Genomic DNA, 72,089 nt, shown 5'->3' with positions numbered 1-72,089 from the left:
GAACATACATATCGATAATTACTTTAAACATGAATGATTAAATGCTCCAACCAAAAGACATAGACTGGCTGAATGGATACAAAAACAAGACCCATATATATGCTGTCTACAAGAGACCCACTTCAGACCTACAGACACATACAGACTGAAAGTAAGGGGATGGAAAAAAATATTCCATGCAGGGGCTTCCCTGGTGGCGCAGTGGTTGAGAGTCTGCCTGCCAGTGCAGGGGACATGGGTTTGAGCCCTGGACTGGGAAGATCCCACATGCCACGGAGCAACGAGGCCCGTGAGCCACAACTACTGAGCCTGCATGTCTGGAGACTGTGCTCCACAACAAGAGAGGCTGCGATAGTGAGAGGCCCACGCACTGCGACAAAGAGTGGCCCCCGCTTGCCACAACTAGAGAAAGCCCCCGCACAGAAACGAAGACCCAACACAGCCATAAATAAATAAATTTAAAAAGAATAACAACCCAAGCCAAGCTGTAGGATGTTATTTGAAATTCAAAATAGATTCTCAGGAAGATAAATAAACCAAGTGCCCACAGTTTTTTTTTAAAAAAAAAAGATATTCCATGCAAATGGAAATCAAAAGAAAGCTGGAGTACAGTACTCATATCAGATATAATAGACTTTAACATAAGAATGCTACGAGAGACAAGGAAGGACAATACATAATAATCAAGGGATCAATCCAAGAAGAAGATGTAACAATTATAAATATGCACCCAACATAGGAGCACCTCAATACATAAGGCAACTGCTAACAGCTATAAAAGAGGAAATCAACAGCAACACAGTAATAGTGGGGGACTTTAACACCTCACTTACACCAATGGACAGATCATCCAGACAGAAAATTAAGAAGGAAACACGAGCTTTAAATGATACAATAGACCAGACAGATTTAATTGATATTTATAGGACATTCCATCCAAAAACAGCAGATTACACTTCTCAAGTGTGCACGGAACATTCTCCAGGATAGATCACATCGTGGGTCACAAATCAAGCCTCAGTCAACTTAAGAAAATTGAAATCATATCAAGCATCTTTTCTGACCACAACGCTATGAGATTACAAATCAATTATAGGGGAAAAAAACCGTGAAAACCACAAACACATGGAGGCTTAACAATACATTACTAAATAACCAAGAAATTACCAAAGAAATCAAAGAGGAAATCAAAAAAATATGTAGAGACAAATGACAATGAAAACATGACGATCCAAAACCTATGGGATGCAGCAAAAGCAGTTCTAAGAGGGAAGTTTATAGCAATACAATCCTACCTCAAGAAACAACAAACATCTCAAATAAAAAATCTAACCTTACACCTAAAGGAACTAGAGAAAGAAGAGCAAACAAAACCCAAAGTTGGTAGAAGGAAAGAAATCATAAAGATCAAAGCAGAAATAAATGAAATAGAAACAAAGAAAACAATAACAAAGATCAATAAAACTAAAAGCTGGTTCTTTGAGAAGATAAACAAAATTGATAAACCATTAGCCACTCATCAAGGAAAAGAGGGAGAGGACCCAAATCAATAAAATTAGAAATGAAAAAGCAGAAGTTACAACAGACATCACAGAAATACAAAGCATCCTAAGAGACTAGTACAAGCAACTCTAAGCCAGTGAAACAGACAACCTGGAAGAAATGGACAAATTCTTAGAAAGATATAACCTTCCAAGACTGAACCAGGAAGAAATAGAAAATATGAACAGACCAATCACTAGTAATGAAATTGAAACTGTGATTAAAAATCTTCCAACAAACAGAAGTCCAGGACCAGATGGCTTCACAGGTGAAGTCTATCAAACATTGAGAGAAGAGCTAACACCATCCTTCTCAAACTCTTCCAAAAAATTGCAGAGGAAGGAACACTCCCAAACTCATTCTATGAGGCCACCATCACCCTGATACCAAAACTAGACAAAGATACTACAAAAAAAGAAAATTAAGACCAATATCACTGATGAATATAGATGCAAAAATCCTCAGCAAAATACTAGCAAACAGAATCCAGCAACACATTAAAATGGTCATACACCATGATCAAGTGGGATTTATCCCAGGGATGCTAGGATTCTTCAAAATATGCAAATCAATCAATGTGTTACACCATATTAACAAACTGAAGAAGAAAAACCATATGATCATCTCAGTAGATGCAGAAAAAGCTTTTGACAAAATGCAACACCCATTTATGATAAAAACTGTCCAGAAAGTGGGGATAGAGGGAACCTACCTCAACATAATAAAGGCCATATACCACAAAAACCACAGCAAATGGTGAAAAACTGAAAGCATTTCCTCTAAGATCAGGAACAAGACAAGGATGTCCACTCTCACCACTGTTATTCAACATAGTTTTGGAAGTCCTAGCCACAGCAGAGTAGAAAAAAGAAATAAAAGGAATACAAATTGGAAAAGAAGAAGTAAAACCGTCACTGTTTGCAGATGATATGATACTCTACCTAGAGAATCCAAAAGATTCCACCAGAAAACTACTAGAGCTAATCAATGAATTTGGTAAAGTTGCAGTATACAAAATTAATGCACAGAAATCTCTTTCATTCCTATACATTAATGATGAGAAATCTGAAAGAGAAATTAAGGAAACACTCCCATTTACCATTGCAACAAAAAGAATAAAATACCTAGGAATAAACCTACCTAGGGAGACAAAAGACCTGTATGCAGAAAACTATAAGACACTGATGAAAGAAATTAAAGATGCTACCAACAGATGGAGAGATATACCATGTTCTTCGATTGGAAGAATCAATTTTGTGAAAATGACTATACTACCCAAAGCAATCTACAGATTCATTGCAATGCCTATCATGTTACCAATGGCATTTTTTATAGAACTAGAACAAAAAATCTTAAAAGTTGTGTGGAGACACAAAAGACCCTGAATAGCCAAAGCGATCTTGAGGGAAAGAAATGGAGCTGGAGGATTCAGACTCCCTGACTTCAGACTATACTACAAAGCTACAGTGATCAATACAATATGGTACTGGCACAAAAGCAGAAATATAGATCGATAGAACAAGATAGAAAGCCCAGAGATAAACCCACGCATCTATGGTCAACTAATCTATGACAAAGGATGCAAGAATATACAATGGAGAAAAGACAGTCTCTTCAATAAGTGGTGCTGGGAGAACTGGATAGCTACATGTAAAAAAATGAAATTAGAACACTCCCTAACACCATACACAAAAATAAACTCAAAATGGGTTAGAGACCTAATGTAAGGCCAGACACTATAAAACTCTTAGAGGAGAACATAGGAAGAGCACCCTATGACATAAATCACAGCAAGATCCTTTTTGACCCACCTCCTAGAGAAATGGAAATAAAAATAAACAAATGGGACCTAATGAAACTTCAAAGCTTTTGCACAGCAAAGGAAACCATAAACAAGACCAAAAGACAACCCTCAGAATGGGAGAAAACATTTGCAAATGAAGCAACGGACAAAGGATTAACTTACAAAATTTACAAGCAGCTCATGCAACTCAACATTAAAAAAACAACCCAATCCAAAAATGGGCAGAAGACCTAAATAGACATTTCTCCAAACAAGATATACACTTCGCCAACAAACACATGAAAGAATTCTCAACATCACTAATCATTAAAGAAATGCAAATCAAAACTATAATGAGGTATCACCTCACACTGGTCAGAATGGCCATCATCAAAAAATCTAGAAACAATAAATGCTGGAGAGGGTGTGGAGAAAAGGGAACCCTCTTGCACTGTTGGTGGGAATGGAAACTGATACAGCCGCTATGGAGAACAGTATGCAAGTTCCTTAAAAAACTACAAATAGAACTACCATACGACCCAGCAATCCCACTACTGGGCATATACCCTGAGAACACCATAATTCAAAAAGAGTCATGTACCACAATGTTCATTGCAACTCTGTTTACAATACCCAGGACATGGAAGCAGCCTAAGTGTCCATAGACAGATGAATGGATAAAGAAGATATGGTACATATAAACAATGGAATATTACTCAGCCATAAAAAGGAACAAAATTGAGTTATTTGTAGTGAGGTGGATGGACCTAGTGTCTGTCATACAGAGTGAAGTAAGTCACAAAGAGAAAAATACCGTATGTTAACACATATATATGGAATCTAAAGAAAAGAAAAAATTGGGTCTGAAGAACCTAGGGGCAGGACAGGAATAAAGACACAGACATAGAGAATGGACTTGAGGACACGCAGAGAGTGAAGGGTAAGCTGGGACGAAGTGAGAGAGTGGCATGGACTTATATATACACTACCAAAGGTAAAATAGATAGCTAGTGGGAAGCAGCCACATAGCACAGGGAGATCAGCTCGGTGCTTTGCAACCACCTAGAGGGGTGGGAAGGAGACACAAGAGGGAGGGGATATGGGGATGTATGTATATGTATAGCTTTTTCACTTTGTTATAGAGCAGAAAGTAACACACCATTGTAAAGCAATTATACTGCACTAAAGATATTACCCAGAGCAAGAGCCTGTTCCTTGATGATCCTGCTAAATCAGACTTCTTGCTGCTCATCCCTAAGACCCATGGCCCAGAGCTTATTCCCTGAAACATACCACATTGCTTACTTGTCTTCATTGCACAAAGCTTTCCATTTCCCTACTCATGGATCAGTGCCTACCAATATATGAAGTACAGATATTTACTCATAATTTCCTTTTCCTATTGAACATATATGTTAATTTTTAAACAGACTTACAAAAGAGAAATCATTTAAAATTCTCTGACAATTGTTTTGCCAATCAACATTTATGTAATTCATCTCAGTGCCAGTTCATTATTCACATTTGATGAGTACCGTTATGTTATGAGAATGGGATTTACTTTTGCCATCACAATATATCCAGAGGGGTTTTCCACAGATAGTTTACATAACTAAATTTGTCTTCTACTTAAAACATACCATAGTAAAGTACATGCTTAAATCAGAACATCAATACCCCATGTTTCCATTTTCAAATTAGTATATGGTGATAAATTAAAACAAGTGAAAAATAAAGAGCTACGAATAACATATATTGTCTTTCAGGACTATTTTCAAATGGCAGGGAACACATAAATACCCCCATCTCTTTGAAAGACATTAGACTCAATTCAATACTCTAAAGCTATTTTTCAACAATTGTGTTTTTTTTTTTTTTGCTGTACGTGGGCCTCTCACTGTTGTGGCCTCTCCCACTGCGGAGCACAGGCTCCGGACGCGCAGGCTCAGCGGCCATGGCTCACGGGCCCAGCCGCTCCACGGCATGCGGGACCCTCCCATACCGGGGCACGAACTCGTGCCCCCTGCATCCGCAGGCGGACTCCCAACCACTGCGCCACCAGGGAAGCCCAACAATTGTGTTTTTATCTATATATGTTGTTCAGCAACTTTTTATCCATATATGTCATTTTTCACTTAGGGAGTCCCTGTAAACATTGTTTAAGCATTAAGTTTAAACAGTAATTCATATTTTTGTAAGGAACTGTATGAATGTAGCAGCTTTATATAATTTATGAAGGAAGTTTTACTGGATAAATGCCAAGTAAGAAATAGAGAATGTTTCAATTATTACCCAGAGCAAACATGCTCACTGCAGAGGAGGGACTGTGTCTTGACTTAGCATTAGACTTTATATAGACAGCATCAGGAATAAATGGCACTAAAATAAGTATTTGGATTCTGAAGAAAATGTTGGATACTTTATTATGGCCACTTGAGACTAGACAATCATACCAAAGTATCTAAAAACATTTCTCAGCACATCTTCCCCCAAAACCCAAAATGTCTTATGGTCCTCAGATACACTGGCTGACTCTATAGATGAGCAGTGTCAAGGAATTTGCCCATAATTATACAATGACTAAATCCAGTTTTGCTTCAACGCATGAAAAGTGTTGTTTCCAGTATCTTGTATTAAGTCAGTAAATGTTATATGTTCTCTATAGGCAACTTACGCTGTTGGTTTGCCATTTGTAAAATATGTTAAAGTATTTTATTTCCAATAAGATCCGAAGTTCCTGGAGAGAAAACACTTCCTTCTACTCATTTCAGTATATCCCCCTAGTACCTGGCAGAACCTTGAAAAAAATAGAAGAATATAGATATTGATCATTGTAACATTTTATTCATCTACCTGACAAATATTCACGGAGCACTAACCATATACCTGAGCACTGTTTCAGGCATTGGGGATGCAACAGTGAATAAAAAATGCTCTTGTGGAATTTATGATTAATCAGTTCATTCATTTATTGAACACTGACTAGATAGCACATACTGTGCTCTTAGTAAAAATATAAAGGTGAAAATTTAGTCCATTTCTTACCTTAAGAGACTTTTAGTGCAGTTGGAGAAATAAATAAATAGATCATTATGCTTCAGTGCTGTGATAGAAATAAACACAAGTGATGGGCCCCTAGTTCACATTTGCACGGAGAGAGCAATAAAGAAATGCTTCTTGGAGGGTATGATACTTAAGCTGACATAGAAAGTACTAGATTGCTTTGCAGGTGGGGTGACATTGGAGAGGGCAGAGGTGGGAACTGGGAGTGGAGAGTGAGCCCAAGCAGACCCAAGCGAATGTGCAAAGCAGAATACTGAGCCAGGGCATACCCCATGACCGGAAGTGAAAACAGTTCAATATTGCTGCATAATAGAAAAACAAAAGCCCAGTGCAAATAAGAGAAGCTTCAAAGGGCAAGCTAGACACCGATCACAAAGAGCTTTGTATACGTGTGGAACAGTGTGGTCTTTTTCTAGAAGTCATTTGGGAGCTATTATGATCAATGCAGACTAAACTTCAGTAAATTGTATTCTGAGGCTTAAATAAAATATCCTTTCTCAAATTCTATAAACATTTTTGAACAACTTTCGTGTTCAAGGCATTACACTACACTAGATTTGTAGAGAACATAAAAATAATGTAGTATTATAAATCTTGTCCTCAATAAATCTGCAGCTTATTAGAGGGCATGAGCTAAGTACATAAATGAGTACATAAATCGAAGCCCCCAAGAGACAAGTTCTAAAGGACAGAAAGAAATCATATTATTTTGATGAAAAGACGAAGCTTCAGGGTTGCATCTGTATCAGGATTTGAAGGATGGGTTTTACTTCAACAAAGAGAATTAGAGTAGAGGAACAATCGTGAACAATGCAGCACTCTGGAAAATTAGAATGTAAACAAAGTAAAGGTCTTGAATCAGCCAGAAGCCAGGTTTTGCCTTGAGTGTATAAAGTGTGTTGACGTGGTTAACTTTGCAGTTTGTCTATTCTTGTTGTCATTCAGATCTTAGGGCAAATGTCTGCTCCAGAGAGAGGCTCTCCCTGCTTATGTAGCTAAAATGAAACTTCTCATTTATCCTCCACCATGTCACCCTGTTTTATTTGTTTATTTTTTCTAATTTTTTTATTATAGTCCTCCCTTGTTTATAATGTAAGTGGAATAAGAGTATTGTATTGTGTGTATTTCACTACTGTAACCTGCACACGTGTAATAGGCCCTCAATACCTGTTTATTGAATGCATGAAATAAAAGACCAAGTCAATAAGATCAGAAAATAGTTGGAGGCTATAACATAGAAAGCTTGCATACCAGGCAGAGATGTTCGCTAGGGCAGTGCCCATGGAGGGATCTTTGCTGAGCGAATGGCCTGACTGGAATTCTGTTTCTGAACACCTGGAGGCCATGAAGAGGTTGGATTCAAGACTGAAAGATCAGAGGGAAAGGAAATATCCAGAAGCTACCATGAGAGCTCTGGCAAAAGAAATCAAGCACCAGAGCAAGGACTTAGCAGTAGAATTAGGAAGAAGGAGACATGGGGCAGCTAGAATGGCAAGATTTGGTTGCCAGTGACTTAGTGTGCAAGAAGAAAGTTAAAGAGGACTGTCAAATTTCTGGAGTCAATAAGCAAGAAAACAGTGAGTCCAGGGATATTTTGAGTTTACAGTGCTGGCAAAACATTCAGATGATATCCTCTTGGAAAATCAGCTGCTGAGTCCAGGAGAGAATTAGGGCTGCAGACCCACATCTGACAACTTATTTATGTAGGTGTGTCCAGGCTTCCTACCCATAACCATCCTCCCAGTAGGAAAGCCTTTCAAGTGGCAAAGGCGTCAGCAAAACTCATGAGTTTATTGTGCTCTTTACTGCCACCCCTGTATCTTTTTTTTTTTTTTTTTTTTTTGCAACTGACAGAAGCATTTAAGCTACTTGAGCTCAAGATACACAGCCTGATATCACACTCTATAGCTCCCTTCTCTAGCAGGTCAGTTTTTCCTGATGCACAGTCATGTTCAGCCTTGTACATCCCTGTACAGTTTCTCTCAGATCTCTCCTTGGCAGAGGTATTTTAGTTCAGTTGTATGTACCTGAGACTTTAATATGATTTCTCCTTGTTGGAGACAGTCTGCTCCCATGATTGATATTTCTAAGTTTTGCATTCCTTTCTACACAACTCCACTTCCTTTATCCAGAAACGTGTTGTGATTTATTCCCCTGTTTAAACCAGATAAATTGGATTTATATTATAAAAAAGAAGCCTTTGTGCAATTTTGAAGAAAAAGATTGATGAGGGAAATGGGTGTACCTTAATGATATTGGTGGTCTGCAGTACCAGGAACTGAAAAGTGATTGGGTGGAACTATCTTAATATAGCAGGTAGAGCTCAGTCTCGTTGTTGAAGAGGAGTTAAAATAATATCTGCAGATTTTTAATGATTTAATTTAATTCTTTCATATGGATGATATTTCTGTGAGACTGAAGTGAAAAAAATATCAAGGCAATGATCAAAAATGGATGTGTTTATAAATTAGGATATGGAAACAGAAAAGGAACCAGGACAGAGATAGAAGAACCAGAATAGAATAGTGTTGGTAAATAATGATAATGATGATGACTAATATTTGTTGTCCTTTTACCAGGGACCTGGTAGAGATCTAACCACTTTATTGATATTATCCTTTTAAGATTTAGTAATGTCCCATTATTTTACTGTCCATTGGATAGTGGAGGATTTAATATTAGAGAAGTTAAGGAACTTTTCAAGGTCACAGAGCTAGTGTGTAGATATGACTACTGGTCAGTTGGACTTCAAATTTCCAAGCCATCAGTGAGTAGACTAAAGCAAAGGTAAAAAAAAAAAAAAAGAAAAGTTTTTAAAAAAAGAAAAAATACTGTTTTAAGAAAGAATGACACAACAAATACACCATTGTAAAGCAATTATATGCCAGTAAAGATGTTAAAAAAGAAAAGAAAAGAAAGAATGGCAGGCAAGTGTCTTAAAGGCAGCAAATAATCAATGAAAATAACAAGGGAAAAGGCCACTAGGTTTGGTAATTAAAATGTCATTATTAATGTTTGAGGGAGCAATTTTTTTTTTAGAAAGAAGGAATGGTAGAAATCAGATTGTATCCTATAAAAAGAAAATGGGGCTTCCCTGGTGGCGCAGTGGTTGAGAGTCCGCCTGCCGATGCAGGGGACACGGATTCGTGTCCCGGTCCGGGAAGATCCCACATGCCGGGCAGCGGCTGAGCCCGTGAGCCATGGCCACTGAGCCTGCACATCCGGAGCCTGTGCTCCGCAACGGGAGAAGCCACAACAGTAAGAGGCCCGCGTACCGTCAAAAAAAAAAAAAAAATGATGTTTTCTGTAAATGGGAGATTTGGGGAAAGCTGAAAACAAAGTAATAGTGAACCAAGCATTCAATTCAAATTCTCATTTGATTTTTTAATTCCAAATTTTCATTCATACATGCAATATGCAAATAAATACATATTAATAAAGTTGTAGTTCATTTAAATCTTTCAGAATACTTTGTTCTAATCTTAATGTAAGAAAGAGAGAGAATGATTATCATGTACTAGCTAATTTAAGCTGCATGCTAAGGGCCAGTGTTCTGTGTAGAGCAACGTTTAAAAATAATAACAAGGATTTCTTTAAAAATATAAGTTAATGCTGTGCAGAAGGTCCTCCATTTATCTTCATTTCTGAGGTCAGAAGCTAAATTCAGTTGTAATTCAAAATCTGGCAATAGAACGACCTTTAAGGTGAGCTGTTCCAGTCTCTGACATGTCCTTGTATGTTCTTAGTCTAAATGTTAATATTTAAATAATAAGACTGTGTCTTTTTTGTTAAAACTTTGTTATAATTGTTATTTCTTTAAAAAAAAATCTGTCTGTCTATAGTTCATTTGGACATAGATAACTTTTAAATAGCGGTATTTGTTTTTGCCTCTAGTTTCTATTTTTATGACACATAGAGTAAGCTTAAATGTCATTGGACATATATTTACATAAAATTCAATCATTTCTTTGGGGAAATGTGAAACATCAGTTGGGTCTTAAATTTGCAAAAGATGCTGGTTCCCCAAGACAACAGTAATGACAGATAAATTGGGTTTTCCACTGTGGAACTCCCCATTGTCTTGTGCTATAATACACAGAGTGGAAGGGCAGCCTTGGAGGATTTTGTTGCTAAAATGCCTATTTTCTACATTTACTTACTTGTAGGAAAATCTGCCATGAATTATGGAATATAGAAATTTAAAAGAATATCCTAAACTGTAAGTTTATATTTTGAAGATTTTGCAGTATATAAATGAATATAGAAAGAGAGAAGTGTTTTATCTGAGAATTATAGTCATTGAAAAATACAAAAATGTACAGTGGTTTGAATATGGATATGAACTTAGAATATTTCCGAGAAAATTCTCTTTTTGGTAACAAATAGGTTATTTTTTATCTTATGTGAAATCGCCAAGACTGTGTACCTTTAAAACTATCCAGGTGTCAATGCAATCAGAAGTAGAAGAATAAATAATGAGTGTTTATTCCTTTGTTATTGATTGGCAGGTCTGGAGAAAGACAATACAATTGATTTTAAATGTATATTGGCTTATATTACATTCTAATCAATTGTGCTAATACACAGCAAACTGAACTTTACATTTTATTCGGTTGTGGCTCAATGCCAAATTCTTGAAATTAATTAGTTCCTTGAATAGGGAGGAAGTGTGGATAATTGAAAGTATTATTTCAATGATTATTGTAGAATAATCAGTTTTTACATTCTACTTAGGCAAAAGATATCATTAGGCTTCAAGAACATAGCCATGTTCAGTTTCTATTTATTGTCACCCATAGGTTGCTTAGCTTAATGCTACATGATCAGCCTCAAAATAAGAGGTGCTACTTTAAATTATTTTCGTTAAAAAAAGGAAAATGCATTCGTAACAGTGGTATCATAATTGGATTCTCACCTGAGTGTAGTTTTAAAAAATTTTTGTTCTATTTACTTCTCGAAGCATTTAACTCTTTTGTGCTGTTCCGTCCTCTCCCTTTCTCCACAATGTATATTACTTTGCATTAATACAGTCTGCATCTGGTCTACTAAAAGTGAATAGTTCCCTCTTTTTTTTTTTTAGAAGTTGTTGGGGGTAGGAGTTTATTAATTAATTAATTTATTTTTGTTGTGTTGGGTCTTCGTTTCTGTGCGAGGGCTTTCTCTAGTTGTGGCAAGCAGGGGCCACTCGTCATCGCTGTGCTCTGGCCTCTCACTATCGCAGCCTCTCTTGTTGCGGAGCACAGTAGTTGTGGCTCAGTAGTTGTGGCTCAGGCTCAGTAGTTGTGGCTCACGGGCCCAGTTGCTCCACGGCATGTGGGATCCTCCCAGACCAGGGCTCGAACCCGTGTCCCCTGCATTAGCAGGCAGATTATCAACCACTGCGCCACTAGGGAAGCCCAGTAATTCCCTCTTTATACCAAATAACCACAGATTAACAATGTTTGTTGTTTAATAAGTTTATGCTGAAAAGTCATTTTATCATTAACATGCATCCAGTTCTGTATTTGATTTATGTTCCATAAAATGTTTTTAAGTCCAAATTTCTAGTAATGTCAGAAGGTTTTATAATGATATTTCAGTGGTCTCAGATGAGTCTGAATCTTACCATTATCTCCTATAAGTACCGAAAGCTTATCTTTAACAGTCAGTCCAGCCATTGTGATCTCAGTTTGTACCCAAAGTATCAGACTTCATTCCATCTCTTCTACCTCTTCTATATTTTAGGCATAATGTTGGTGTGCAGAGCAACTGTGTTTTTTCTTAAGTTTTTGCATGCTAAACAGACACATTCTTTAGAAACCCATGGGGTATTTACTAACTGTTCTCTCTGTGCTTTGGATACCCTGGTTCTGCTTAAATTACTTTCTTCTCAAAACTTCTGCTACGTAGTGTGATGGTTATAGATTTCCTTTCCAGCAGTGCTATTGTAGTTTATGTTTGTTGTGCCTTACCTAAAATTAATTTTGAAAGACTCATCCCATAAATGTTCTTTTCTAAATACTCTGGTCTTTATCACAGACATTGGAAAAGACAGGTAGTCAGGCCAAAGGGAATTGTCACTTGGATAAACAGGTGAGCTTTGGTCTAAAACATTTCTTTGTTTAGAGACATTTGTGTTTTGTTCAGCATATAAAAATGGCATAACTATGAGCTCAGAATATACATCACATTTGAAAATTTGAAAGTAGTTATCAGCCCTTAATTATCAGCTTCATCTGACACCCGTGTAATAGCCAAGGAAGCTTGGTATAATATCTGAAGTTTCCTCTTACCTACTTCAGATCAAGTGACTGGGTGAAAGTAGGATTTTAATTCTGAATATCAGATCTATAAGCTTGAATGGAATTCTAGAGTACTTGAACAATGTTGACAGTTTATATGGCCTTATGACATTGCTAAATAGTCTGACTTTTTTAAAAAGGCAGAAGTTATCCTTTGGTGTTTCCAGAGTCTGAAAGTCCCTCTCAGACACTTCTTTGTGTGTGTTAAGAACATGACTTTAGGAGATTATCATTAAATATGTTCTTATATGAGTAGAAGGAGAAATAAAAGAATAAAGGCATAGTTTTTTATGAGGAAGTCAGTGGCAGAAGACCTGAAATATGAGCTATTACACAAACGAAAATTATAGTGGAGTAATAAAGGGTGGGAGGAGAGAAAAAGGAGCCTGGGCATCAGGTCTGGGGTGAAGAGGAGGTGTAGTTGCAATAAAAAGGAGAAAGATCTTCCCAAAGGATGAACGGCACCCAACACTGCATCCGTAATTATCCAAATCCCTGATCCAAAGCTTATAATTCTTCTCAACCCTGAAAGAATTCAATTCTTTCAAAATAGTTTCCTTTTAAGTAGAGGAAAACCTGTTTAGGAGGTTCTTTTCTGAGATCAGCGTATTTTCTTGACATCAGTGTGATTTTTGATAATGTACTGTCGATTATCTCATCATTTCTATTACTATTTCTTCTAAGATATAATATTATAAATACTTGAATTAATATAATGATTAAAAAATAAGCATAGGGCAAAGACTGAAATAATCTGGGGGAATTATAACATAAAGAATTAGTATTTGCAATACATGTTTTTAAATGTTCCAATGAAATTCAGTGTTCCACAGGCAAAATTACTATGTCATTTTTGTTTATATAAAATAATCTGAAACATGACAAAGATATCCACTACAAGTGAACTGAATGAATTAGTCAAAAGTAAATTTCTCAAAATAAACTCCAATATCAAATGTCTGAAAGAAGTATTAGACCTAATTACCAACTTTTAGAGAATGCTGAGGACAGAGGAGCATGTTAACAAAGTACTACATAGATAAACTCAGCCAATCCAGACAGAAATTACAAAACAAAAGATTCAGTGTCTTCAACAAACACATTGCAGAGGGGTGTGGAGAGAGATAGAGAGAAAGATGAAAAGAGACCTATAGATTAAAGAGAGAAGACTATATCTCTTTAATGTGTGGACTGTAATTTGACTCTGATTTAAAGGGATAAATTGAACATTGTATATGTATGAAGGGATGTGTATAAAATATATTTATAAAATAATTATTAAATTTGAGCACTGATGATTAGAGAATAATTTTAATGCTTTTTTAAAAAGTGTGAAAGCAATATTGTGTTTATGTTTTTTAAAAGTTATCTTTTTAGAGGTAGGCAATGAAATACCTACTGAAGAAATAGTATAATGTCTGGGAGTAGAAAAAGTTAGGAGAATCAAATAAACCAGATTTTCCATGAACTGTAACTATTAAGGTTGAGTAAAAAGTAGATGGGAGTTCATTGTACTATTCTGCTTACTTTTCTAAGTGTTTGAAATTTTCCAAAATAAAAAAGTCAAATATATATGCTAGTTGTAGGGTATGAAACACTTAATATGTAAATGCAACCTATTTTTGAATCACCATTTTTCCATGGAAATCTCTTTACAAAAGAAGAAAATGACTTGAGAATTCACAAATCCTATCCCTTCAACCTTTCTTCATTTTTGACGAATAATCTTTACTATAAGGTATTCATTGACCAAAGATATATATATATATATATACACATATATATGTGTGTATATATATATATATATACACATATATATGACAGGGAGATGTATACACTGTAGTCTCTAACCATTAAAAATTACCTTGGAGAAAAAAAATAAAAAATATAAAATGAACTTGAATTTCCACTCAGGAATATAGAGTATTTCATGACTGTGTCAACGGAATAATCACATTGTACAATCTTTGTAATATCAAATATGATCATTGTAAGAATCTTTAAAATATTTTTAAAAGAACATATTAATTACATCGAATGTTTTCTAACTTAATTTCTGGGTTCTCAATTTTGCATTTTCTGTTCTTTGTTTAAACTGTTGCGTGCCCAAATTCCCAGAACACTTGCAGTATAGTGCTCATGAACTTCACAAGACCTCATTCTTGATGAAGCAGGATATAAAATAATAAAAATCATGTCCCATTTGTTTCTTTCTGTACTAAACCATGTTTCATTGTTCATTTTCCCAACCTTTCTAAAGCTTAGGTAGTTACAAACATTCCCGTATTTTATATATGGAGAAACGAAACAGGGAGAAAATTGTATCCAAGAAAATGAGTGTGCAGGTTTATATTCTCACCTGGGAACATCTTGAGGATCAATACAGGACTTTAAATGTATTTGAGAAATGTGCTTCAAGTATAAAATGATAATAGCGATCTTCGTACATGTAAACAGGCTTCATTTATTTTGGCTGTTAGTCATGAGATATCCCTTTATGTATAATTATGTGTTTGGTTCCAGATTGATTGTAGACAAAGATTAGTAGAAGATTGCAGGTTCTTATAAAACATTAATAGAACTATTTTTGTATTATCTTTTCAGAATAACTCCTGGGTAATATTCTTAGAACTTTGATTAATCTTCTTATCAGAGTTTGGCATTTATAATTTTCAATGAAATGGCATACTCTTTATACATTAAATATAATCTTTCATGGACCATAACAGTTTGAAGGTACCATGAGAGAAGAATTAACTTGGAACAGTGCAGAATGCCTATCCCCAGAGGCTTGGAAAAGAGAACCAGATTGCCTTCAGACTAGAGAGAAATGAGGTAACATTCAAATAACAACATTGTTATTTGATGCATTGTTATTTGGTGCAGAGATATACAATATCAGCACTAATTCTAGAACATTCTTAGTTATATACTTAGAAAACAATTTCTCCTACCTCCTTATTTTCTAATAGTGCTTATGCTAGCTTCTACCAATGAGAAAAACCTATTTGCAATTCTCTTAATGTTACGCCTTTACAGCTTTTGCATGTTTCAAAGTAGCACAAGTATTTTCCTGTTTTTTCTCATAATACTTTAAAATTTTGGTTTTTAAAATACTTGGCTCAAGTTTTTTGAAGTGTCATTTTCAAAATAGCAGAATAAGATCATTTGAAGAGATAAGACAGAATACAGGAGCCACCATTTTGTAAAATTCTATCTGGAGCCCAGTAGTTTGAGATTTGTCTGTCTATGAAAACACCTTTATTGATGGTTGGACATTATTAGGACAGTACCATGATCTGGAGAAGAAAACTACAAATTGCTAGGGAGGTAAACTTTGGGTGAACAGACAGCACAATATGTTACAGTAGTAGCTGATCTCTCCACAAGATGGCGGTCATGGTTTAATAGTTGGTTTTAATTAGTATATTCTAAATATATTAGTATATTCAGAATTTACAATGTTGACATTACCAACATTCAGTGATACTGAGATATTAAGTTACAATATTTAGGGAGTATATTATGCAGGTAGTATTTATATTCCTGCAGATTCTTTCTCTTGGCTCCATTCTACGTTTGGTAGATACCACCAGCCCAGCCGGAGAAATAGAATGAATAGAAAGTGGGTCACCAGTTCTAATCTTGAATGTGGAAAGGAAGAGCGGAAGAGACACAGAATCACCTAGCAATTACAGTATGTATCAAAGCAAACTAAGGCAGGAGCCAGGCCATTAGAATAGTGGGTGGTGTTTCTTGGTGGGTAATGGGTGCTAATGCTCACTCCTGGGCTCTGATTATTAGTGAATAAGACCTGGAGGACAGAACAGTCAGCGGGGCCCTGCCCTTGGATTCTTGGATTCTGTGTCTGGAATCATCATTGGTTTACTCCAAGTTGTCCCATATTTTACCTCTGACTGACACACTGACTCAGATATAGAGTAACTTGTGCCTACAAGTTGACACAATCATCAGATTGGGTTGACAGCTAAAGAAATAAATCAGGAGCTAATATTAAATCTGAGTATAATTGATTGGAATCCTCAACAAGAGGTAAATATGGATGTAAATTATGTTCTATTATAATACACTAAGATAAAAACCATGAGATTTTGTCTCTGAATATGACAAAATTTGGATATTTTTAAATGTATTTTCTTGAACTGTTATAATTTTTCTTTTAAATAAAGTAATGGGACTATGAAATGGCAGTTATTCTTATAGCTTGAAATTCTCTAATCTCTATGTAGAAAAATGTTTCAAAATTTTTGTTAGAGAATAATATCCCAATGAATGTTTCAGAAATTGTTGACAGTTAATGTTAATATTAATAATCTACATCAGGTTTGCTCATAGTTCCAATCTCTAAAAAAGATTCGTTTTAGCTAAGTGTTTAGAATGTATGTGTATATGAAATTGCGATCTATATAACACCTTAAAACTGTAAAAATGCATTATTCTATTTGGAAATTTCCTCAAGAGATCAAGAAACTCCAAATGCTTTAGTATGAAGTACAAGGCAATTCAGTCATTTTAGAGCTTAATTCATCAACATTCATGCATCCTGTGACAGAAATATGTCTGCAGTGCTTTGACTGTCCTGCACCTCCAAGATTTTACACATACTGTTGCCCTAGTTTTTCACTGCTTTATCCTCTGTCGAACTAATGAAACCAATAAACTAAATTAGTGTTCACTAAACATCATTTATACTCATACTACCCTACCATTTTTATTTTCTACGAGTAACATCTACATTCTTATTTACTTAATACTTTTTTATGAATATATTGATTCTTTTAAATTTAGTCTTACTCTAAACAAAATACACTGAAACTATGGATTAAAATAAAATAGAAACTTCTTCCGGTCAGGTTGGAGAGACTGGTACTACACTAGACTTATCTATCTACCTTAAACAACTGAAAAAAACTATACACACTGTGTGAACAATTTGATTCCAAAATCAGACTTGCAAGACTGACCCCAGAGAAAAAAATCAAACAAGGTGAGTCATACAATGCCTTCAAGTTTCTGCCTAAAGATACTTGTTAGACCATGAAACAGAAGACAGAAATGTCAGAGAATTGAAAAGACAGAGATATGATTTCAGGTAGGCTGCGTCAGCTGGAATTTATAGTAAAGAGTTCGTGGAAAGGAAAAACCTAAGCAGCACAATTTCCAGAGTTCACACTGTGCTGGAGACTTGATTTCTGACAAGCCATTTGGAGAAAACACAGTCAAACACCCAATGCATTCATTAGGGACCAAGAAGTGTTACACCATAGTAATATGTTTAAACTACCTAGCAAAAGGCTACTCTCAGTGGGCTCTAGTATAATTTAAAAATTATCCTCAGAAGGACCAAACGTGTCTTCAAGTTGCTTAACTAAGGGCCTAAACAGAGTTCAAAACTATTTAAAGAATAAAAGACCCAGGTACTCAATGATGTAGCATTTATAATATCCAGTCATTTTTAAAGTAAATAATGGAAGAAGCAGGAAAATGTGACCCATACCTAGGTTAAAAAAAAAAATAGTCAATAGAAACACATCATGTAGCTATAGAGATGATGTAATTACTAGCAAAGATTTTGAAATAGCTATTATAAATATACTCAAAGACTTTAAAAATGTAAATATGGAGGGGAGAAAAGGAAGATAATAAAAAAGAACCAATGAAACTTCTAGAGTTTAAAAATATAATACCTGAAATAAAAACACTCACTGAGTAGATCTAGCGACAAATTAGACCCTGCAAGAGGAAATGGTCAATTAATTTAAAGATATAGGAACAGAAACTATCCAAGTTGAAGCACACAGAGGAAAAAAAAAAATTAGATAAACATATACAGAATCTCAGGGAACTGTGGGAAAGTACCAAGAGGTTCCACATTATATGTAGTTGAAGTCCCAGAAAGAGAGAACAGAGTAGGGGTAGGGGCAGCAAGAAATATTTTAAGAAATAATGTCAAAATTGTTTCCAAATTTGATAAAACCTATAAAATCAAAGACCCAGCGATATTACTGAACCCAAGGCAAAAAAGCATGAAGCAAAATACATCTAGGGACACCATAATCAAACTGGTGAAAAGGAAATGATAGTGAAAAAAATGATAAAAGCGAGAAAAGAGAAAAAAGACACCTGTCATGTAGGGAAACAAATAAATTGCAGATTCTTGGTCAGAAATAATGAAATTCTGAAGTCAATAGAATGACATTTTTAAAGTACTCGAAGGAAAATCAAAACTGTTAATCTAAAATTATCCAGTAAACACTACTTCAAAAATGAAGGAATGTATAAACTTCTTTGAGGCACGTACAGACTAAGAGAATTTGTCTCTAATAGACCAGTACAATCTGAAATGTTAATGACATTTCTTCATGTCAAAAGGAAATGATATAGGATGAAGAGTTGAAACTACATTTTCTATAGCATAGAAAATGTTAAATATTTTAATAAATATAAATACAATTTTAAAATTTCTTATTTTAAAAATTTCTTTAAAAGATAAGTGACTGTTGAAAGTAAATATAATAACAATATATTTTAAAGTTGCTAACCGAAAGTTCAAATATATAACAATAAAGTCAAAGCACAGGATATAATAAGGGAAATATACTATTTGTAGATCTCATGTTATATTCAAAATAGCACAGCTAACATGCAAATAATATTATTTGAAGGTATACCATAATAATTTATAAATGCATACAGTAAACTCTAGAGCAACCTCTAAAAAAATGAAACATAGAATAAACTGATAATAAAGATAAAATCAAGTCATAAAATATTCTCAATTATTACCAAAAAAGAAGGAAAGAGGGTTAAAAAAAAGAGCAAAGAGTAGATGGCAATGATAGAAAATAAAAGGCAAGATGATAGGTCAAAATGCAACATATTAATAGTTAATGAAGTAGAAATGATCTAAATAATCCAGTTAAGTTTTTTTAAAATGTCAGAGTGAATACAGAAAAGACCAGTTATGGGCTATCTAAAAGAAACAGCATTTCAATATAAAGAAAGTGATAGTTAAAGAGTAAAATAATTAAAAAGTATACCATGCAAACATTAATCAAATACATTTGTGCTAGCTATATTAATATCAGGCAAAGTAGACTTCGTAAAAAGCAATATTACCAGTGATAAACAGAGCCATATCAAACGATAAGATGACTAATACATCAAGTCATACTGTTCTTAATATGTATGCATCAAATTCCAGAGTTTCATATATGAAACAAAATGGAGAAGCAGTTAAATCAACAGTGATATCTGAAGATTTCTGTATTCTTTTCTTTTCAACTGGTAACTAATAGTGTGAAAATCAGTAAGTGTATAGAATATTTGAATATTTCAACCAGTTTGACATAATTGCCATTTATAAAAGAATCCACTCAACAATGGCAGAATACACATTTTTTCCAAGTAAACCAAACAGTGTACTCTGATATCAATACAAAAAAACAACTCCAGTGGTCCTTTTAAACACTAACACAAAAATCATTAATATTAGCCAATTAAAAGTAACAATATGCAAAAAAATTATGATACAAAGAACATAAAGACAAAAAAAGAGGTAAATTACACTTCATAACAATTAAAACTCATCTTCAAAAGACCTCTGTAAGAAAATAAAAAGCCAAGCTACATACCAGTATTATCAACTTTTACTTCTTCAGCCATCTGAGTAGAGTGAATTGATAGCTATATTATTTGCCAAAGGTTTGGTCAGATAAGTTGCTCATAGTTTTGAAAATTTAGTTGTTTGTCATTTTATTATTAAGTTTTAGGATTCCTTCTATATCCTAGATACCAGTTCATATATATATATATATATATATATATATATATGAGAGGGAGGGTATTTTTTTCCCTAGAGTGCATACCTTGCTTATTTTCTAAATATGGACAAAGTTTTAGTTTTGATTAAGTCTGGCACACACACACACTACACATACATAATTATTTCTATGAAATGTTTATAAAAGCTTTGCCTACTCTCAAGGCATGAGGTTATTCTTCTGTGCTTTCTTTTTCTCTAAAATCTTTACGGTTTTCGATTTTATGTTTGGGTCAATGATCCATCTTGAATTAATTTTTTCATATGGTGAAAGGAAGGAGCTGAATTTCATTTTCCTTCATATACATGTTGAGTTATTCCAACATCATTTGTTGAAAAAACTTTTCTCTTTATCTCTAGATTGCATTGCCATTTTTGTCAAAAATCAAATGATTTTAAAAGTATGAGTGTATTGGGGACTAAATTTTCTGTTCCATTTATTTCATTTGTCAATCACTATAAAACATCAAACTGTCATGGCTACTAAAGCCTTAAAGTGACTATTGAAATAGGGAGTAAAAATTCTCCAGTTTTATTATTTTTCAGTATTGTTTTGGATACTCTTGATCTTATCATTTGTACATAAATCTTATAATCAGCTTTTAATTTCTTCAAAAAATGTGTGCAGTATTTTATTTGGAACTGATTTGCATCCATGGATCAATTTGAAAAGATTTTTGTCAGTGTTAATATGTCATGAACATATTTGTCTCTTTAATTTATAAGTTATAAGATGTATTATAGTTTTCAGAGTGCAGGTATTGCACACATTTTATCCTACTGTCTTGTGGCTTCCTAGTGACAAGTCAAAAGCATGTTTAATGACTTTCTCTCTGTATCTAATACGTTTTATTTACACATTAAAACATTTCATTTACATATATTTTAAGATTTCCTATTTAAGTTTGGTTTTGATAAGCTTGACTATTATATGCCTGTGCATAGATTTCTTCATATTTATACTGTTTGGAGTTTGCTAAGATTTTTGAAACATAAATACACAACTTTCAGAAATTTGAGGGACTGTGTGACTATCATGTTTTCACGTTATGTCTGTCTCTTTCTCCCTCCATTTGGGAATTCAATTATACATATGTTAGACTTTTCTGATATTGTCCCATGGGTTTCTGAGCCTCTGTCCATTACTTTTTAAAGTTTTTCTCTTTTTTCTCCACATCAGATAATCTCTATTGAACCATCTTAATATGTACTGATACATTCCTCTGTCATCTCCATTTCTTTCTTTACTTCATCTAGTGAAAATTTAATTTCAGTTGTCATATTTTTCAGTGCTAAAATTTTCCATATGGTTCTTTTTAAATTTTTCTATTTCTCTCCTGAGATTTTCTATGATCTCCTTTATTGTGATCATATTTTCCTTTATATCACAAAGTATAGCAATAATAGTTGCTATAATAGCAGACAACTCCTTTGTCTGCTAATTCCAACATTTGGATTATCTTGCGATATGCTTCTATTAATTTTCTATTATCTTAGAGTAGCATATTCAAGGTTCCTTATATGTCAAATATTTTTTTATTTTATCCTGGATGTCACAAATATTATATTGTGGAGAATCTAGATTCTGTTTTATCCACCAAAATGTCTTGATGTTTTGTTTTAGGAAGCAATCAACTTGCTTGGAGTCAAACTGCAAATTTTATTGCTCAGACAGGACCTTAAATCTCTGTTCATTTATTTTTACTGCTGCTAGTCTGGCCTGCAGTTGCAGAGTAATAAACTGAAGCATGTAGTAATTAAGTGATTTGCCTGTGGTAACACAAGTGAAAGAACAGTTTTTAAATTCATGTTTGTGTGATTTAACAATACCCCCAAACTTCTAACCACTATATTGTACTTTAATTTATCTGATTACTAGATAAATGATTTAAATTCTAGTATTAGAAATTTCCCAAAAATATTTTGAGAAAATATACTTTATTATTGTGGGAAATTCTAAATTCCAGAAAAAAATCAGCAATTTCAATTAACTTCTACTTGAGGATAGACTTACCTTGTATATTTTTATAAGATTATTACCATCTAAAATAGTAAAATGAACATGATAAAGGCCTAGAAAAGCAATATATTAATTATAAAAATTTTTAAATTATATAATCTTCTGTAAGAAGCAGAATGTTTTATGAAAAGATTTTGGGTTTTGACAGCTATCATTTACTAATTGTGTGTGGCCTTGAATAACACATAAGATCCTCAATATTTTGAGGTAGATCTATGGATTGAATGAAACATCATAAGAAGGACCAAATGTAGATCTATGGATTGAATAAAACAACATAAGAAGGACCAAATGTCAAGGAAAGAGGTCTCAATAAATATACTTTCCAAATCTACCATAGATGAAATTTTGCACCAAACTGTGTCCCTCCTGCAACTGATATAGGAGAGAGACATCCTGAATTAATCACTAACTGGCTTATTCCTCAATATCACTTCTGGGGCAATTTTGAGCCACTCCTCTTGTATCTGTCTCTGGAGACTAAGTGATAGACAGTAGTTACCTGGAAAATTGCCAGATTACGCAGCAGAGGCAGGGGTAAAAGGAAGGTCAGAGAAGAGGAAAATGAGTTTGAAACCCAATCGATGCATTGTGGGGAATACTGCCATGATTAGAACTCATTGAGTATAAAAACAGCTTTAAGAATAAAAACGAGAGGACTAAAAGCACACAGAAACTTAAATGAGAGAGAAAAGCAGGAAGCAAATGAGCACAGTGTTTTCAAGGGAAAAAGTGTGTGTTTGGGGAAGGAAGAGGATTTAAATTATATTATTCTAGTAATGAATATATGGTGTAATTGAAATACAGTTTCCGCCTTCCACATGTTGTTTTCTTATTTTGATATAAATTTAGGTATCTATTCATCTATAATTAATATATTTGAACAATTACAGCAAATCATTACTGTTCTCTTTATCCTTCTGCTAATACAACTTTCCTTCTCTTAGAAATGGTCATTATATATTTAAAAACATAAATTGAAAAATATATGTAATTATTTAAAATAGCCTTAGGGTGAACTAGTGTAAAATATTTCTTTCCTTTTAATTTTTCACACATTTAAAAGCTTTTAAACTCATTAAAAAATACATTTAAAATGTATTAAGGAACTTCCCTGGCGGTCCAGTGGTTAAGACTTCGCCTTCCAATGCAGGGGGTACGGGTTCAAAACCTGGTTAGAGAGCTAAGATCCCACGTACCTGGTGGCCAAAAAACCAAAACATAAAAAAGAGAAGCAATATTGTAACAAATTAAATAACGACTTTAAAAATGGTACACATCAAAAAAATAAAAATTTAATTTAATTTAAAAAATAAAATAAAATAAAATGTATTAAGTTTATGCTATGGCCTAACACTGTTATAGTTATTTCGAATAGATTAGCAAACTAATTACATCTTATCGTCAATAAAATTTGCTCCTATTGCCCTCTTCTAGTTTTTTAACATTCTTGAACAATTTTACATTATTTATTATAGTAAGTATTTATTATACTCTAGATATAACTATATTTTTTCAAAAAAATCTGAAAGGATATGATATTCTTTTTATATAAAATCCTTGTATGAATAACTTTCAAAGTCATGGGCTAGGCAAATAGTCATATTTCCTTCCATGGTTTGCTTAATATCAACATAGAAATTTATTACATGAATACAGTATTTTAAAAAGAAAACAATATGCATTGATACTAATGAATCTTAATCTACAAAGAGAATGATTGAACTCTGAGTTATTTTAATTGCTTTCATTTTTCATTGAAAGCCCTATTCTTACAGGCTGTATTCCAATTTCTCTAACTTTTTCTTAATATGGAAAATTAAGTTTAAGCACTCAATAAATTAGTATTATATTATAAGGAGCATTTTTTCCTTATTAGAAATTCTTTTTTGCCCAGACTTCTATTTACAGAACTACCAGGGACGTTTATGTTCTAATCTAGCACTTTGGATATATTTTTATATCAAAATTATCCCCCAAATATAAATGATTATAAATTAGAAGACATAAGAGGGAAAACCTTGGGGCACAGAACAGAGTAGATGAGAATTCTGAGAAGCAAAATACTTCTGATTTTAAGTAAGCACCAAGAAATGTCAGTGGAGATCATTACAGCAATAAGATTGTATTAAATTTCAAAAACCATTCTGTAGTAACCAATATTGTAAAGATACCCATGTTTTGTTTCAGTAAGCAGAGTATCTATTTTAAAAGGCCTGCTGGGTTTTTTGTTGTGTTGCTGCTGTAATGGTGGTGGTAAATTGCCTTAGTAAATCTGTATACACTATCATTTTTGAAAAATTACCTAATTTCAAACTGAAAAGAACTGTAAAACTCAAACATTTAAGAAAAAAATGAATTTTTAGAAAGCATAGCTATAATTTTCTTTGAAAGCAAATACATAAAATAAATAGTTATAAGTTCACTATCTTGATTGTGGTGGTTGTTTCACTGGTATATAAATATATTCAAACTTATCAAATTATACAATTTAAATATGTGTGGCTTATTGTTTCCTAATTATAACTCAATATAAGGCCATTTAAAAAAAATAGGGACACTGGAATTTCACTTCAATGTAGAATTGTCTTGAGGCCTTGCCCTTTGAAAGGCCCTTTGGTGCACAGAAATCTTACCAGTCACTCAGTTATAAAGATCCCTTGACCAGCTTCATTCAGAACTGTACATCATAATAAATATTTTTGTAATGATGCTGTAATGAATAAATGGATATTAATGATAATTTCAGTATGTATTCTTTTACAATGTAGTTGTCTCTTGGGGTAAAACAGAATATCATTAATCCTTAAAAAAGAAGGAAATATAGACATCTGTGACAACACGGGTGAACCTGGAATACATCATGCCAAGTGAAATAAGCCAGACACAGAAGGACAAATAGTACATGATACCACTTAGATGAGAAATCTAAAATAGTTTCACTCAGAAACAGAAAATAGGATGGTGGTTGACAAGGTCGGGGAGGAGAAGGAAACAGGGAGTCATTACTCAAAGGGTACTAAGTTTCAGCTCTGCAATATGAAGAAGTCCTAGAGATCTCCTGTACAGCATAGTGTCTCTAGTTAACAATACCGTATTATATTGCAATACTGTATTGCTAAGAGACTTGTACTTATGTTGTGTTCTTATTACAAAAAGAAAACCCCAGAAAGAATAAATAAAGAGGGCAGGAGAAAACTTTTGAAGGTGATGGAAATGTTTATGGCATACATTAAATATGTACAGCTTTTTGTATGTCAATCATACCTTGATAAAGTGGCTTAAAAATAACATTTTCCTGAAGTGAATAATGAAAATTGTGAAACCTTCCATCTGTCTCAAATTAACATATTAATAATATACAACCCCCCAAACATACCTTATGGGTACTTATAAAAAATACAAGAAAATGGTTCTAAAGTTGATCCACAGGAACAAACATGCAAGAATAACTAGACATATATTTGAAAAACAAAAAGTAATGAGGGAGACATGATACCACATGATAAAATATGTCATAAAGCCCTCATAAAAAGACAGTGTAAGGCTATGCCAAATGAGACAAATAATGAGCAAAACAGAACATATAGCCCTGAAATAGACCTACTATGTAAAAATTATGCATTCTGAAATTAAGAAGCATTAAATGTATTATTCATCCATTATATTTGGGGAATGACTAATTAATTTGAAAATGTTCTAAGGGATCCTTTACCTATTCCATAAAATAGCATTATTGACCATTATTTATGTGGAAAAGACCATTACTGAACATGAAAAACAGCTTATGTTTTACCTTATTGACTCTAGTAAAACATGATGAAAAATTTTAAACTTGTCTAGTGGTAGATTACTACAACCACATTCTTAAATAACCATCAGAAATATAGAAGCAGAAGTATAGTAAATAGATATTTACTAGAATAGGTAAGGGGGTGATTATGCTATGAAAACAATTAAAAAGTAATTTCCATTAATGATCATGAAAAGTAGTCATTAATACTTCCAGAACATAATTATCCTGATAGCGAACCTATGCACTCCTAGTTAGATTTGTTAGATAATAATTTATCTCAGTAAACACACATTAGTGTCAACCCCACTCTTACCAGTGGACCTCATAAAGCAAGATGCTTTCTATTGGAGCATTTTAATTAGAAATATGATGGACTGCTTCTCCTGTCCCTTGATAGATATAACAGAACTACTACAGGTTAGGGTTTTTTTAAACCTCTACAGATTTTTAATATGCGTTTTTGAAAAAAAAACTCGCAGTTACTAAATTTAAAGCATGAGAACTGAAAGAAATGAATTTAAGTCAGTGGTATTAGATTATCATCTCAATGAGAAGTGAAATCAGCACTTTCAAAATGTTAGGGAATCTAAACATTTTCCCCCCCAGTATGAGAAACAATGGGCACCTTAAAATAGCAGCTTCTGTTGTTACTTAAGATTATTAGTTTAGAGAAGCAGTAGACATTATCATACTGCTAAAATAATTATAGGTTTTATTCAGTTTTAACTTGTCACTATTAACAGCCTTTCATTGCATGGGTCAGTATTGAAATGTATAAAAGATGTTTCTTTCTGCTTTCAAAATTGCCAAATATATATAGACAGACAAAAATGGCCCAAAAATGTGTATTTCTTCTTTCTTTCTTTATATTTTCTTGCTTTTTTTTCTCCCTAGTACATATTGCAAGCACAAAGTGTGTTGCAGCTCTAAAGAACTTCTCAGGAAACTGGGACAGAATTTCCTAAAATTAACCCTCCATTAACACTGAAGGAGTGTAGGTTCATTTGTTTCAGAAAGATTTTTTGAATTGAGAGTTTAGATTATAATTCTGATGGTTTCTTGCTTGGAAAATTAATGAGTTTGACTGGGAATAATAGTGATTTTGTCCTGAAAGTAAAATAATAGATTTTTCAAGTTTAAGTTGAACTTGCTTTTGGTGGAGGAGTTTAGGGAGTATAGACCTGATCTAGGAGAAGGAAACATATGCATTAGCCTTGTGTATTTTCCCCAAGCCTTTATTCCCCATTACTGAAATGAAATGGAGTAACACAAGCACATAACCTGTGAGTTTGGATGAACTTGCTTTATCATCCCAAAGTTCTCTTTATTTCCTTTGGTTTCATATTTTAGCTTAGCTGTAAGGGCCACTGAAAACTCCTGTCATCTTGTTTTAATGAATTCTTCTCAAGCAATTGAATAAGCTTGGCTCATTCAAGGGATCTCATATTAGGGACCTTTGAAAACTAGCAAAGCAAATTGTAAATAGCAAAAGATTCCCTTGATCTTAGAGAATTAGGGAACTTCCTCAAAACTGACTTTAAGTTTTGGCTTGCTCTGATCCAGACCCACCCTGAGGTGCTATAAAGATGGTAGGTTTGTCATTCTGTATCTTTCCTACACATACTAAAGTGTTAAAATTAGCTTTTAAGTTTTATTCAATAAAAACCTTATAGTGCTTTCTGATTAAATAAAACCCATAGTCATGACTGATAAGAATATCTCATGTGTATGTGAGTGTAATTCACTAGATTAATTAATTAGTAACAGAAACTAGCCTTACCATTACCTGAATCTCAAAAAAATTCAAATATTTTATCTCAATTTGCTACAAGTTAACTATCTTCTAATACTGTATTGGAAATGTCAGTTCTCTGCATCTCTCTTTCCATTCAAACACCAAGTCCCGTATATTCTTTCTTGGTAACATCATGTTCTAGCTAAAGTATTTAAGGATATAACAATTCCCATTAATATGGAAAAGTCTACATAAATGAAAAAGGAAAAGGAGATGTTTGGGGTTATACAGAGTATAGCATAAAATAGGATTTGGTCAATTTGTTAAGGTTTATATTTTTCTCAGGGTGTGAAACCATTATAAGCCAAGATGATATCCAAAATTTTACCAAACAACTGGTGCAACAAGGGTGCTGAGACTGCACTGAGATGGTCCATAGACTGGTATGGTTAGACGTCTCTGTTAGCTGAGCATCATTCCAACTTATGAATTACATAATATACTCTCAAATGAGGTGTTTATTGTCTTGTTTTGTTTTTGTTTGATTTTTTTTAAGTGGGCTACTAAACATCAACATCTTTCCAACTCCTGTAAATTGCAGTTGATTAAGTCATTTATTCTCCCACAGTCGTAGATTCAGTATACTCAATATGATTAAAGGAAATAGAAGTGACTTTCCTGAAGTTTTACCAAAATATGTATGTACAGATGCATGTAGCAAAAATGTTGAGACTGTGTTTAACAGAGGTGTGTTAATCAGAATTCAGCATGGTGACAGATCAGTGGAGGAGATATTCTGAAGTAAAGACTTGTCATACTTGCCACTACCTAATTCTGTAGTACACAGTATAGGTAAAGCATTTGAGGTTGAGTGATCCTGAGAGTAAAAAAATAACAACAATAATATCAGTGACTGTGAACATTTTTTTTATTCCACTCTTGGTGGCATGAGAAGAAGCACAAAATATAACACAAGGCAGCCACATCAGAGCCTTTCAAACAAGATGGAATATTAATAAATATATCAATAACATAAATGAAGAACTTGTTTATAAATACTTTTTATTACTATACTTTTCTCTTTCCCTTCATTCATAAAGTCCACATTTCTCTTTTATAGCATTTGCTGGATTGAGAGTGAACAGCATGCTAAAAGAAAACAGACCTATCTGTGTAACTATAAGATGAAACAATCAAGTGAATTATTTAAAAAAAAAATGAGTCACTTTTCAAGTGGCTAAGAGAACACGGGAGCAGATGCTGAAATAATAAACATCTTGCATTATTTCATTTAGAGTAAGCTGTATAAATTCCATCATAAAATAAAGTACTTTGTACACTCTGAGAAATATGTCATCATCAACAAATACTTTTTTTATTACCTGCAGGAAGAACACAGATGGCTTGATCTGCTCATTTTGGTCTTTATTAAAATAAATTTGCTAAAGAGCATGTAGATGCCTTATTATTTTCAAGACATATTCAATGCTGTAGAAATATATTGAGATCTCATTCAGAAAGGCTGTTCAGGACCCATATGACGTCGTCATCCACTATGAAGACATTTGATGGAAAATTATTTTTTCTCCATGCAATCATAGTAATCAGTACGGTTAAAATATTTTGACATTTTCAAATGGCACCAAGGTGACAAATACCAGGAAGGGTTTGAGGAATAAGTCATCTTATCCATTCCTTTCTCATTACAAAAAAAGACAGTAATATGTACCTTACAATGTTCATAGTCACACTTCACTACTTCACTTTTAAACTGAGTCACAAGCTGAAAGAGAACTTCTTTCAGTTTTTACAAGGAATTCAATCCTATGGAGAAAAGATACTTCCCACACCTTCCTGGCTTGCCATTGTTTCAGGATTTCTCTAATTTCCTTGGTTAAAAAAAAAACAAAAAACAACTCTCCTTTATTTCTCTTACATTTTACCCATATCTTTCAGTATTGTGTTATATGATCTTATCTTTTATTTTAATGTTGTTATACTACATCTAAACCCTTTTATCTTTTTTTTTTTTTTTTTTTTTTTGGCGGTACGCGGGCTTCTCCCTGTTGTGGCCTCTCCCGTTGCGGAGCACAGGTTCCAGACGCGCAGGCTCAGCGGCCATGGCTCACGGGCACAGCCGCTCCGCGGCATGAACCCGCGTCCCCTGCATCGGCAGGCAGACTCTCAACCACTGCGCCATCAGGAAAGCCCCTTTTATCATTTTTTATTTTTAAAAAGTAAAACACAATTCCTCTTTTGAAAAGAAATGTACAAAAACTGTGTTGGAATACATACAGAGTTTTAATCCATAAAGTTATTCATTTCTGTTCTGGGAGAAATACAGCAATAGTTCATAAAATGTGTTTTGAATATAAGAATAGTTAAATAATTAAATGACAAATGTATTTTGGCTTGAAGTTTTTAGGAATAGAATTGCTTCTATTTTGCAGTGAATGTACATAGTCAAAAAACAGATGCTACATTTTATGCTTATTGGATGTGAAGTACAGTAGTCACTAAGAAAAAAACAAATATTTCAAGTGCGTGTTAGTGAACATTTGTAATACAAATAATTTTGTATAATTAACTGTCATTGGTTTAGTGGTTATTTTTTCGAGCCAGGGATTATATTCAGTCATTTGTATATTAATATCTAAATCTGCTGTGGTATAACTTCAGTTTCTTCTGGTCTATTTATGAAATGGAAAAATAATTCTTAACACTCAGAATGTAGTCAGTTATTCCATTCAATTAATATATTTATTGAGCGAGAATACAATTTTGGAAGAATTATACTGTGGTAGAAAGTGACACATAATTATTTTCTAAAAATCATAAAAAACTACCTCACTTTCCTAAAGGTTTTCACTGCTGAGATCAGAGCTCTTCCCTGTTGGTAACACTACCTGATATATATTTGATGAAGGATCCCATAATATCTTACCAATGGTGGTAACACAGCTTTTGATGATGGAGTGTGTATTTAAAAACATCTGTTCTGAGGTGGAAATTATACTTTACTGAGCAGAGTTTTAATGCATTGTTAATTCAGAAACTCCCTATATAGCCTCTAGGTTTAGAAGTGCACAGCTGTGAAAGAAGATTTAATATGGCTTTTGTGTTTGTCTGCCTTGTTGTTTATGTAGTTGCAGCTCCAATTGTATAATATATACATAATATAGCACTGTTAAAAATATTTCTTTTATAAAATGCTAAATGTTATCCATTAGAGTTGAAAGTTTAGGTTTACTGAATTTAGCATTTCTAATTTTAAGTTTAAAAAAATGTAAGGCCCTTTTCTGGAGTACAAATGTATAATAAGGGGGTTTCCTTTTGAGGTCCAAAAGTTTTCTCTCCAAGGAAAACATCTTAATTGAATAAACAGTCAAATGATATTTCCTTATTCATTTGCATTTTCATAAGTGTTAGCATAATTATTTATAGAAGAAGATACTTTACTAGATGTATTTAACCAAGAAAAGCAGATAACCAAGAATATACCATGACCAAGTTGATGTATTACAGAAAAGCAATGTTGGTACAACATACAGAAATCAATTAATGTAATATGCCACATTAACAGAATGAAGGTGAAAAAACTTACATGATAATCTCAATTGCAGGAAAATAAATTGGGCAAAATACACCTTTCATGATAAAAATACTCAGAAACATAGAAATAGAAAGAGACTTCCTTAACATAATAAAGAATATTTATGAAATATCTACAGCTAGATTATACTCGATGGAGAAAGACAGGATGCTTTCCCCCTAACATCAGGAAAAAAGCAAGGATGCCCTCTTTCATCACTTCTGTTCAACATTGTCCAGGACATTTTAGCCAGATCAATTAGACAAGAAAAAGAAATGAAAGGCACCTAAGTTGGAAATAAGTAAGTAACACTATCTGTATTCTTACATGATATGATCTTATATAAAGGAAATCCTAAATAATCCACATAAAGTATTCGCACTTATAAATAAATTTTAAAAATTTAGGATTAATAATGAACATGTAAAATTTATTTGTATTTCTATAAACTATCAGTTAACAATCTAAAAAGGAAATTAAGAACACAATTCTATTTACAGTAACATTAAAAATAATAAAAATCTGTGAAACTTAGAAAACATGAAGATAGATCTTCCTGACATTGTATATGACAATAGTTTCTTAGCTATGACACTGAAAGTACAAGAAACAAAAGGAAAAATAGATAACTTGGATTTTAAAACTTTTGTGCATCAAAGGAAACTATAAAGAAAGTGAAAAGACACTCCACAGAATAGGAGAGAAATATTTGCAAATCATATATCTGATAAGAGTCTAGTACCCAGAATTTATAAAGAACTCTTACAATTATCAACAACAAAAAAATCTAGTTTCAAAATAGGAATAGGATTTGAATAGACATTTCTCCAAAGGAAATATACAAATGGTCAACAAGCATGTGAAAGATGTTAAATGGTACTCATTAGGGAAATGCAATCAAAAGCACAAGGAGATACCACCTCACACTCACTAAGATGGCTAAAATAAAAAATTTTAAAATGTAAAATAACAAGTATTGGTAAGAATGTGGAAAAATAGGTGTTTTCTGGTGGGAATATAAAATGGTGCATGTGGTGTGGAAAACAGTTTGATGTTTCTTCATTAAGTTCAACATACAATACCATGTGACCCAACACTTCCACTCCTCAGCATATAAATTTTTGTGTTGACAAAAAAATTCGTACATGAATGTTCTTTGCAGTATAAGTCAAAATAGCCAAAAAGTGGGAACCTCCTAAATGTCCCTCCATGTATGAATTAATAAATAACATGTAATCACATTTACACAATGGAGTATTATTCAGCAATTACAAGGAGTGAAGTTCTGATAAATGCTACAACACGGATGAACCTTGAAAACATGCTAAATGAAAGAAAGAAGCCAGACACCTAAAGTCTGGTGTTAGGACCCATTTCTGTGAAGTATCCAGAATAGGGAAATTCAAAGAGAAAGCAAACAGATTAGTGTTGCTAGAGGCTGGGTGTAATGAAGAATGGGGAGTAACTTCTTAACAAGTGTGGAGTTTCCCTTTGGAGTGATAAAAACATTCTGGAACTACATAGTGGTGATGGTTGCACAGCATTGTGAATGTGCCAAATTCCACAGAAGTGTACACTTTCAAATGATTAAAATAGTGAATTTTATGTTGTATGTATTTTACCACAATTTTAAAAAATCATCTGCATGCTTATATCTGGGTTCTTAAACCTCTCCATTGATCTATATACCTATTCCTTTACAAATACCAAACAGTCTTGATTACTATGGCTATATAAAAAGCCCTGATACAGGGTATACTGATTTTTCCCACTTTTTCTTCTTCAAAATGCTTTAGCTATTCTGGTTCCTTTGTCTGTCTCTCCATGTACATGGCAGAATAATCTTGTCTATACGTACAAAGAGTCTTATTGGGACGTTGATCATCTCAACAGATACAGAAAAAGCATTTGACAAAATTCAAAATCTTTTTATGATAAAAATTCTCTACAAGCTGGGTGAAGAAGGAATATGCCTTAGCATAATAAAGGCCATATATGACACATATCCCACAGCTAACATCATACTCAGCAGTGAAAGGTTGGAGACTTTTTCTCTAAGATTGGGAACAAGACAAGTGTTCCTCCTCTCACCACTCCTTTTAAAAATAGCACTGGAAGTCCTAGACAGAGCATTCAGGCAAGAAAAAGAAATAAAAGGCATCCAGATTGTAAAAGAAAAAGTAAAATTGTCTATTTGAAGATGACATGACCTTATATATAGAAAACCCTGAAAACTCCACCAAAATACACTTAGAACTAAATCAACATATTCAGCAACATTGCAGAACATGAAGTCAACATACAAAAGTCAATTGCATTTCTATACACGAACAATGAAGCATCTGAAAAAGAAATTTTTTTTAAAAAATCCCATTTACAGTAGCATCAAAAAAATAAAACACATAAATAAATTTAACCAAGGAGGTGAAAGATCTGTATACTGAAAACTATAAGACATTGATTAAAGAAATTGAAGAAGACATAAACAAGTGGAAAGATATTACATGTTCATGGGTCAGAAGAATCAATATTATTAAAATGTACATACTGCCCAAAACCATTTATAAAATCAATGCAATCCCTATCAAGATTCCAATGGCATTTTTTACAGAAATAGAAAAAAAATTCTAAAATTCATATAGAACCACAAGAGACCCCAGATAGCCAAAGGAATCTTGAGAAAGAACAAAGCTGGAGGTATCACACTTTCTGATTTCAAACTATATTACAAAGGTAATCAAAACAGTATGGTACAGGCATAAAATCAGACACATAGACCAAAGGAACAGAATAGAGAGCCCAGAAATAAACTCATTCCTATATGGTCAACTAATATTTGACAAGGGAGCCAAGACTACTCGATAGGGAAAGGGCAGTCCCTTCAATGAATGGTGTTGGGAAAACTGGATAGTCACATGTAAAAGAATGAAACTGGACCCCTGTCTTACACTACTAGCAAAAATTAACTTGCAATACATTAAAGACTTAAATAAAAGACTCTAAGCCATAAAACTGCTAGAAGAAAATATAGGGAAAATCTTCTTGATATTGGTTTTGGCAATGATTTTTTGGACATGACACCATAAGTACAAGCAACAAAAGCAAAAATCTGGTAGACAGGAAAAAATACAGTTTGAGAAGAAAGTTTCTGAGTTGTGTATATTTATCTTGTAATCTCTTTTTTTAATCATTAATTCTGTGTATTGTTTAATTGATAGTTTAAGTTCTATAGCTATATATGTATATATTGCTGAAAAATAATAACACACTTATTTTTAAAACTCATTTCTTCTTTAACTCGTTTTATTAAAACATCAATTCCATCATGACAGTTATGAAGGTTTGCATTCTTTTTGTATGGCTGAGTTTGTAAAGAAAGGTATCTAGAAATTATCCTTGAATATAATGCTGGCTATTGTTTTCAGGTCACCACTCTATTAAATTAAGGAAGATCCCTTCTAGTCCGTTGTACAATATTTATTACATGGAAAGGAGTAAAATAGATATACATAGTTTAGCTGAGACTTAAACTATTTAACTTTACAATATGGTCACTTCTAACAGTCTTTCAATATATTTATGTATATCCTTGTGTTAAAACATAATTACATCTTTGATATAAACTTTAATTGATCGTGATGCATTATTTTAATATTTACTGATAGATCTATCTATGAAATTTACAGAGTGCATTATTTATAGTTGGGGGCAAGAGATAGAGTAGCAAACAAAACGTTAAAAATAATTTGGACAATGTGTGTATGTTTTTAATGGGGAAAACATCTTAGATTTAGTGTTACTTTTGTATTTTCCTAATAAAATGAGTTAACAGCTTTCATTATGCTCCCAGGCTTTGGAAAATATTCATAAAAGTCTATTACACTAGTGACTAACAAAACCTCATGTTGGCTTTCTCGTGTGTGGCCCACATCTAGTCCTATGAAAATCATTTTTGCAGCCTTTGTGGAGGAATGGTGCCCCCAGAGTGATTTTCTCTTCGCGGGTGAGCCATATTCCCCAAGGGTATCACTGATCCAGGGACATTTGTCTGTTATTTTCTCAGCATAAGAATTTCCTTACCATGGAGGTAGTATAAATTCACATTTCATAACCACCATATTATCTTCCCAGTCGCAAACACAGACTGGAGCTTTGAATTATCATAAAACTATAATATTCCCTGTATTCAGAGCCTAAAGAAAAGACAAAAGCGTTTTGTCATCTTACTGGCATTTGTCAGTATTTTCTGATATCCCTTTCATGGTGGAAGGAACCCCTTGAGTGCTCTCTTTTAGGTGGGAGACTAGCTTATCAGTCTCTTCTTTAAATGGTCCCAATATCTTGTTTCTTGTGCACCTATGGGCACAAAAAACAAAGCTTATGACTGTTAAGGAATATGTTCAGGTCAGATTTCCATCAAAGTGCCTCCAACTGCCATAGTGTTTAAGCATATTCCTTGCAATTCATGCCCTCTTTGTATCTGTTCCATAGGGATTTCACTTTTCTTTCTCTTTTTTTTTTGCCAGTATAACTATGCTTTTAAATGTGGTGTTGTTGTTGAGGAGTTTGTAGCAACAGAATTTACTCTTTAGTCTCTGATTCCATTTAGCTAGAACAAAATATTTCACCCCATTGTGGTATTTATTGTAGTGGGTGACAAATTTGAAGGTATAACAGACTTGAAAAATTAATATTATATTGTATTACATTGGTATAGTTTAAAAATTACTGATATTAGTATAGAAATTAGAAAAAATAGTTTAGCAGAAGAGAATAGAGACAACACAGTACATAAGAATTTTTGGCATAAAGAGATAATAGTTCATAGATAAATTTGAGAAGAAAAGATGTATTTAATAAGTGGTGATAGATGACCTGCAATACTTAATTTGTTTAGTAAAGCACAATTCCTAAGTCTCTAATTGAAAGCAATTTTCTGAACAAATTAAAGAAAATAAAAATGATACTTATGTTAACGCTACATAGAAAAATAATTCTGATGTATAAAATATTTAAATGTGAAAAAATAAAGGAGTGAATCATTACAAGACAATCTCGGAGATCACATGAACATTTTAGAGGTGGCCCACTTGAATAATTCTAGAAACTCAGAAAGCATAAAAGAAATGTTAGGCATTTCACAAAATATTTCTTAACAATTAAATGGTTAAAATATATCATGTGTAGTAAATAGACAAACATGATTTATCTGGGAAAAAATGTAACACAAAGACAGAAGATATGAATATGTATATATATGTATATAGATATATATATATAAAATGACCTCAGACAATATTCTTTAAAAATATCTATAAATGGGCGTGGGAATCATTGAAGTAGTATATAAACGTTGTTCAAATTAAAAACAGTCTATATTTTTGTAAATTCTTATTCTGAAGCCATTAAGGTTTTTTCAAAAAATTAGAGTTAAAATGAAAGGGAATTACTTAAAATCTTAATGTCATATGTTATCAAAGATAGTAAATTTTCATCATGAAGTTTAGGTTATGACAAAGCTTGGTCTTTGTTAATGAAATCCCTAAATGACACATTCTTCTTTGAAAAAAAAGAAAATAGTTAACACATTTTTGCACACATATAGCATTAAACTGCATTAACAGATTGCTTTCTATTACAGATTTAGGAATCATGCTTTACTAAACAAATTAAAGTGTTTTTAACTAGTATATTGTTGATTTTGTTACATGTGAGAAACAAACTACCTAAGGATAAAGACAGATGATGATTCTAAAATCTTTTTACTGTGAATTTATGATCTAGAGGGAAAATTTAATGGGAAAATTGAACATCAACTGTAACACCTGCTCAAATATTTGTAATGAAGAAATAATGGCCTCAGAAATCAAGGGGGTTTGTTATGAGATTAATATGAATTTAGTGAACTGAAAAAATTTAAATGTTTTTGCCAATTTTCCTTAAACTATATTTTATATAAGCCAGAAAACATCATGGAAACTAAGGAGTATTTCAAACAATTTTGCTCCTGATGAGCTAAATATTTAGCCTGCTATTTGCATTCTCATTCCTTTCACTAGAAAATAGCTGCACGGTTAAGTTAATTTCCATGCTAACCCAAAGTTGGCAGGGCCCCTACTGTTAAATCAGAGTTGACAAAGAAGAGAAATCAGAGCTTTAATTATAACACATTTTGCTGTATTTAAAGTCTGACACACATGAATTGAAGTACAGCTCATATATTTTGGATGCCAAAGTGCTGTAATATAAACCATTCTTAATAGTCACAAGTATTTTTTGCTCTTGTTAACAAAAATAGAAATTGAGATAATATATTAAAAACTGAAATAGGAAGTTATCTATTTATGGAAGGAGTATATTTGTTTCTTGGATTTGTTGTGAGGCATTCAGAATAGCTTTCCAAATTCTCAGCCTCTACAAATTCAGTTTCTTCTGATGTATAGTTATCTGCTGTGCAGTTGGAGCGCAGAGCAATAGAGGAGGGAAGACCTCTGTTGAAGCCAAAACTTCCTACGCTGAGGATAAGGAACTAGGAAGAAATTCCTTCAACCAATTATAGCAAAGTGTCTTAGCTGAGTTCTATATTAGCATGTAGAGTCTGGCTGTTTGCTGTGCTGGTGGCCAGCCACCCATGTGATGTGTACTTATTGTGTTGATGCCCATTGGGGTGGTGTGGAATTGGAAAACAGGTATAATTCTGTTCAGGCACTCTTGAGAACATGAATAAAGTAAGTATCAGGATAGTGATAGATCTATTGCCCTACCTATACTAATACACTAATTTTGAGCTCCAGTAAAGAGAGGATTGGGACTGTATCTTACTGAACAGTTTTCATAAGAGCCATTGTGAGAATCTGACACATATATAATGCTGCGTTGCTGTCTCATGATGCCCTGGGCATTGAGTGTCACTGGCTTGGAACAGTCAGATAGCATTTTTACTTGATAGGAGTAACATACCATCTTTATAGAGAAGGATGAGCAGCCAAAAGTAATTGGGAAGTACTTCAAGGGGTGAGACATTTCTCTGTCATAAGAGTAGGGGCCAAGAAAAATTATGGGTTATTATAGTCTCATTTGTACCCAAACTGGTGAAGATTAAGAACATTCAAGGTGCCTTTCTCTAATTGGCAACTTCTAAAGGAATTAGAGGTGAGCATGAAAAACTTTCTTGTCTTTTCAGATTTTCTATTCATGTTTTGGGCTTCACATATCCAATACTTAATTTATGACCTTTCTCTTCAAACCTGCTCCTTCTATTTTTCTCATCTTGATTTTTAAAATGTCAACTCCAGCCTCCAAATTGCTCAGACAAAGAAACCTGTAGTCTTCCTTTGACTCCATACTTTCAAACTCCATATCTGATCCATTCTGTTGGCTGTGCATTCTAAATGTATCTAGGAGTCTGATAACTTCTGAATAAACCAGAGTTGTCCACTGGAAATATAATGCAAGCCATATATGTAATTTAAAATTTTCTAGTAGCCACATTGAAAAGAGGTGAAATTAACTTTAATGATATATTTTATTTGAGTCAAATGAAAAAGTATCTAAAATATTATCTCAACATGTAATCAATTTTAATAGATATTAATGAGGTATTTACTTTTTTTATATTAAGTCTTTGAAATCTGGTGTGTATTTTACAGTTAGAGCCCATCTCATTGCAGACCTGCCACATTTCACATGTTGAGTAGCAGCATGAGGCTAGGAGATCTCAAATTGGACACAAGAGCTCCAAATAATAGTTTTCTGAGGTCTCCTTCTACCCTCCCTCTTAAAATTTATTCTCAGTGTACTAGCCAGGGTCCTAATAAAATCTATAAAACCTATAAAAACAGATCCTTATAAAATATATAAACACAAAATGGCTCACATTCTACATATGCGATGCTTGTTTCTTTAAATATGCAATTTCACATTTTATAAGTGATGGGGCTCAGAACACGCCACGCCAAAATATGGCACCTTGGCATATTGCAAATCTTAAACTGAAGGAGTTTGGGAAAATGGCCGAAGCAAGAAGGTCACTTTGACCTCCCTTCACCTCACTCTTTTTTCCCTGAAAGCAGGGGATAAATCTCCCATGTGAAAAGCATCCTCAATGTACTAGGAGGAAGGAATACATTTTTATCACCAGAGGTGGGGAATATGGGGGTCACCAAATCTGTACAAACCTTATTAAACCAATCCTTATCTTCCACGTTACTTCTTCACATTTACTCCCCCAGCCCAGAATTCTGTCAATTCTTCACAAATGTATTGTTTCTTTGTTTAAAAAGTATAAAAGCTTCCTGCTCTGGTCACTTCTTTGGGTCTTCATTCTCTTGTGAAGGCTCCCATACACATATAAAAACTTAATAAGATTTGTGTGTTTTTCCCCTGTTAATCTGTCTTTATCAATTTAATTTTCAGACCTAGCCAGGAGCCCCAAGAGGGTCTCAGAAAAGGTTTTTCTCCTCTACATAATTCACTAGTGCTCACTAATAAATAAAGCTGTATTACTATTTCTCAAATATGTCTGATTTTAACAATTTATTTTCACTGACAGTGTAAGTCATCACTTTCAAGGGGAAAAACTCTAAACAATGCATAAAACAAGGTAAAACCATTTCATTGTTACAAAACAATGTAAATGAAGAATACATTAACTGGCAATTCTTTTGTCTTTCCAGCTACTTGCCCTGCAACAATGCACCTAAAACTTACAAAAGTTTTAAAGTAATTGAAATAGTTTTGAATTAAAGGCATGGCAACTACATATGTCTAAATCAGATTCTTATAATACTAATTATCAACTTAAACATCATCTATTAACTTTGTTTTGAGAATTTGTCCTTTTTTTAAAAAAAAGATTTAATTTTATTTATTTTTGGCTGCATTAGGTCTTCGTTGCTGCGCGGGCTTTCTCTAGTTCTGGCAAGTGGGAGCTACTCTTCGTTGCAGTGCACAGGCTTCTCATTGCGGTGGCTTCTCTCGTTGTGGAGCTTGGGCTCTAGGTGCGCAGGCTTCAGTAGTCGTGGTGCGGGGGCTCAGTAGTTGTGGCTCACAGGCTCTAGGGCACAGGCTCAGTAGTTGCGACGCACAGGCTTAGTTGCTCCGTGGCATGTGGGATCTTCCCGGACCAGGGCTCGAACCTGTGTCCCCTGCATTGGCAGGCGGATTCTTAACCACTGTGCCACCAGGGAAGTCCTGAGAATTTGTCCCTTCTTAATGCTGTCTTACAACCTCTTCCCACACCTCAATATTGTTAAATCATATTTTTGGTTAACTCAAGAGTCAGTGCTTACATTAATTTGACCTGTAAATATTCATTATTTTTATTGACCACATTTTACTTTTTATTTTTTCCTTGGAAGCTATTAAATGTTTAATATTATTTTATTGGCTTGGTTTTCTATGCACTTCTCACTATTCATCTTAGAACCACTCTCACATCAAACTACTCTAAAAGTTTTTTTCTTTCTTTTTTTTTTTCATATCACAAACCTATCCATCCGTTTTTTTTATTTCCTGGAGACCTACCTCCTCCACCCTCTGACCAATATAAGACAAATCTACTACTCAAGTCTTTAGGTATATTTCTCTGTTATATTTAATCATTCTGAATATTTGCCTCAAATAACATAGAAGTTATATGTATTTTAGCCCTAGGATTTTTGAAAATGTTTCTACTCTGTTATCACATTTAAATGATAGTATGGATGGTATGGGATTCTAGATTAAAGATACATTCATTGCTCTAGGGATTTAAACCTTGATGCCACCATTTTCTAGAATCTAATGCTGGTGAGAATTCTTTTTTTTAAATTGAAGTATAGTTGATTTACAATGTTGTGTTAATTACTGCGGTACAGAAAAGTGCTTTAGTTATACATACATATGCATTCCTCTTTTTTTAAATATTTGTTTCCATTATGGTTTATCATAGGGTATTGAATATAGTTCCCTGTGCTATACAGTAGGACCTTATTGTTTGTCCATTCTATATATAAAAGCTTACATCTGCTAACCCCAAACTCCCACTCCATCCCTTCCCCAACCTCCTCCCCCTTGGCAACCACTAGTCTGTTCCCTATGTCTGTGATTCTGTTTCTGTTTCATAGATAGGTTCATTTGTGTCACATTTTAGATTCCACATATAAGTGATAACATATGGTATTTGTCTTTCTCTTTCTGACTTCACTTAGTATGATAATCTCTAGTTGCAACCATGTTGCTACAAATGGCATTCTTTCATGTGTTTTTTTTATGGCTGAGTAGTATTCTGTTGTATATATGTACCATATCTTCTTTTTTTTTAATTTTTTGCCTGTGCCACCCAGCATGTGGGATCTTAGTTTCCCGACTGGGGAACAAACCCATGCACCCTGCAGTGGAAGTGTGGAGTGTTAACCACTGGACCTCCAGGGAAGTCCCTGTACCATATCTTCTTTATCCATTCATCTGTTGATGACATTTAGGTTGTTTCCATGTCTTGGCTATTGTGAATAGTGCTGCTGTGAACATAGGGGTACATGAATCTTTTTGAATTATAGATTTGGCTGGATATAAGCCCAGGAGTGGGATTGTTGTATTATATGGTAAGTTTATTTTTTGTTTTCTGAGGAACCTCCATACTGTTTTCCACAGTGGCTGCACCAACTTACATTCTGAGGCCATTTTGCACCCCATGTTTTGCATACGCTCCTCACCCACCCGCCCTCTGCAAGCCAGTAGAATCTTAAATGTATCTTAAAGGTTTGGAAACTTCATGATTTATTCGTGAGACAGTCTTTTTCTTGTATTGTCATGGACACTCTATTGACCCTTTCCACCTGGAGACTTAATTAATGGGAAATATCGCTGTGTGATTTCTCTCATAATTTCTATACGCCATTTCTCCTCTTCTCTTTCTCTGTAACACATAACAGACAGCTATTGCACCTCTTGGATATTGATTTTGTTTAAATTAAAATTGGTCATATTTTTATTTTAAAGCGTCTTCTTTTTCTCTGTCCCTTTTTTGTCCTTCTATTGTTTTTTGTTTTGATGTTTTCTTCATCTCTCTAGTTTCTTTTGTCTCTGTGTTTACTAATTTGCACTGTGCCTGGTACCTCCATGCCTGAACAACCAGGGGTTCTGCAGAGGGGACAGATTCAGTCATTGTCAATACCCTCCTTCCAACAAAAAGCTGTAGCTTCCTCTCCTCTGCCAAGCAAGGCACTGTTTTCCTTTCTGCTTTCCACATTCTACAGTTTTACTGAAATAACTTCTTTGCTATCGTCTCCTCTCACAGTCACATTGTGTGGGTTAATAACTTATTTCTTCTTTTTCCTCCCTTTACTACAGATAAAGACTATGAAGCCATTGTTCATCTGGAAGCTCCTTTTCAATATTTTAATTTTATAACAAAGCACTAAGAAAACATAAACCTAATTTAATTTTTCAGAAGATAAAAATAAGGCAAGAGTTAAATTTTTCGTAAAAAGACCAATAGGCTAAGGATACAAAAACAAGTCAGCAATTTTAATTTATTTCTCAGGGCAATTTTCAATTTATTGTGTTGTTATTTCATGATCTGTTTTTTTCTGTGTTAAATCCCTGTTTCACAGGCCAGTGGATAGCCTTTTAATTTTTTTTCTAATTTTATTTTAATTTTTATTTATTTTTAAATTGAAGTATAGTTGATTTACAAGATTGTGTTAGTTTCAGTTGTACAGCAAAGATATATATATTCTTTTTCAGATTCTTTTTCATTATAGGTTATTATAAGATATTGAATGTAATTCCCTGTGATATACTGTAGGTCCTTGTTGTTTATTTTATATATAGTAGTGTGTCTTGATACCACTTTTATCCAGCAGTCACCCTCATAATTTTGCAGCACTTTCGTACACGTGTGAATTCACATCAGAAGTCAGGACCTCCTGCATCATGAGAGGCAGCAATATCTGCCTCTTTTTACACACTCCCGTTACACTTCCTCGTCCCACTTTATCTAAGTGCTCTCAAAGATGGCTTGAATGACAAACATCATATCAAACACCCACTATATGTAAGTTAAAATACAAAAAGCTAGTCGACGTTTTTGGTACTGGCTGTGTCCTTAGAAGGCATCCTAATACAAGACAGCAGAGATTAGTGCAGAGAATACATTATTGGAGCCAGACACACTTAAGTTCAAAACTCAGCTCTTTCACTTACTGAGAAAGAAAAAACTGAAATCTCAGTTTTCTAATTTGTAAAATAAGCATAATAATTTCTACCTCACAGGACATATATGAATTAAATGAAATAGCATAAATAAAATGCAGGGCATAATATATTCATGAAGTTTGACTACATTTACAAAAAACACAAACTATCAGTGGCATAGCTGTGATAAGTTCATTTCTCTCTTACACAAAGTACAGGTATAAGCACCCAGGGCATGGTGATTTAAGAAGTTCCTAGGTACTCACACCCCTTCCTCAGGAACATTACAGTACTATATATGAAATTTTAAAAGCTGTTAACAATTTTTTTAATTTTTCAAATCAATAAATATAATTTTTCTCCTTTCCCATAGTTCTTGAAACAGACAAACTTCTAGTATCATTCTCCTTAAAGCTACTAAACTATTTCTGCAATTAAGTGAAAAATTAAGACTTGCTTCTGTAATGAATAATTTGTAAAACAATATCTTCCCTTGGGTTTTTTTTTTTTTCAGCCCAGTGTAGTGTTTTCCTGTATGTTCAGTCATGATAATAGCTGAAGAGAGGCTAGAAAACAAATTTAAATAGTTACCCCAGTTCTGTCTTAAAAACAAAAGGAAACATGAGATTATGGTGAGAAATGTATTCATAAATGACATATTTATATCTGTATCTTATCAATAGAGATGGACAGAAAGATATATAGAAAGGGATTATAGTTTGCTTGAAACAATTCTTGTGGTCTTTATCCTGAGGGCCACCAGCAACACTAGAGCATTGATGTGCTGTGTATATCCTTAGGCACATTCCGTCTCTAGATTTACTTAAAAAAAATGTAATTTATTGCTGAGCACAGTGGTACTCTCATTTGAAATTTCTCTACAAATTCACCAGTCTATTAAGAGTGTTTCTGTCTACCTGGACGACTCCAACTGCATATCAAAATCATTGATTAGTTTCCATAGATTTGGCACCTCACTGTAATAAATTTCAAAGTTTATTTTTTAATCCAAACTTTAAAAATATAACTCAAAGACTAGTTGAAAAAAATGTATTCATAGTTAGAGAATACGTAGAGTCATACTTACATATGTACTTATAATAGGTCATAAGTAAAGTTACATACATATTACTAATTATATATAAGAGCAATACAACTAACATATTCTAGAAACCTGTCTCCCTAGGATGATGGTGAAATATTATTTAGTAGTAACCTGAGAAGAACTCTCCTGGTCATGATTGGGATAGTCTTTCTACATCATTCTGCTTTTTATGGTACAACCTCTAAACTCAACTCTGATTTTGAATATTTGGGTTAAATTTATTTCCTTGAATCAGAATGAATTACTAATTGCTAACAGTTCTGTCCTCTGTCTAGAGTTCTTCAAAGCTCATCATTTAAATTATTGAGATCATCTGTCTCAGATAATCTTTTTTATTTTTTAACATCTTTATTAGAGTATCATTGTTTTACAGTGGTGTGTTAGTTTCTGCTGTGTAACCAAGTGGATCAGCTATACATATACATACATCCCCATATCTCCTCCCTCTTGTGTCTCCCTCCCACCCTTCCTATCTCACCCCTTTAGGTGGTCACAAAGTACCGAGCTGATCTCCCTGTGCTATGTGGCTGCTTCCCACTATCTAGTTTATATTTGGTAGAATATATATGTCCATGACACTCTTTCACTTCATCCCAGCTTACCCTTCCCCCTCCCCATGTCCTCAAGTCCATTCTCTATATCTGTGTCTTTATTCCTGTCCTGCCCATAGGTTTTTCAGAACCATTTCTTTTTTTTTTTAGATTTTATATATATATATATATATATATATATATATATATATATATATATATATATGTTAGCTTATGGTATTTGTTTTTCTCTTTCTGACTTACCTCACTCTGTATCACAGTCTCTAGGTCCATCCACCTCACTACAAAAAAACTCAACTTCATTTCTTTTTATGGCTGAGTAATATTCCATTGTATATATGGGCCACATCTTCTTTATCCATTCATCTGTCGATAGACATTTCGGTTGCTTCCATGTCCTGGCTCTTGTAAATAGTGCTGCAATGAACATTGTGGTACATGACTCTTTTTGAGTTATGGTTTTCTCAGGGTATATGCCAAGTAGTGGGATTGCTGTGTCATATGGTAGTTCTATTTTTAGTTTTTTAAGGAACTTGCATACTGTTCTCCATAGTGGCTGTATCAATTTACATTCCCACCAACAGTGCAAGAGGGTTCCCTTTTCTCCACACCCTCTCCAGCATTTATTGTCTGTAGATTTTTTTGATGTTGGCCATTCTGACTGATGTGAGGTGATACCTCATTGTAGTTTTGATTTGTATTTCTCTAATGATTAGTGATGTTGAGCTTCCTTTCATGTGTTTGTTGGCAATCTGTGTGTCTTCTTTGGAGAAATGTTGATTTAGGTCTTCTGCCCATTTTTGGATTGGGTTGTTTGTTTTCTTGATACTGAGCTGCATGAGCTGCTTGTATATTTTGGAGATTAATCTTTTGTCAGTTGCTTCATTTACAAATATTTTCTCCCATTCTGAGGGTTGTCTTTTCATCTTGTTTATGGTTTCCTTTGCTGTGCAAAAGCTTTGAAGTTTTATTAGGTCCCATTTGTTCACTTTTGTTTTTATTTTCATTTCTCTAGGAAGTGGGTCAAAAAGGATCTTGCTGTGATTTATGTCATGGAGTGTTCTGCCTATGTTTTCCTCTAAGAGTTTTATAGTGTCTGGCCTTAAGTTTAGGTCTTTAATCCATTTTGAGTTTATTTTTGTGTATGATGTTAGGGAGTGTTCTAATTTCATTCTTTTACATGTAGCTGTTCAGTTTTCCCAGCATCACTTATTGAAGAGGCTCTTTTCTCCATTGTATATTCTTGCCTCCTTTATCAAAGATAAGGTGACCATATGTGCGTGGGTTTATCTCTGGGCTTTCTATCCTGTTCCATTGATCTATCTTTCTGTTTTTGTGCCAGTACCATACTGTCTTGATTACTGTAGCTTTGTAGTATAGTCTTGCCTCAGATAATCTTAATCAGCCTTATAAAACTTCCCTATCTGTATGCATTCCTGTAATCACAGAACTCTCTGTAGTACAGTGGATTTTAGTGAGAATGAGCATACAAAGAGGATATAAAAATGTGCTTTCTCTTGCAAATGTCTGTGAAGGATGTATAAGCTTTAGAGAGAAATTTTATAAAATTTTATGATTCAAAAAAGGAGCACAGACTGTCTTCTAGAGATCAGTAAAAGTATTATTGGGTAGGATCATATCGCAAAGAGAGTGGTAACTTGGGATATGGGTGTGGACAGACTGATACTCATAATTATGTATTGTAGACCCCACTGAGCAAATTCTGAAGGCTACATGTGATCCTGATGGGTTTGTGGTATGAGTCATGGAACTACTAGCCAAGAAAAACCCCATTTTAGTCCAAATTTTTCAATCGAAAGAGGTGGGTGTTGTTGGGTTGGTTAGATCTGTTGGGAAAGCATGACCCTGGTATAATGAAGCCAAAAAAATAGATGGTCAGATTTCCAAGGGCTGATGAGATTGTGTGCATTGGACTGTGTGAGAGGGAGAGGAAAGGAGTGTACAGTGGACATGAGACCTGGAGTAAAGTACTTAATTCTGTCACTCTTTTTATACATTACCTACCACTTCAGGTAGAAACATACTCTGAATATTTGAGAACAGGCAGTCCCCCAAACTGAAACAATTATGCTTTCTCCAAAAACTTCTGATTCTTTTTTCCTGGGTGTTTCCTCATGTCCTGCTCTAATAGACCTTAGCATAAATGCAGTGCAATAGGGTGTAATGCACTTGTAAGAAAATAGGCTTGAACCACTGGTTCAAGTGTTGGCTCCATTATATGTTTGCGTGATCTGAGGTACATTATTTAAACCCTCCAAGCTTTAGTTTTACCATCCTGAAAATACTGATAATAATAGTATCTCTGACATAGGGTCGTTAAAGAAAAATAAATTCCAAAGAATTGCTAAGCAAAATGCTCAATAAATTATAGATACACAAAATATTTTAGCTACACATTTTTCATGGTGGGAAGAAAGTTCCAGTCCTGGCTATTTGGGAGACAGACATATCAACTTCACCATTTTTATCTCAAAAGGGAGAATTGAATCATATGATATCATGATAGTTCTTTGTGTTTTAAATGTAATTAAACTATGATACTTAAATTTTTTATTTGATCAAGAGATGAGTGCAGTATTTTATAGTCTAAGACATACAGTGTAAAACTGCGACAAAGCTATAGTTTGTTACTGTGATATCCAGAAATCTCACATACATTAAATAATATTCTGATTCCATATTTTGGGTCATTGATAAATACCCATTTTGATGTATAATCAAAATGTAGGAAAATTATTTTATACTATTTTTACCATTAAGAGAATCTGCTATAGAAAAAAATTCAGAGGCTCACTATTGTTTATATTATCTTTCCATTTTATTACACTTTATTGTATAATATTTAGCATACTAAAGAATTATAACTCTCTAAAATAGATGTTTGTCTTTACATTTTACTTTCTTGGGTTGTTTTGTAATTTTGCATATGCCTGCATGTATACAAATATAATATCACAAATTAAGACACTTTTATAATCTACAATCTGGTTTAGTAATGCCTTCCCAAATGCTCTCGTTACAAATACTTGTCTTGTTCATTCTTGTTATAGCTCTTGAGGAGTTATCCATTCCTACAAATCTTGGTATCACAAGAAAAATGAATAATAGTAGTAATAACAGTAAATGTTGAAAGTTGGATAAGTAATAATACGCCGTGTGCTGTATGAAACAACAATGAACTTCGAAAGTGAGATCAAATTTGTATTGGTTTTCTTCACTACTTTACACATGTGATAAGTTGTGGATTTGTGAACAAACCTTAAAGAAACCAAGCCTGTGTAAAATATTAAGTAATATGAAATTATTTTTGTTGAAGTTCGTAAACTCTGCAGACTGAGGCAACTATCCTTAAACAATTTATTTTAACAAGCATTGAGTGTAGCAGGTTTGCACCATAACATGATACTCCAAATTAAACTTTTGCGTCTCAAGTGACCTTTATAGCAGTTTTACAGTTCATAAATTCTCTACAATCTTGCTCTGTGGAGTAGTTCTAATAAATCTTAATTCTGCTGTAAACATTAGTGCACCTACTAAAATGGCATTTTCAGTCCTAACAAACACAAATGCAGGAATGGGTCTCCTCTGCCATATGGAGAATTTACCATAGAGTTCATGAAATATTAGACATAATTTTGGTAAAGAGGAAAAGCACCTCAGATTATTATCATTGCCATAGAGAAAACAAATAAATCAGATGCTCATTATTTATGTATATTTAAAACAGGTTTAAGAGTCATAAAGTCTACCATGGGGGAAAAAAAACCAATTTGTTAATGTTATGAAGATTGCAGATTACATGATGGAGAAAGAAGAATTTAAGATATGAAAGTCTTAACCCCTTATATCTTGTAAACTTTCTGTATTCAGCACATGAGAGGGTTCAGCACATTGGTTATGTTTGATTAGTGGAATCTCATTCTATTCCTTCCATCAAAATTTGATTCATCTGGAATTTTAAGTTTGCGATTATATTTGGAGAAAATTTGTGGAAATCTCTATGTTGACTAAGTAGAGCATACTCTTTTATATCTGAGCTCCTTGAGACCAGGAGAACAGTGTTGGGTGAAGGCAAATATAAATGCTGAAATTTAATTAACTATCAGCTTTACCACTGTGTTCCTTATTACCTTGTTTTACAAGACTATTAAAAAAGTCAGGAATATAAATAAATATTATTTGATCTTTTCAGACTGTGCTGACAATGTTAATACAGAGAAAATAATTTTTCAAATAGACTAACAGGGAAAAGCAAATGACTTTGTGTATTTCCTTCTCATTTCTTGTAGGCAGCCCCTCCTTCCTACTTCCTCTTCCCAAACTTCAACTAGAGAGATTGTTGGACTTCTGGATATAACTTCCATGTCCCTTAACTTATCACCTTTTTCCTTTACCTTTTGCCTGATATTCTAAGAAAATGCCTAAATATAATCATCTACTTGATTATAATTTTCTCTTTGGAATTGTCCATTCGGCTATTTACTCCATCTGTTGAGCTTTAAAAATGAAAATTTCAATTCCCAAAACTTATCTGTGTAGATTCTTTATTATGGGGGAAAATATCCTGTTGCATATCTCCGAAGATATACAACCCATTTATATTTTTTCTCAAGTCTCTGTTAGCTCTATTTATTCCATTCTCTATTAGTTTTTCTGTTAAGATTTTATCTTCTTTTTGTGTTGCTGGTTTTCTTCCTCTGTTGAGGATTTGGGGTTTCTGCTCATACTTATAATTGAGAATTACTGTTTATCTTTCTATTATGTTTACTTAAGTCTGAATCAGTAACTGAAAGGTAGGACTTGACTCCTGTGTGTGAGAGATCCCTGCCCTTTATAGGACCAGCAGTTACCTGGAGAATTGTCCTGAATCTTTGGTCCAGTTCCTGTATTTGTGTTATAACTTGGAGATAATTTCATCACTATTTGCTGTTAGCATGCATGTTCCATAGGTGTCCACTTGTGTAATTTCTCATGTTTGTCAAACGTCCTAGCTTGTCTTAATTTACCCTCCACATAATCATGACAAATTTCCCAGGGCATGAACCACTCTCTCATCCACTGACTCTGGGCCTTAAGCTTCCACACATCATTCCTATCTATAAAAACACCCTCACCAGCACTTGTTTTAAACATTTATTTCCTTTGACTTTATTTCTCCATAGATTAGATATTGTGGTTTTTCTGCCTTTGAAGGATCCTATACATTTATTTGCTTTAATGACACTATGTCTTTTTCTTCCCCACTCTGTATTGCATTTATCATACTAAAAATTATATTTTCTGTCACACCATGGTATTTGAGGCCTAGGGATGTATGCCCTGTCTTAATGCAACATATTGATTATTTTATAAGCTAGCTAATCAGGATGGTAATCTTGATATCAGAAATTAGTATAGCAACCTTCTAACCTAAAGTTTTATAATCAGACAATGTGTCTTACTTACTCGGTACCATAGAAACAATGAAAGAGAAAACCAAAGCTCTTTACACATTGTGAGGACTATTTAATATGGAATATTTGAAGACCAGATCACAGAATAGGCCCTGTAGAAAAGGATTTAGATATTCAATACTATTCATAAAACCTTGTTTTATCTTAGGTTTATTTTAATTATTATTCAAGCACAATCTTTTGTCTTTATACTAGTCTTTAGGAAATGGGCTTTTCTAAAGGAGGACATTACAAATAGTTTCATTAGATAATAAATTTTTTTATTAATGCCATTTAAAATTTTCTCCTACTTAAAAGGGTATTTGACTCATGAAAATGTCATATTGATTAAAATTCATAAGATTTACAATGTCAAAATTAAGGGGACCCATTAGTCTGCATTGTTAAATCATTTCAAGCACTTTTCAGTAATTTTACTGTTAATCCAAGAAGTAAATTAATTCAGTATGAGTTATATCTGAAGACTGACTTTTCTTATGTAGAAATAAAAAGTTCAGTGAGATGTGTGATGGTTTTAAGGATGATTTTTTTCACTATGAGAAAAATGTAGCCTGTTGATATATTATCATCAAAAGATGTCAAATGGAAAAGTGGAATCAAATTATACTGAAATTGCTTCTAGTGAACTGATTATTTATACTGGTACAATGTCTCACCTTCCTTACCAGACCAGTAGAGGTCTAAGAAGATGCTTGAGAGAATCACGCATAGTGTGGATTCATAACTTCTGTGTTTATTACTTGAGACCCTGAGTAATAATAGACAATCAATAACAGTATTAAAGTTTCTTGCCTTCTCATTTCTGGACCCATGTTCTCCCAGGAGATGAGGCACTAGAGCATAGATCTTCTTAGCCAGTCTGTCTTGTTCCAGATTAAGGGAGCATGGCGTGTCCACATTCCTGAGATCCAGGTGGAAAATTTCTTACGTGTGGATATTTGTATGGTGGTGATAATCGTGTCTGTTTCTTGAACATGATGTGTGGGTTATATGGTTCCCAAATACTCTTCATGATCCAAGAATGAGAGGGAGACACATGGACTGAGGTTTCTCAGAGAACTGCTTATAAGCAATAAGAGGTGGGTCCTGGGAGATACATCATTATCCCCCATCATAAAAGTGGAAAGTTTACATCATACAAGCAGAAAGTACCTTGGTCTCCTGAACTCATCCAAGACTGTTGGTATGTGAAGCTTGTAGATAAAGCAAGTTTCATTATAATAATGATTCACAACTTTTCTGTTTCCGTCTTCAATGTACAGAAGGCATTCAAACTTTCTTCATTTCATTTAAAATCCAAATTAAAAAGAGAGAAATTTCTGTTTATCATTATAACAAGAATAAACTCATAGACCACAGACAAGGTGAGCTAAAAATAGAATCAAGGTTATTAAAGGTCAGTGCCTCAGATGGTCATTTCAATAATTCACCTACAACTTGATGTAGGGTCAAAAATGTTGTGGTGACTACATATTATACAAAAGAATATTTCTAATCACACATGGAATGGAAAATCAAAGTGAAGGGCAAATGGTTTCTTAGCACTGCTGGTAGGTGATGTCCCAGGGAAGGGTAGCAAGATTATCTGTGAGTGCACCTTCATACTGTAGGGGAAGAAACACTAGAGTAGGAGCTCCAAATAACGGTGGTGCAGCCACTGCTTACTCTAGTGGCTTCTAAACTTGACTGCACAGTGGAATCACCTGGGATCTTCAAAACTCACTGATAACCCACTCCCAGACATTCTGATTTTTTGGTATAGGATGTGACCTGGGATTTGAGAATTTTAGAAGGTCCCCAGATGATTCTAATGTGCAGCAAAGATTGAGGACCACTGGCTTAAGCCACTATTAACATGTGAATTTTCAGCAGTTTCATTTTCTCACTGGTAAATGGATTATTAACAAATTCCTGCCTTGTAACATTGTTGGGATGATTAAACAAAGATACTGTGTGAAAATATTTTGGAAAGGGGTAAAGTGATACTTTAAGGTAAAGAATCAATTAGTAGCTTATGAGAGTCTAAGAGGATTATTAAGGTTTTCTAGATGAGTTTGCAACTCTGGTGATAGTTAAATATTGATAGGTTTAGATTCTTTAAAAATTTAGAGATCTAACTGTGCTTCAGAATGTGTTTCTCTTTATCTTATACTCATATTCTGATATTGAGCTATCAAATTACAACACGCAGTGTGGCACACCAGGACGCACACAGGTTGCAATCAGAGATTGGTTCAGCTCTCTTGGAATCACTTTGATATCTTGAGCATGTTATTTAACATTTCTGTGCTTCACTTGTCTATAAAATTCAGAAAAATATGTGTCCTAACTATTTATCAAGTGTAGGGAGAGAATCAAATGTGCTAATAGATGAAGGTCCTTTGAGAAGTAAACTTACTATTAACCTTCTACAAAAATAAAAATCAGCAATAATTCCAAACTGAGAAACAAGCAGCAGGGTATTGTGAATAGAATATTGACCTGGAAAATTGGTATTTTTTCTCTTTTTCTTTCATTTTCTTCTTAAATAAAAGGGTCTGAAACAAGTACAACAAAAATCGTATCACCTGTTAAATGCTCCAGTGATTGGCATAGAGCTGTTTTTTATATTAGTACCTATACTATTATATGTTTAAAATAGTTTATAATTAAAATTTTAAAAATAAATTAAAAATTAAAATATGACTTTCAATATTATAATTGAGCTTTGACAAGTCACATAACCTTTCTGGTCCTTACTTGTCATTTTATGAACAGTCTTTACTGTCTTCCAAACTATGACATTCAGACTCAAGTGACTAGTTGATCATCTGATGTAGAATTTTTAAAAGATTAAATATTTATGCTGATTATAATAGATACATTTACATGTTTCGAAAAAAGAAAAACAGATTTATCATGTGAGGCAATTGAGAAATGATTTCAGATGTGGTCATCCAAGAAAAAATGGCCACATGCAGTAGTGACTCCTTCACAATAAAGACATAAGATTATAAAGGTAATGACAAGAGACATTGAATTTGGGCAAATGTAATATATATAAGATAAAGGTAATGTCTTTGGAAAACCCAAAGGTTTAGTCAGCAACCTCAGTCCAGAAAAGATCCCAAGAACAAACTGGAGGCCATCAGTTACAAACTAGATTTGGTGGGCCTCTAGTTCTGTGTTTGTGTTTGTTTATGTGTGTGTGTGTGTGTGTGTGTGTGTAATTGGAGGTAAAATATGCGTATCGAAATAAGCATTCATATGTGTATGGGTGTATAATATGGATATAAAAAATCATTGATATATTTAGTCTCATTCTGTTTAGCAACATTGCACGTTTATGGCCTCAGTCTAAAGCCAAGTCCCCTCACAGGATATCTAATTGTTAGCATTTATAAACCTTAGCTTGGTTTTCATGATTTTTTTCTAGGTTCAGTCCATGGACTTTATCTTTAGTAACTGTTTCACTATCATGGCCTCTGTTTGATATACTGAAATTCAGATTTTTCAACTAAGGATTTCTGGTCTTGTGTGCTATTTGATTTAACAATTTAATTAATTATTTTTTCAAGCACTAATCAGGCCAGACCCTGATTAGCTTCTGAGATCAGACTATATATCCTGTGCATTCAGGGTGGTATGGCTATAGACTTTTTTTGGCGAGGCAGAGGGCATAGGGCTGAAAGACAACTAATTTATTATATTTTCCCCTTTTCTAGTACTTGCACAGAACACCTGACAGCTAAGTGTTCATGTACATGTACACACACACACACATACACACACACACACACACACACACACAGTCCTATTTCCAATGACAGCCAAACTCTGCAGAGGAAGCTGATAGGAAGACAGATCAAATGCTGTTCCCCTGCTCACCAATCTACTTCTCCAGACACACACTCACACCCACACACAAACACACACACACACTCATTCATATCCCAATCTTTACCGTAACGTAGCAATAGTCATAAAAGTTTTAAAAATGCTTTGTGGTTAATGTAAGGACGGCATTGCTATCTCATGCTAAATTGGACATCCACTATTCCTGCATGTTTCAGTGGCTTAAGATAAGAAGCATTTAATTCTCACAATTTTGTGGGCAGGAAGTAGAGCAGGGCTTAGCAAGCAATTCTTTGTCACATGGTTGGCAGAGGTCACTTGCGGATACTCAGCTGGTGCATAGGCCATTCTGGAGGGTCCAGCATATATTTGTTCACTCATCAAGTCTTGGCAGAGGAGCTGGAGGGCTGGGCTCAGCTGGCCTGTGAATCAAAGCACTTACATGGGACCCCTCCAAGTGGCATTCCAGTCATCAGACTTCTTACATGGCAGGTCAGGGTTCCTAGGAAAAGCATTCCAAGAGTTTTGTTTGTTTGCTTGTTTTGGTGTCTTACCAGTAAATTTTTGTACTTTCCATATTATTTTTGTGATACATACATTTTTTTTAATCTTACTTTTCTTTATATCTTGGTCTTAAGCCTTAAGTTCAGTTCTTCCATGTCACTTCAATTGTCATTTTTCTTGAATTTATACCTCTTTTCTTTTATTCTCAAATATATGCCAAAGAGAAATATTTTCTAAATAAAAAGTGGATTGTTACTGAAACTTCAACATATATATGTGTTTCTTGAAATGTTTTTCAGTAGGTATGTCCTTTTATAATTGCCCTGTTTGCATTCAGTATCCAAGATAGACTTTCATTCAACAAGTACTTTTAGACTTCACCATATATGATTGTGCACTTAGGTGTATTCAAAAGTGATGGAAGAAATGGTCCCTATATTTTTACAGTTTGTAATCTATTGCAAGAAGTCAGATAAATATGAAAAAAATAATAGCGGAAATTTCCAGTGACAAAGAAAAATGTGCAGTTTATGCAAGAGTGCTATAAAATACAAGACCAAATGATTGGTTTGTCAGCAAGAGAGCAGGCAGGAATTTGTCTTGAGGCAGAGGACCCTTAGCCAGTTATTGAAGGAATGCTGTCTGTGAGTCATCAGAGACCAGTATGTGGACACTCACCAAGGAGTTGAAAAGGAAGGGATGTTTCCTTGGGTTATGGCCAGAAATAGCGTGAATAATCATGATAAGAGTAATGTGTCTAGAGGTGATGAGTATAATAAATAGCAGAAAGTTAAGGGGCTTATATGGCAAAATAAAGATCAGATTGTCTCATTTTCGTGTAAACTGAAGTCATTTATTACTCATTCTTCCATCTTTACTTGAGGAAATGAAACTACATCTATCTATCTATCTAACCTATCTTATCTATCTATTATATATCTCTCTCTCTTTCTCTACCTCTCTAACTTTCTATTACTTAAAAGTTTTCCTTTGCCTGTACCTGAGTTAATACTGTTAACACCCATGTTAATTTCCTGGTTTTGACAATATCATTTGGTATGGAAGGTATTGTAATTGGGGCAAGTTGGATGAAAGGTACATGGGAACTGTCTATTTCAGTAGACAGAAACTGCTATTTCTGCTACTTATTGTGAGTCTTAAACTACTTTAAAAAGAAAAATTATGCTTAAAATTCTTAAATGCTTTTCCTTGAGTATGGCTGATGGTAACCAAGATACAATGGGAAGAAAATAAGAATAAAGGTTATTAGATCATCTATTATTTAGTAAAAAGTTATCCTCTTTTGAGGAAACGGTTACAGTTTGTAAGTATATCTTCATTCAAGCTAGATAACTAAGTTCCTAAAACATTCTCTAAAAATCTGTTAGTCTTAAAAAGCGATCCACTTTGGGGCCCAGTCACTCTCTAGCTGACCCAAAATTGGAATTCTAAAGATGCTGTTTGGTATTTCACAAAGGACATCCTAAGTTAAGTTCCTGCTAGGAGCTTCATGGTCAATTGCACCATCTTATTCCTCTAGAACACTGTTTATAAAAAGGTCACAGAGAATTTTTTCTTCTGTAGGCTGCTAGCCTCTAGTTCAGGGTCTCTCTACCTCAGGACTATTGACATTTTGGACCAGATAATTCTATGCTTTGGGGGGCTGTCCTGTGCATTGTAGGAAGTTTAACATCATCCCTATCCTCTACCCACTAGATTCCAGGGACATCCCAGGCTGTGACATGTGGCAACCCAAAATGTCTTTGGACATTGAGAAATATACCCAGGTGGGGAGGGGGTGGAAATTAGCTCCAGTTAAGAATCACTTCTGATATACAGTTTTATGCATATTCTCTTGAATATTTACATTAGGTTATTTCAGCTACCTCTTTAATGTTGAGTAGATATAACTGTCTATATTCTCCTCCCCTTGCCCATTTTAACTGTGTCAATTCTAGACTCAAGATAAGTTTACAGTCATCAAGGAAGTCTGTAGAATTTCAAGGTGTTCTGCTGAATTCATACAATGTGTCTTCACAAATTATAGCCTTAACCACAAACATTTTTCTATTTCTATTTATTTATTTATTTGCTGGCATAAACAAATTTTTGAGTATTATATAAAGTAATAAAATTAGTATTTTATGGCTTACAAAACTCACCAATTTCTAGTTACATAGCTAAGCTATTTTTCTGATTTTAGAACTGCTATTTGTGGTGATATTCATTCAGGAAACTGGTATCAAACACCTACTTTATGTCAAATAGATGATTTGTCAGGAAATGGGTGAAAAAGACATAACCTCTGTCCTCATGGAACTCACTAATCATGGTAGATACAAATGTAATAATATCTTTATAGTTTGGTAATAAATTCCATTAACAAGATATGTGCTGGATGTTAATGTTTAACATACTGGGTAAAGAAAACACCCCACAAATTTTTAATAAGAGAGAAAATATTTTTAGGATCAATAATAATTTTGAAATTCTTAAACTGAAAAATTCAAGCATACTTTTGTTTCTTTATCGCAAGCTATCTTATTTATACTGCCTACTAATCCTCTAAAAAGCTGGCTGAAAGTATAGAAAAAAAAATTCCATTATGGACCTATTGAAAATATATTCCTGATTACATCAATGATAGTTCTGGGAGAAATGTCTCATTAAATCACAGCAAGTTAAGTAACAGTTGGTCCAGAAAATGTTTCAATTATACTTTCTAAATAAGGATTTAAAAGATGCCTATCTGTTTCCAGAGGCCCCCTCTCATGACTTTATTGCCCACTTGAATTATATTGGAAAGGAATTGTTTAAAGTATAGCATAAAGGAACACAATTGTTGAATGATAGTGAACACCTACACTTAAATGCCAGACCCATTATTCCTTATGATATTTTAATGAACAATTTATATTACCTGGATGATCTGAATTATTACTTCACTATCACATATCAAATCATAAAAGAATGACACTAAGAAGCAGCCTGGGATTTAAAGTCCTCCTCCCCTCTCCCCCGACCCATCCATCCTCATGTTATTCGTGACCTGAGGCTGAGTGTTCATGTAGGTTGAAATACCACCCACACACAAAACAAGCTAATTAAGTCATCCTTTTTTTTTTTTGTCATCACCATTCATGTTATACCAACTCTAACAAATACAGTAAGATTTATAGTAAATTTATATCATTTGCAATAATACATATTTTATTTTTAAATGAAATGTCCTGAACTTGAAATACATTCCATCTTATTATTTAATAATGTGCAACTGTAGTTCTACTTGAAGTCTGAATTGGGATGAACATCATCAGTTTTATAAAACATTGAAGGAGTATGCTTTTGGATTTCAAAAACTTAACACAATCTTATACAGTCACCAGTAAACCTTTTCAACTGGAACAACAGTGAATATCACATTTAATCCTAAATCTGCAATATCACATTGATAAAAGTAAGTTCAAAAATAATCTCCATACCTTAAGTGAGAAGTAGGAGGGAGGTTATGTACAGGAAGACAAATGGAGAATGTTTAGACTAAACGTGATAACAGCTCAGGCTGACTTAAACTGCCGAAATGTTCTGAAAGCAGAATGGGAGGCCCTAAGTTTTCTATGGTTACCAGGATAAGGAACTATTTTTTATCTCACAGATAAAAGATTATTTAAATATTATTCTTGTATCCTAGGCGTTCAAAAGGAGAGACATAATACATGTATCTAAAACTGTTTTAGATTATACAGTCTATTCTCAAAGGAACTTCAGGAATTAGGACAGAAATAGAAAAATAAGGGCATATGACTGCATTTAAAGAAAAACTGCATAGCAAAATAATTTTTTTCTCATTTTCCCCTGGAGATGGTGGCTTATAAAATTTCCATTTGTGCTTACTTTGGACCGTGTGTGTGTGTAAATAAAATTCATTCATAGTAGATAAATCTTAAAAAGTCGCAAAAGAATTATGTCAGCAGATTCTAACTGCAAAGCAATGAGAACCCTCATCGTTTGAGTTTGATGCCTCTTCTTGAATATCCTTTCAGGAAGAGAAACTTATTTGGACATGAGAAGGAGTCAGAAATACACTCATTCAGCTGATACTTGAGTGACTCCTGGGTGCCAACTGTGACTGCTCAAGGAATTGACAGCCGTACATATAATCACCATCAGGGGCCTAGGAAACTCATACAGTTCTAGTGAATTCCAGTCATTAACAAAAACTGTACAGCTTCTATAATATCGCAGGAAATAACCCGTGGATGCACAGTCAGTACCATTGTGTCCCATGTAGGTCTCTTAAGTGCTAGATACAGATTAATTAAGCCATATGAATTAAAATGTTGAAAGAAATTATACAGTTCATATCCAGGGAAGATGAAAATGCTGCTCTATATTCAAGGTGCTTTTTAAAGATTTTTTAACAGAATAAATAGTAGCTTAAAAGCATTCTAACTTTTGCTCTGAAAAATCTTTCCTAACTGGGCACTGAGGTCTAGGCAATTGTGGCAGGCAAAATAATAATCCCCCAAAGATGTCCATGTCCTATTCCCCAGAACTCTTAAACATGTTACCTTAACTGACCAAAAGGACTTTGCAGATGTGATTAAGTTAAGGATTTTGAGATGGGAGATTATCCTGGATCATCAGCATGGGTCAGTGTAGTCCAAGGGTCCTTATAAGGGAAGAGAGAGGCAGGGGAGGCAGAGAAGCGGATGTTATGAACTGAAGCAGAGATTGTGGGCAGCCTCTAGAAGCTGGAAAAGGCAAGGAAATGCACTCTCCCAGAGCTTCCAGAAAGAATGCAGCCCTGATGACCCACTTAGATTTCTGACCTCCACAATGGTAAGATAATAAACGTGGATTCTTTTAAGCCATTACATGTGTGGTAATTGGTTACAGAAGCAATAGGAAACTCATACAACAAGGTAGAGGCATTTTTAGTTCTTTTAAATTTCCATCTATCTATAAAGTAGGGAGGATGCATAGTGTTTGGAGAGAATTTATAGGTGTTTGTACAGTATAAATAATAAAATTTCAAGCATAGTTGAAAAAATGCTAACAATCCATTTAAAAGTAAACTACTTCATTGTATGAATATAGTCAGTTATGAAAATAACATGAGAATTTTTTGTTTTAGTCTAGAGGGAAAACCCCTAAAATCTTAGTTCAAAGGAACTGAAATATTGTGAGCTATATCTGAAGAAAGATATAAATTGTTATCCCTTTCAGCTTGATTTTTTGATAATTTATAGCAATGTAAAGGTAATATGGACATCAAATGTTGATAAGCACATACAAAAATTAGAGTTTTAACAGAAGATTTTGAAAACGGCAAAAAGGAAATATTAGAGATTTATCATTGTATCAATATATAAAGCATATCATTATGTCATTTTAAAACTGAGATCAGTTTTTAAATGAATCAAAAAAAAAGCAACAAGAACCCCCAAAATCTGTAAAGTACTGTCAAGTATTCTATGTCTAAAGAGAATGTAATATAAATTACTTTTTGCTAATTATGCATTGTATTTTCCTCAGAGCAACAAAATCTTTATCTCTGAAGGCTTTTGCTTCCTCACTTTAATACTATTTTTTTTTCTTTTCACACTCTTGACTGTTTCATGTGGCTATGAACTAAAAATCCTTCCTTTGTTTCTGTAAGTCTGAGGATATATTATTGCTTCTCTATAATGTCATGACAAATATCTTCATTTACTTTTTTGTGAGAAAAAGATGGCTAATTTTTTTCCTTTATGTGATAAGGATAAAAAGCTAAGAGTTATATTTAAAACCTCTCCGTATTTCATAAATATCTATACCATATGGATCCTAATCAAAATATTTGCTCAAACATGACATAATTGTAAATTGCTAAAGAATCATTAAGTTTCTCTCTTATTTTCTCCTTTGCTCCCTCTCCTATCCCACATTTAAAATATTTTGGCATCTGGAAATTCTGGGTTTCCAAGCAAAACAAAAAACAAACAAACAAGAAGCTTTCCTCAGCATAGCCTAGAATGTCAGTGAGGAGTGAGAAAGTCAGAAATTCCCAGGCCTGAGACAGTGACAGAAATGAACAAGGAAGAGGGAGCCAGGAAAATATTGGCAATGTGTACATGGGCTGGAAGAAGTTAAGTGGTTTAAGTGTTAATTATCTACTTTACCAGAAATATTCTGCAATTCTTTCCATCCTAATAATTTTTGATGGGGATATTGTAGGAAACCTCCGACTCTAAAGCTTACCCTAGTTTGCTTCCATCTGCCTATAGACTATTGATTTTTTTCTGTGGATGCGGGTCATGTTTATCTGACACTTCCCAGCTTCTTTCTTCCACAACATCCCTGTCCTGAATAGTGAGTGAATAACAAAATATAATCTTAAGTGGAAGAAAGTGTGTGGTTGTATATCTTTTGAGTTTAACATACACAAACTTGGGCAATAATTATCCAAGTACTGGTCCGACAGTGGATGTTTTAACCACTGAATTTCAACTATTTTGGTTGCTAACAACAAGGTTGAGGGTAAGATGGTTGTAGATACCTGTTAAAAGCATTTTGTCTGTATGAGAATCATAGCTCTCACTGGGCATTAATCAGTTGATCTTAGTTCTCATGGTGCATTAATCAAGGGTCTACTTTGGTTTCTTGAATTAGAGTTGGTCTCTCTGAGGCTGACCATGCCAGACACTAGGAGAAATGGCCCTGTGGACCTTCAAGGGAGAGACAGAGAAAAACAGCTTTCTCACTTTTACCTCTTGTAGTCCACACATTCTTAACAACTATTGCTGGAAAAATCACTTCCGTTCATATTAAATAACTATATATTGATATATAAATACACACATATCTATCTATCTATATATATATATCAAAAGCATATCTTCAAGTATGAAGAAGAGAATGAGTTATTTTTCACAGAAATAATATACTATTACTTTTGCAAAGGGACAACATGAATAAAAACAGAGCCATGTTTCCATAAGTTGCCTGATTGCAGTGGCATTCTCTAAGGCCCATAATAATTAGCTCTGCAGTTCTTACAGAGATGATTGTCTTATTGCTTTATTAACAAGCCCTAATGTTAATACTGTGTTTTCAAAAACATTTTCATAATACTTGAAAATTTCCTCAAAAAGGAAATTTTTATGAATCTGTCATTTGGTTGAGTTTTATGTCTTTATAGCTTCATAGCTTCCAGAGTCAACAACTAGCAATTTTCTTTACTTATGCTTAGACTATTTTCAATACTTACATTTTAAGATATCCTGCTGTAGAGCAACTCTGAATATAAAAAACCGTAGTAAACAATTAAGGTTGTATTCTTAAAACATTCACTCAACAGGAAATTATTTAATCCAATTTTGCATGTACAAAATACTAACATTAAAATGTACTTCTGGTGAAAATAATGAGAGTTCTCCTATAAAGAAAAGAATGTATTCATAAAGGCAACAACTCCAGTTCTAAAGGACAAAATTTTCCTATAATTACCATTTAACTAAATGCTGTGGTAATTTAATTGTAAATTGGAAGAAATCAATAGTGTGTATAGTATAATACTGCTCACAAGGTCATCTTGAAGTCTGTTACTAGTTACAAGGTACTGTTACTTGTATGATTAGACGTTAAATACTCAAGCTTTTGCTCTAACTGGGGAGATCCGAAAAGTCTCTTTCCTGAATGCAGTATGTGCCTGAAGCCTCCATATGGAAGCCAGTCATGCAGGCGTGTGCCTTAGGAGTGTGTGAAGGAACCGCAGAACTCTGGCAAAGACCTGGGAGATACAAGTTAAAAGCATGGAAGTATGTTAGGGAATTGAAACGATGTACAGGAGGCAGAGGTTAGGCAAACACTCACTGGCAAAGTTACAGTAAGAGTTAAACACAAAAACATATTCTACAAATCTTGGTAATCAAAACCAGATCTGTACCTCTGCCATTTGTGTGACCCCAAGTCCACCACACCTATAATTGAGCCCATGTAAACTAGACATGAAAACTGCTAATTTATCCAAGGAATTTGATCTAAATTATGTTAACTTTGTTGACAGAACTGTGTGGCTTCTAACCATATATTTGTTGCCATTTTATTTCTGCAACGTTAAGTAGAAAAATTTTTACTTCACCCTTTTTTATAGAAATATATAAGGAAATGATGATTTTTCGGCCCCCATTACTGGGATTCGAAGGAGAGAAGTTTCCAGTCAGTTACATGAGTTTGAATCTTTCCTATATATACCTGACTGTTTGCCCCATCCAGCTCAGGGGAAGAACTCTAATGTGAAAGACAGGGATCTTTGATGCTGTAACTGAGATGCAGCTTCTGATTTTGACTGAACTTTCATAGAGCTGCACTTCCTGAAGAGATTTACCCTTTGAGGTTGTCAGAAAAATATCACTTTAATACCACAAGGTATCCTGGAGTCCAGGGCATCAGCTGGACCCTAACTCAGGCTCTTTAAATCTATATTTTGAGTCTTCCTTAACTCTGATAATGATAGAAAGTTGTCAGTTAATGGAAGAGTTATCTACTTTTACTTTGGATGGTCCTCAGAGGCCTTCCTTGGATTCATAAGTAGAATTAACACAATGAATCTAAACAGAAGGCACCATCTGTGGAGAAAGTCTGGCTATTCAAGCCTTGAAGACATAGCTTCTGAGAATGCAGTGTGTTATGAAGCTGAAACTCAATCTACATACAGGAACTCAGCTTCAAATTTACTTCAGGAGTGATTTGCAATTATATTGCTTCCTCATATTCTAAACTCAGAGCCGGGAAGTTATGTTAGTCAAGTTGGGCTGCTGTAACAGCATACCATACACTGGGTGGCTTGAACAACAGACATTTATTTCTCACAACTCTGGAGGCTGGAAAGTCCAAGGTCAGGGTGCTGCATATTTGGTTCCTAGTGAGAGCTCTCTTCCTGGCTTACAGACAGTCACCTTCTCACTGTGTCCTCACATAGCAGAGAAAGAGATGAAGTAAAATCTCTGGTGTCTCTTCTTATAAGGCACTGATTCCACCATGAAGGCCCCACCTTCTGATCTCCTCTAAACTTAATTATCCCCCAAAGATCTCATCTCTGATAACATCACATTCGGGGTTGGGGCTTCAACAGATGAATTTTGGAGGAACACAATTCACTCCATAGCAGGAAGACATCCCAAATTCTAATTCATATGATATTTTACTTTCAAAACAATCCAAAACCAAGCTGAAGAAGAGATTATGAACAGTTATATCAGGGAGAGTCCCAAATGTAGCTTATGATCAGGCATAATTTTAGTTAAAAGTCATGTGATGTTTAATATAACAAAAACTACTTTTGGGAAAGCACAAAAGGAAATCAATACTAGGATTACTATATTCATTTTGACCTAGCCTATGAATAGAAAAACCCAGTACATTTTCCATCAAGACAGCACTTTAAAAGAAAGTACTTTGTACTTATCACTAACTAATTTGCCTTAAGAGACAAAAAGTGAAGCTGCCTTGTATCAGAGTCATTCTCCACCTATCTTCAGAACAAAGGGATTTTAAAATTTAGAAGATTTGCTTTTTTTTTTTTTTTTTTTTTGCGGTACGTGGGCCTCTCACTGTTGTGGCCTCTCCCGTTGCGGAGCACAGGCTCCGGACATGCAGGCTCAGCGGCCATGGCTCACGGGCCCAGCCGCTCCGCGGCATGTGGGATCTTCCCGGACCGGGGCACGAACCCGTGTCCCCTGCATGGGCAGGCGGACTCTCAACCACTGCGCCACCAGGGAAGCCCAGATTTGCTTTTTTTTAAGAAAAAGAGAGTCAGAAATTTATCTTGAGGTTCCATTCTAATTCTTTAGCTCTCTGTGAAATGGGGGAATCTGCAACATGTGTAACCAAACTAAACAACCAAGAAAAGTTTTAGCCCAGATACTGTGCAGGATAGATGTTGTGCGAGCTGCAAAGTTAAGGAAGATGCAAACCCTGTCTTGGGCTTCCTTTCCTAAGTGAAACGTAGAGGAGGGCCCTCCCCTCTAGGAAGACACCACAGCAGTTGGAATAGGACATGACATGTGTCGATGCACCATATTTGAAAATGGTGAGCAGGCGCTGTAATTATAGCATCTTCCTTTCCTAGACTAATGGGGAAAAAGAGAAAAAGATGAGATCAATGATATGTTTGATATAAGTCCAAATATGCCTTAATAAGAAATTACCCAATACCCATGGATTGTATTTAATTAAAAGAAGAAATTTAAAATACAGATATTTTGGGCTTCCCTGAGATGAAGGTGCATGTGTATTTGAATGATGTGCTTTTACAAGGTACCAAAGAAACTATGGAATTTATTCACTACTGCAGAGATAAAAGCATCCTAGATTTAGAGTCTTACCCTTATCCTGAAAAAAGTAAAACTTTTGAAATAAAAATATGCACCCAGTAGACCTTAATTGTGAAATTTGCTTTTAAAAATATATTCAGTGTCTTTATTATTAAAGTTTGATATAACTTGAGTTAACTCCTGAAGGACAATTTTCCCAAAATATTTTGGTACCAGTGTTGCCTTGTAACTAAAAGAGCCCACCTAATTAACAGAAGGACTAGACAATTTCTGAAACAAGTGTATGCATCCCTTAAACGGAACATGTACCATTGAAACAAACGTCTCTGTTTATCAGATATTATAGGATGTGATTTGCTTCAAGCTGTGAGGCAAATCTGGCAATCCATTCAAAATCAACATGAATGCTTGTAAAGCAATTTGTGGTCTGCAGTAAAAAGTGCTGGGTTGATCTCTAAATAAGGAAAAATGATGCTCCTGAAGGCAATAGCACAGATAATGTTCTGTTTTTCTTTACATTTCCCAGTAGGTATACATTTTAGTAAATTAATCTAGCACTGGCATGAATGTCACAGGTATTGCAGAACTTCTATGTGTAATTTTCATTCACTAACTCATCTCTCCTAGCTTTGCTTTTCTAACACATATATGGTCGGGCAAAAATATTTGTTTTAGTTTTCCAAAATGTGTATATTTTTAGTCCATTCTCAAAAGATGGAGGAATAGTTTTCGCTGAATTAGTCTCCTGATTTGGCAGACACACTCCCCATTGGCACGTGCAAGCCTGGGAGGGAACAATGAAGAGGCCACTGCTGCTCATTATTGAGCTGTCATATTCACTCCTTCTTTAAACTGCTCTTGACTTTCCAAATAACATCCCTTTTAAAAATAGCTCTTTACGTTCTGGAGTGCTGGCTTGTGCTACTATATATTTTAGCTTACATCTTTTCATCATTTATTCATAAGGCTACCGATCATCTAAAATAACATTAATCAGACAAAAACTTGACTAAAGAGTGAATATCTCTGTATATGAACACTGGCAAGCTAGCTGACTGGATTTCCTCAGAGGCATGTGCAGCTCACTCTAATTCTAAAACTTTGTTTTAGCTTAAATACATAATGTCAAGTTTAAATTTAAGAAAATGACTTACGCTTGATCCTTCAACTTTACATTTCCTTAGGTGGATTACACATGTTAAGACAAATAAGATGCTATTTGCTATTTTTTGAAGAAAATAGGGGATAACATAACTGAAGTTGTTCTTTTTAAATATGTAAATGTTGTGAATCTTTAATCTGTTGCTAAAAAGTAATGCTAAAAGTTCAGGCTCATGAGGGATTTAGTCGTAACATGGGGATTTTTACTGTGTTCTGATTAGTTTCACCAGTAGAATTTGAGGAACCCAGATTAAATAATTTTTGACCATAATTCTCTACTGAATGAACCTGGTGGAGCTGTTTCTGCTTCTCCAACGCTTAGCTTAACGTCCTTTGGCAAATAGCCCACTCTTGTCGATATGCCAGTTGGAACATGAAAGTGGGGCCCATTATCCTTTTTTCTAACATGTTATTATAGCATTTGACATAATTCCCAGCTACTACACCCACTGCAGTTCACCCACTGAGGAGCAGCGAGCCTGTATTCTACAAAAATAACTTATGGATGATGTATGTACATGGATAATATACTGTGCTGTTTGCTGAAGACTTGTACCCCGGAGTATCTTAGCTACTGACATATGCCAAATACAAGTTAAAGACACCACTCCAGTTCATAGCACATGCTACTTACATGTCTTTATTTTCCAGTTGGAAGTAGTCACTACTAGTGGCTTCAAAGAATGCTTATTTGTCAGCCCTACAACAGCATTCAGATCCCTTGAGGGATCTGTCGTTTATTTTTTAATGAAGGTGCAAGGAAATAACATTCAACGAATCCCATCAAGTCTGACATTAACCTAGCTGCCTAGAAAGGATGCTGGTTCCTTAGGAAATATTACAGTATATAATGGTAGGTAAGAATATGGTTGAGAAGGTTATGGAACTAGATTCCCAGGTTTGAATTCTGGCCCCAATACTTGACTGATGCTTAATTATGGATCCATTACCTAAATTCTCTGTGCCTTAGTTTCCTTGACTGTGAAATGGAATTAGTACTGTTGCCAACATCAAACGATTATTAAAGGGATTAAATAAATTGATATATATAAAATGCTCAAAGCAGTGCTTACCACAGAGGAAATAATAAATGTTAGATGCTATTGTTGCTATTTACATTATTATTATTATTTAAAGTAAAGTGACTTTTGTTTCACAAATCCATGCAGTTTCATTTAAGCATCTTCGAGTGCATGCTCACTCCCAAACCATGCATTCTTAAAAGAAATTGAAATTCTGATTTTAGCTTTGATTTTGTGGTTATGTTCTCAGACCTACAATGGCCCCTATCTGTTCGAATTTTATTACTTGTAGCATATTCCGAAGAATCAGATGATCATGGTTGAAGTGTGTTCTTCGCTCATATATAAAGACAAAGCTTTTACTTTGAGGTGAAGCTGAATGAATGATGCAGCTTAAGTCTCAAATCTCAGATACTTGCCCCACCTAATGGAATCTTAATAAAACGAGCATCTTACGTGGACCAAACTTTGCAAAGAGTTCATAAAGCAACAAAGTCCAGTCAGCAAAAATTTGTTCTAAAACGTATTCCAATACTTAAATTGTGCTTCTAGGAAAAGGTCAGTAAAACTCTAAATCAAAACCCACAGCAACATTTCTCAAAAGTACTTTTTTTTCTTCCAACTATTCTTTCCAATTCTTACCCTCTTACCCTTCACTTTCCCCTTCCTTTATAATGTAGATTGACTTAAATTCTCAGGTTAAGGAACCAGATTGATAAAATGTAATCCTTTCAGTCAGTGCTCGTGTGTGTGCGCGTGCATGCATACGTGTGTGTGTGTGTGTGTGTGTGTCTGTGTGTGTGTCTTGGGAGTAGAGGAGATGGGTAGTTATACATGTTAATAAATTTGATCTTGAAATAAACTTGGCAAATCATCAAAGGTAACATAAAACCAGGGAATTTATTGTAAATACCCATAAAACTGCTATTTTAAAACATAAGACTCAGTTATTCAAAATGTTTTGAGCAGTTATTATGTGTTAGAAATCAGAAATATTTTATTCCATTTTTTTGAATTAGATTATAATACAGTGGGAGAAACACACAAGTAAAGCAACATTAATTTGATGATAGAATTATGTATAGGGTGATATAAAGTGTGAGCCCAATGCCATATAGAGGGAGGAGTCTGTTTTCTTTAAGCAGAATGGCAGACAAGGGAGGACAATCTTTCAGTGATGCTGAAAGTAACCATCTTGGTTATTTATTTCTGACTGTTATTATCCTATCTCATGTTCTTTGAGATACTGCTATTTCTATTTGTTTTTTTGATTTGCTTTGGGTTGTTGTGTTCTGTTTCACTTTTTTGTTTTGCTTTGTTTTTGGCCTTTTAATAACTCTGTCCCAGTATATTGTTTGCTCACATTATTATTTTAATTTTTAATGAATTTATCTAAAAGGAGCATCTTTTTCATAAACATTATTTGTATTATGGTTGTCCAAATATATGATGCTCTAGTACAGTATTATCCCAAAAGTCACATTGTAGATTAAATTGGCTTCCTTGGGTTGACATATACATTAAGCCATCACATATGGCATTGTTTCTAAAGGAAAATCTGCTATCAATTCAAGAAGATTTAAGCCTAAGTCTAGAATGTCATCTTTTTTTTTTAAACATCTTTATTGGAGTATAATTGCTTTACAATGGTATGTTAGTTTCTGCTTTATAACAAAGTGAATCAGTTATACATACACATATGTTCCCATATCTCTTCCCTCTTGCGTCTCCCTCCCTCCCACCTTCCCTATCCCACCCCTCTAGGTGGTCACAAAGCACCAAGCTGATCTCCCTGTGCTATGTGTAGAATGTCATCTTAATGTCATGTTCTCTCTTTGCATAAATGCTAATTACCCTGTACAAGAAGCCTGTGTTTGCTTTACTTTCTGTGATGTTGTCAACCTGCTGGTTCTATTCAAAAATACATAAATGCATATTTTCTTATATTTTCCATTTGATGTGCTGAAATTAAAATAGTATTTTATTTGCTGCTGGTTATTACTGCTTAGATGTATTTATTTTGTCCTGTATGCCCTCAGTCATCTCTTAGGCTGGTTTTAAGTTTATTTACTTACTGTGAACTGTGAATGGTGAGGGAAATGAATTGGTGCAGGTGTAATCTAATCACAGATCATACACAATGGCTGCTAATAAAAATAGCCAAGTAAGCCTCAAGCAAAATGAGACTCTACTTCCAGCAAAAATGGAACTTTAAAACATGCTGACATTCATAGGAAAAAAGGGTATAAATTCATTCAAAAAGTACAGAAAAGAAAACCCTAAATGTTTACTAGAGAACTCAAAAGAGATAGAAGCAAACCCTTCAGTCAAGACTTGTGGAGCAGAAGCAAGAAGAACTACAGTCCTGCAGCCTGTGGAACAAAAACCACATTCACAGAAAGACAAAATGAAAAGGCAGAGGCCTATGTACCCGATGAAGGAACAAGATAAAACCCCAGAAAAACTAAATTAAGTGGAGATAGGCAACCTTCCAGAAAAAGAATTCAGAATGATGATAGTGAAGATGATCCAGGACCTCAGGAAAAGAATGGAGACAAAGATTGAGAAGATGCAAGAAATGTATAACAAAGAGCTAGAAGACTTAACGAAAAAACACCTAGAAGAATTAAAGAATAAACAGAGATGTACAATACAATAACTGAAATGAAAAATACACTACAAGGAATCAATAGCAGAATAACTGACGCAGAAGAACAGATAAGTCACCTGGAAGACAAAATGGAAGAATTCACTGCTGTGGAATAGAATAAAGAAAAAAGGATGAAAAGAAATGAAGACAGCCTAAGAGCCCTCTGGGAGGGACAACATTAAATGCAACAACATTCATGTTATACGGGTCCCAAAAGGAGAAGAGAGAAAGGACCAGAGAAAGTATTTGAAGAGATTATAGTCGAAAACTTCCCTAACGTGGGAAAGGAAATAGCCACCCAAGTCCAGGAAGCACAGAGAGTCCCATACAGGATAAACCCAAGGAGAAACAGGCCAAGACACATAGTAATCAAATTGGCAAAAATTAAAGACAAAGAAAAATTATTGAAAGCAGCAAGGGAAAAGCGACAAATAATATACAAGGGAACTCCCATAAGGATAACTGCTGATTTCTCAGCAGAAACTTACAAGCCAGAAGGGAGAGGTATGATATACTTAAAATGTTGAAAGGGAAAAACCTACAACCAAGATTACTCTACCCGGCAAGGATCTCATTCAGATTCGATCGAGAAATCAAAAGCTTTACAAACAAGCAAAAGCTAAGAGAATTCAGCACCACCAAACCAGCTCTACAACAAATGCTAAAGGAACTTCTCTAAGTGGGAAACACAAGAAAAGAAAAGGACCTACAAAAACAAACCCAAAACAATTAAGAAAATGGTAATAGGAGCATACATATTAATAATTACCTTAAATGTGAATGGATTCTATGCTCCAACCAAAAGACACAGGCTTGCTGAATGGCTACAAAAACACAACCCATATATATGCTATCTACAGGAGACCCACTTCAGACCTAGGGACACATACAAACTGAAAGTGAGGGGATGGAAAAAGATATTCCACACAAATGGAAATCAAAAGAAAGCTGGAGTAGCAATACTCATATCAGATAAAATAGACTTTAAAATAAAGAATGTTATAAGAGACAAGGAAGAACACAACATAATGATCAAGGGATCAATCCAAGAAGATATAACAATTATAAATATATATGCACCCAACATACGAACACCTCAATACATAAGGCAACTACTAACAGCTATAATAGAAGAAAATGACAGTAACACAATAATAGTGTGGGACTTTAACACCTCACTTACACCAATGGACAGATCATCCAGACAGAAAATTAATAAGGAAACACAAGCTTTAAACGACACTATAGGCCAGATAGATTTAACTGATATTTGTAGGACATTCCATCCAAAAACAGCAGATTACACTTTCTTCTCAAGTGCACACAGAACATTCTCCAGGATAAATCACATCCTAGGTCACGAATCAAGCCTCGGTAAATTTAAGAAAATTGACATCATATCAAGCATCTTTTCTGAACACAATGCAATGAGATTAGAAAGAAATTACAGGGAAAAACACGTAAAAAACACAAACACATGGAGGCTAAACCATATGTTACTAAATAACCAAGACATCACTGAAGAAATCAAAGAGGAAATCAAAAAATACCTAGAGACAAATTACAATGAAAACACAATGATCCAAAACCTATGGGATGCAGCAAAAGCAGGTCTAAGCAGGAAGTTTTTAGCAATA

The sequence above is a fragment of the Globicephala melas genome, chromosome 21 (assembly GCF_963455315.2).
Source record: "Globicephala melas chromosome 21, mGloMel1.2, whole genome shotgun sequence".
NCBI lineage: Eukaryota > Metazoa > Chordata > Mammalia > Artiodactyla > Delphinidae > Globicephala > Globicephala melas.
This window is presented reverse-complemented; position numbering follows the sequence as displayed.